This window comes from Chenopodium quinoa, unplaced genomic scaffold (assembly GCF_001683475.1).
Source record: "Chenopodium quinoa cultivar QQ74 unplaced genomic scaffold, ASM168347v1, whole genome shotgun sequence".
NCBI lineage: Eukaryota > Viridiplantae > Streptophyta > Magnoliopsida > Caryophyllales > Amaranthaceae > Chenopodium > Chenopodium quinoa.
The window spans coordinates 1883702-1946743 of NW_018745080.1; the positions used below are offsets into that span (position 1 = coordinate 1883702).

General features: G+C 38.0%; 4 protein-coding genes across 4 annotated transcripts; 2 read left to right on the forward strand and 2 right to left on the reverse strand.

Moving 5' to 3' along the window:
* Positions 1-18806: 18806 nt before the first annotated feature.
* Positions 18807-21270, reverse strand: LOC110709728 (chaperone protein DnaJ). The gene is made up of 5 exons (XM_021887956.1): positions 20896-21270; positions 20469-20546; positions 20247-20322; positions 19289-19359; positions 18807-19197 (listed from the first exon to the last, which is right to left on the reverse strand). Exons 1-5 carry the CDS (start codon positions 20998-21000, stop codon positions 19126-19128), a joined length of 402 nt encoding a protein of 133 aa, XP_021743648.1. The 5' UTR covers positions 21001-21270; the 3' UTR covers positions 18807-19125.
* Positions 21271-24266: 2996 nt separating this feature from the next.
* Positions 24267-31865, forward strand: LOC110709730 (glucose-6-phosphate isomerase 1, chloroplastic-like). The gene is made up of 14 exons (XM_021887958.1): positions 24267-24950; positions 25919-26035; positions 26233-26331; positions 26428-26511; positions 26816-26959; positions 27036-27101; positions 27396-27464; positions 27576-27683; positions 29706-29758; positions 29862-30000; positions 30805-30961; positions 31116-31194; positions 31307-31373; positions 31484-31865. Exons 1-14 carry the CDS (start codon positions 24411-24413, stop codon positions 31616-31618), a joined length of 1857 nt encoding a protein of 618 aa, XP_021743650.1. The 5' UTR covers positions 24267-24410; the 3' UTR covers positions 31619-31865.
* A 4270-nt stretch (positions 31866-36135) lies between these two features.
* On the forward strand, positions 36136-46337 carry LOC110709731. Its single transcript, XM_021887959.1, has 23 exons — positions 36136-36551; positions 36697-36776; positions 37335-37943; positions 39178-39380; positions 39504-39575; positions 39708-39842; positions 40500-40618; positions 40702-41010; positions 41211-41298; positions 41369-41474; positions 41562-41675; positions 42038-42201; positions 42301-42421; positions 42560-42784; positions 42866-43056; positions 43595-43762; positions 43856-43961; positions 44227-44364; positions 44663-44824; positions 44949-45149; positions 45243-45437; positions 45521-45592; positions 45937-46337. Exons 2-23 carry the CDS (start codon positions 36729-36731, stop codon positions 46087-46089), a joined length of 3699 nt encoding a protein of 1232 aa, XP_021743651.1. The 5' UTR covers positions 36136-36551; positions 36697-36728; the 3' UTR covers positions 46090-46337.
* A 1106-nt stretch (positions 46338-47443) lies between these two features.
* Positions 47444-51026, reverse strand: LOC110709732. The gene is made up of 6 exons (XM_021887960.1): positions 50395-51026; positions 49987-50077; positions 49691-49854; positions 48367-48394; positions 48110-48218; positions 47444-47752 (listed from the first exon to the last, which is right to left on the reverse strand). Exons 1-6 carry the CDS (start codon positions 50647-50649, stop codon positions 47671-47673), a joined length of 729 nt encoding a protein of 242 aa, XP_021743652.1. The 5' UTR covers positions 50650-51026; the 3' UTR covers positions 47444-47670.
* Between the last annotated feature and the right edge of the window lie 12016 nt (positions 51027-63042).

A 63042-nucleotide genomic window follows, 5' to 3' on the forward strand; every position in this document is an offset into this window, starting at 1 on the left:
TACACAGCCGCCGATGGTTCTTTTAGAACTAAGCATACTCGTTCCAAAGACAAAAGGGAACGGGCAGAGCAGCAGGCAAGCCAAAGCCATCCCATCAGGGGACCGCTTGGGTTAACTCCTGCTTCAGAAGGAGCCACCCCAGTCTCCAGGGATGAACTCATGAGCATGATGATGAGTTTTAAAGGGGAAATCTAAGGTCTTCTGGATAACTCAGCTGACCCCCGTAAGGGTCAGGCGGAAGGGAGGCGTCTTGGAAAAAAGACGGCCAAGACAGTGAAGGGTAGAGCATCTACCCCACACCCGAAGTCAAGGGTGCCGGCTAGGCCAATTGATTTCTCAAAAATTCACACTCCCCTGGAGGGAGCCAGAAAACCCGTCCGGCACATACAGCCGGATAGAACAAATAAAGTCTATTCTGATGCTCGGACGCTCATCTAGGTCAACGTCGACCTTTCGAGACAGCTTCCATGTCACATCAGGGAGGCACTCGAGAACAAACAATGACAGCCGGACGAGCGAGGTTTTTGCTCGATCCGGCCCTCATATCATCCAACCGGCATTACATAGAACACCATACATGCCTTTTGGATCTCCTTATTCTCAGCCGGGTCTTTTCGGGGGGCAGCAGCAGCTGCCTGTCCAGCCTATGGACTGGCAGCTCCGGCTGCTCAACCTTGGGGAACAGCCAACGGCGTTTTCCAGGGAAATCACCGAGATGGCCTAGCCGTCAAAAATTAAAAACGTGTTGGTTGGTGCTTATGACGGTACCACCAACCCGGAAGATCACCTCATGGCATACACCAACCTGATGTATTTGCAGGGTTTAGATGATGCCTCATGGTGTAGGTGCTTCCCGGCAACGTTGAAAGGGATTGCTCAACGTTGGTTTGGTAACTTACCTGTCGGATGCATCAATAACTTTAGAACGTTGGCTTACTGGTTCACGTCTAACTTCTCTATGAATATCCCCGCTAAGAAAACAAGCCTTGATCTGGGGGCAATACAGGAGGGAGACAAAGAAGGGCTCTGGTCATATGTCAGGCGGTTTAACCTGATGAGGATCCAAATCCAGGGGTTGTCTGATGAGGTTGCCTATACTGATTTCTTCAAAGGCCTAAAAGACGGGTCAACTTTTAAGTTTGACCTGGTTAGAAAGAGAGTCTCTACTCTTCATGAGGCATTAATGAAGGCGGAGGCTTACATCCAAGCAATGGAACTCTGCGCCGTTAAACTCCCAACGGATTACAAAAGGTCCGATAGAAGAGAGAGTCGGCCAACACAGTCGGCCAAAAGGGAAGAAAAGAAGCGGAAAGAGGTCTGGGCGGCAGAGCCACCCGGACAACAATTCCAAAAGAGAAAGAGGTCGGATCCGTATGTTCCAAAGTACGAATTCACCAAGGATTGCGCATCCATTCTCAAGGAAGTTAAAAACCGGTTGAATCTTGAAAAACCGGCACCAATGAAGAGTCCCGTGAGCAGCCGGGATAAGAGCAAATATTGCCTGTTTCATGAAGAAATAGGCCATGATACTAAGGGCTGTTTTAGCCTCAAGCGGCTCTTTGACCGTCTCGCTGATGAGGGTGCTCTAAAAAACCTATTTATCCAAATCAAAGGGTGCCCCAACCAGGCCAAAGGGCCGCCTCTAAAGACACCGGCAAATTAATCTGATACGGATGAGGATACCATCCTAACCATAGCCGGTGGATTTGCAAGCGGCGGGCCTACCATCCAGGGCACTAAGGATAACATTAGGAAGCTGGTCAACTCAGTGGACGAGGGCCAGTCGCCTACTAATTCATTCTCGGAGGTCCATATCTCCGAAAAGGATAGAGGAGAGGTCAGGCGGCCCCATGATGACCCAATAGTCATCGAATGTAAAATCGCCAATCAACGAGTTGGTCGGATCTTAATTGATACCGGGAGCTCATCTGACCTCATAAGCTACCGGTGCTTGGAAAAACTCAAATATAAGCCAAGTAGCATGCATCCGGCCCCATATCCTCTTGTTGGTTTTGGGGGAGGAGTAGTACATCCAGTGGGCATGGTTGGCCTACCCATCCGGTTTGGAGAGAAGGGGGAGGCCCGGCACATGGTCGTCAAGTTTCTTGTTGTAGGGGAACTGACGGCCTACAACCTGATCATTGGCCGCCCAACCCTTAATATTTCAAAGGCTGTGATCATCCCTTTTCTAATGTTGATTAAATTTGAGAGGGAAGATGGCACAGTCGGCTCCTTGAGTGGGAACCAAAAGACGGCGAAAGAGTGTTACCTCTCGGACGTCAAACTCACATTGGTCACAGACGGTCAAGACAAGGAAGTAGTTGAACTTGACGAGTGTGATTAAGTGTTACCGGCTACTAAGACAGCCGGTAAAAAGAGAAAGGCGGACCTGCTACTGGCCCCCGTCAAAGAGAAACAATAGCAATCACTGTCAAGGGAGAGGTCAGACGACCTCCGCCCCCAGCCGGCAGGGGAAATCATTGACATTATCCTAGAAGACAGCCGGCCAGACAGAACTGTCAAAGTAGGGGCGGTTGTATTTGACAACTTGGGAATCGATCTACTCCGATTGCTGAGAGAATTCAAAGATGTGTTTGCCTTTGAAGTAGAAGAAATGCCGGGAGTGTGTCCGGATCTTGCTGTTCATAAACTCGCCATGGATCCTAAGAAGAAGCCGGTCAGGCAAAAGAAAAGGAACCATGGCGAGGAAAGGTCCCAGGCGGCAGCAGCTGAGGTCAAGAAACTCTTAGATGCCGGGTTCATTCGGCAATGCTTCTACCCGGATTGGGTGGCCAATGTTGTCCTTGTGAAAAAGCCAAATGGTACCTGGCAGATGTGTGTAGATTACACGGACTTAAATAAAGCTTGTCCGAAAGATAGTTACCCGCTGCCAAAGATCGACCACCTGGTCGATTCTACAGCCGGTCACGCTCTGATGAGTTTTATGGATGCCTATTCCGGCTTCCATCAGATACCCTTGTGGAAGAAAGATCAAGAAAAGACGACTTTCGTCACAGATCAAGGGTTATACTGTTACACGGTGATGCCGTTTGGGTTGAAGAATGCGCCTGCTACCTTCCAACGAATGATAAACTCGGTCTTTTATGATCAGATTGGGAGAAATGTTGAGGCATACATTGATGACATGATAGTTAAGTCCAAGTTACAGGCGGATCATCTAGCAGACCTCCGAGAAACCTTCACCACCCTCAGGCGGCATAAAGTCATGCTTAACCCAAAAAAGGGCATCTTTGGTGTTGAGTCTGGGAAGTTTCTCGGATTTTTGATTGACCAGAGAGGCATAGAGGCCAATCCGGACAAAGTACAGGCGGTGATTGACATGTAGTCGCCTCGTACCGTCAGGGAGGCTCAAAAGCTTACCGGTTGTCTGGCGGCATTGGGAAGATTCCTCAGCGCCAGTCAGGTGACAAGTACCTCTACTTTTTTCAAGCAATCAAAAAGAGGTCAAGATTTGAATGGGGTGAAGAGGCTGAGGCGGCATTCCAGAGGCTGAAACAACACTTGCATTCTTTTCCAAGATTAGTGAGTCCCCTACCCCAGGAGGCTCTCTATATGTACTTAGCCGTCTCAGATCATTCCCTAAGTGCCGTTCTCCTTGCTGAGAGAGACGGTACCCAGCTCCCGGTTTACTTTATAAGCTATGTCCTCCGGAACGCTGAACTTCGCTATCCCATGATTGAAATATTTGGTCTAGCCTTGTACAAAGCAGTCAAGCGGCTGAAACCTTATTTCTTGGCTCATCCGGTTACCATCTATACTAATCAGCCGCTCAAACGGCCTATGACCACTTTAGAGTCATCCGGAAGAATGATTAAATGGGCCGTGGAGATTCAAAGCCTGGAAATCACTTTCGAACCTAGGCGGGCAGTGAAGGGTCAGGCGTTTGCCGACTTCATTGTTGAAATGACAAGGTCGGTACAGCCGAATAATACTGATCAAATTTGGAAAGTATACGTAGACGGGAGCTCTACTGTGAATGGTTGTGGGGCAGGCGTAATTTGTCATTTCCCAGAGGGGGACAAATACGAGTATGCTCTACGATTCAAGTTTCAAGCTTCAAATAATGAAGCAGAGTACGAGGTCCTGCTAGCCGGTATCCGCATGTGTAAGGTAGCCGGGGCAAGGAAGGTGAACGCCTGCTCTGATTCTCAACTCATCGTTAGCCAATACCATGGTGACTATGAAGCTACTCATCCGGTCATGATTAAGTATCTTCATGTGGTCAAGGAAGAAGCCGGGGCATTTGACGAATTTAATTTAAGTCAAGTACCCAGGTCTGAGAATAATCAGGCGGATGCATTATCTAAACTGGCGTCATCCGCCACTTGTGATACGCCTAGGTCAGTCTTCTGGGAAGTCATGGAAAAGAAAAGCATTAAGCATGATCCCATTGGAATTCTGGATCAAAGCGCTACTTGGATGGATCCCATCCGGGACTACTTGGTAGACGGCACTTTGCCGGGTGTCTATTCAGAAGCGGCTGCTCTCAAGAGACGAGCATTAAGTTTTGTCATGCACAAGGGTGAACTCTTCCGAAAGGGTTACCTACATCCGTTATTCAAGTGTGTAACCCCAGAAAGGGGAAAGGAAGTGCTAGAAGACCTACATGCCGGCTTCTGTGGATCACACATAGGCGACAAGATTCTTGCAAAGAGGGCCAGACGGCAAGGATACTTTTGGCCAACTCTTGAGGCAGATGCACTAGATCTGGTAAAGCAATGTGACAAATGCCAGAGGTTTGGCCGGCTAATCCGTCAGGCGGCTACTGATCTAACGGCGATCTACAACCCTATTCCGTTTGCCAAATGGGGTATGGATATTTTGGGGCCATACACACCTGCCCCAGGCGGCAGAAGATACATTTTAGTAGCAGTTGATTACTTCACAAAGTGGGTTGAGGCAGAAGCGGTAAAGGGCATCAAAACTAAGGATGTCATCTCCTTCATCTGGAAAAATGTCATCACCCGGTTCGGTGTTCCTATGTCAATGGTCTTTAATAATGGTCCGCAGTTCGAAACGCCAGTCCTCAAAACTTGATTGCAAGACCAAGGAATTTCACATTATTTTGCATCCGTAGGCCGTCCCCAGGCAAACGGTCAGGTAGAAGCTTTTAACAAGCTCATCTAAGGCGGAATTAAGAAAAAGATTGAAAAAGCAGGCGGTCTTTGGGCAGAGGAATTGACCCATGTTCTTTGGTCTATTAGAACGACTGAGAAGGGGTTAACCGGCGAAACCCCATTTCTTATGGCATACGACACAGAGGCGGTGCTTCCCATTGAATTGTATGAACCAATACGTCGAATCATGTTATATGACGAAGGCGCAAATTGGGAGGCCATGCGTCTGGCTTTAGATTCTCATCCTGAAAAAAGGGGCAATGCCACCTTACGTCACGAAATCTACCGTCTGAGAATGACGAGAGCTTACAACAAAAGGGTGCGTAAAAGACCCCTTAAAGTAGGAGATTTTGTACTACGAAAGCTTGAAGCAACCGGTAGGGCGAATGAGCAAGGGAAGTTAACTCCCAATTGGGAAGGACCCTACCGGATTTTTGAAGAAGTTAGAAATGGCAGTTACCGCCTGGAGACACCAGATGGAATGTGGTTGCCTCGTACCTGGAACGTAGATAACTTGAAAAAGTACTACTTCTAAGGGATTTATAATTTTTTGTAAATAGTATTGAAATGTGAAAGTATATAATTTCCATTCATCCAAATTGTATTAGCACCTGTCTAGTGCAAAAACACAGACGGAAGAACATTTATTAAAAATCACTGCTCCAAAAAGAGCAGTCATCCGGCGACACCCATCCGGGTGAAATCATCGAAGAGGACAGCTCCCTTCCGGGTGGTACATTGTCCTGGCGGTCATAAAACTCAAACAACATTACTGACTCATCATTGGAAGTAACAAACAGCCGTTTGAAATGATCCATTGCATCTAGGATTCAGTACATGGGCATAGACTCAAAAGTGGTCCATGCGGCAAAATCAATCCTAGTAAAAAACACCAACCGGTTTTTGCAGCAAAACATTGCACACGGTTAGGTATTCCGGATAAACAAATTTAGAAGAATGGTGTTACTGCAAGAATAATATGGGTTAGGACAACCGGGCCTTATCCAAAGGATACCTAGACGGTTATACCACCCATCCGGTTGCCTATGAAACGGTTGCTTGTTTACCAGTGAAGTAAACAAACAACCATTTCAAGGGCATTTTTATTGTACCAGCCAGTATATTGTAGATCAATGATCATTACCTATCCGGCTGCCTCCGAAACCGGCTGCCTATGAAACGAATGCTTGTTTACCGTTGTGTAAAACATTCAGCCCTTTCAGGGGGCATTAAATTATATCAGCCGGTATACTAAGAAATATAAGTTTATTATCCCATCCGACTGAAAATAGAACGGTTGCTCGTTTACCGTTGATAAATAAACAACCATTCTATTTGAGTTTTGATGTATCAGCCGGTATGAGTAGAGGATACTTGTAATACTTGTAAAAATTGCAAAAAGTTGTAAATTTGCAAGTAAAAGATAAATATAAATAGCAAAACCAACTGAGTCGGCTAGTAGATTAAAAATTTTAAATGTTAACCGGACCCATGTCCGGGGAAAGTACATAGAAATTACACGGCTCGCAGGCCAGTAAAAGAAGAATAATGTTCATGATAAAAGGAGATTGTTTATGATTGCTGTTGCTGCTGAGATTGCTGAGTTTGTTCCAGCTGCTGAGTTTGCTCTGTTGGGACTTCAGCCGAATGCACAACGGTTGTTTCCGGCTGGTTTTCAGTCTGGGTCTCTTGATGCACTTCATCCGGCTGGCTCTCCGTATTCCGTTCGACCCACTCCTCAAAAGGGGGAGGAGGGTCAGAACTGAGTACCCTAGCCTCGTATACTTCAGAAGCATACAGGTACCGGAGATTGAAGTACTCGAACTCATAGTCCGGATGAATGAGACTCCAAGCCAGCTTCATGCGCTCTTCGCAGTCGGCCTCATTCTCTTCTATCAGGCGGACTTGTTCCTTTTCTAGCGCCTCCTTATGCGCCGCCTGATTAGTAGCAAGTTCATTCTTTAGCCGATTGACGTCCTTGCGAAGATCAGCATTTTCTTTATCAGCATTTTGCAGAGCTTTAAGATCAGTTTGAAGGTTTTTGACCTTCAACTCAAGCTCATCAACTCTCTTCATTGCAGCCTCCCTAGCCGCATCTGCTTGTCTCAGCGCTTCTTCCTGTTCCAACGCCTTTCGTTTAGTTTCCAATTCAAAATAAATGGCATTGAATTGGCAGACGTCAATTAGCTCAGATGCACGTCTCTGAGCGTCTCTTACCTCCTTCTGCTTTTTGCGCAAGGGGACATTAAGCCCATCCACTCTCAGCATCACCTGTGATATCAACCGGGAAGAGTGTTAGAAAAATCATGACAAAATGTTTGCATCCGGAAAATAAAGATCATTGATCAAGCATAGGCCATCCGGTCTGATTACCTCAGCAAGGAGAGAAGTGATTCGGTCAAGATTGACCGTGTGCAGAGCCGGCACAGCTTCTTTTTCAGACCGGGTAAGAGCCCAGACCATCCTCTTAGCATATTGTTGATAATTGGGACGGCTAGAGGAAATATCTGCAATCATAGAATCATCTGTAAGATGCTAGGCATACGCTCCGCCTATACTCAGGCGGCATCCAGAAGAATCCCCGGATTGGCTTGCTTGGGTTTTGACTCTCATGTGCCCAAGCGGCCAGGGGGGATCAAAGGCAGAGGTTTTACCTTTTTTGGACTGTGGGGTCAAAGCCCCCCCAGCCGCATTTGAGTCCATACCCGTCTGAGTACGAACAGCCGGCCTTATTTCTTCCACCACCATTTCGAAGTGGGGAATGGATTGCAGGCTCTTCCCTGCTGTAGTAGGCCTGTCCTTGTCAGCCTTTTTCTGTGAGCCAGAAGCAGCCGGAGCAGCCACTTTTTGTGCCTTAGAAGCCGGCTGAGGAATGTTTCCAACCGGTCTTTTGTGCATACTCGCTAAAGAGTGAGGCATGACTTGGCTCCCAGCCTGAAAGCAGTCAAGTATAATACATCCGGTTAAAAATCATTTAACAAGTATAATACATCTGGCAAAGAAATAATAAGCAATGCAAAGAAAAATGGCTAAGGCAAACTACCCCGGCATTCTTGGCGACCAGTGCCATCTTCTTTTCTTCAATCTGCTTCTTCCTTAGAAGAAGGGCAGATGTAGCAGGTGTCTTCTCCGGAGGCACCATTCCTTTAGCTACTTCTGCAAAGAGGAAAAATACAGGGTTAAAAATCTGATAAACATATGCATCCGGTAAATATTCGGTCATGCGGCAACCTACCCTTAGTAAACATAGTGCTAAGATTACAAAGAGACAAGAAACACTCGTCCTTAAACCAATCCGGATGGGGAACCCAGAATTGGGGAACTATAATTTCACTCCCATCATCCAGCCGGGCTGTTGTCTTGAGAAAGAGGCCCTTTTCCATTATCTGGTCCCAAGCCTCAGCCGGCACTTTTGGGAGAGCACATTTCCTACCTAGCAAAGCCGGATGCTTATTGTATCTACGCAGCCGGTGATTAAGTTGGGGGGATGGGGAAGAGACGACATAAAACTTGCTCTTCCAGTTACTCCACTTGGACGGCTTGTCCAAAGTCATTATATATTCCGGGAGTGTAGTTAAAGTATACCACGCATTCCACCCATCCGGCGCTCTGCTAAGATAGTGCATGTGCGCAAAAGCTTCCCAGCTTGGTCTAACATCCTGCAACTCGCAGGCGGCAATATATCCAAGAATGTTGACCCATGAATTGGGGGTCAACTACCATACACCCAAGTCATACCCCCTTAGTATGGCTTTTATGCAGTGATGGAGGGGGAACCGAAGGCCGACTGTGAATGCCGCCTCGTAGCAGCCGAAATAGTTGTCGGCATTGTCCACGTCGTCGATCCAAACGACGCTTGCCTCTACAGGCGGGACAACCACTTCCCATTTCTCCCCAACCGGCTTCTTCTCTAAAATAGCAGGGAGTGTGGCGTTTAAAGTGACCACATCCCTGGCGGACATAGTCATATCGGTTGGATCCCCCTTAACCGGCCATTTATAGGCTTCCTCGTCAATAGGGGCAGCCTTTTCAGAAGACTCTTCATCAGAGTCGGACTCTTCATCACCGAATCCCTCACCGGATTCTTCGGCATTAGAGTCAGAACTACCCAAAATGCTATCACCCGGTGTGCTGGGTACACCCGGGGAATCTTGCGGAGTGTCCTCATTTGGAACTCTCTCAGACGGTTCCGCCGTCTGCTCTTCATTTAAAGGGACAGCCGGATCAACGGCTGCATCATCAAACTTGTAATCAGGATCAACTGCCGCCCATCTAGTCCGGGCCATTCTGTCCTGCACATGAACAGAAACGGTCGGATTCGAAGAAGGTGAAGGTTGTCCCAAGCACCCCCAGACGACAGTCTCAGTCCTGGACTCAGCCGTCCCTGGTGACCGGTTGACCACTGTCGTAGGTTGTGCCGTGTCTATATTGGTGGAGTCTATATCCTAATACTATGCAACCGGAAATAAAAGAGAGGAATGTAAAGGGTACAGACAGTACCTTTGAGATGAGAAGGTAGATGTGAGTTGGCTTGAAGTCACCTCAGGCGGAGAACTCCGCGAATTTGTTTAAAGCCGAAAAAAGACAAAATACAGGTTAGCCTATTTGTCATTAGCTCATCCAAAAACACCACAAACGGCACTTACCGCCTGTGGTTGTTTAGAACTAGCTAGGTGAAATTATATGGTTCACTCAAAGATACCCCAGACGGTATTCAGTGAGCTGGGTCAGAAGTACCCAGACGGTGTAAGACCGGATGGGGGGTTTTTTGACAAGCATTTGTAAAAACTAGCTAGATAATTGTAAAGTTCACTGAATAAATACCCCAGACGGTATTCAGTAAACTGGGTCTAAGGTACCCCAGACGGTGTAAGACCGGATGGGGGGTTGTGATAAGCATTTGTAAAAATAGCTAAATGATTTGTAAGGCTCACTCCATGATGCCCCTGACGGTATCAAGGAGGTTGGGTCAGAGATACCCCAGACGGTGTTAGACCGGATGGGGGCTATGGGAAACACTTGTAAATAAAAAAATAAAAAAAATAAAAAATTAAAAAAAAAACCATCCGGTATAAATACCGGATGTAGGTGCTGCAAGAAATGTTAAGGTCATTCAAACACCTCCCAAACGGTAAAATACCGGATGAGGGTATAGTAAGACCTGTTTCAAAGAAGCATGTTCAAAGCAAGACCCAAACGGTGAGTCACCGGATGGGGGTGCATTGAACGCAAACAAAAATTTGAAACCAAGGTCATGAAAAAACCAGAATGATGACCCAACCGACATTAAACCGGTTGGAGGTTGGAAATCATTTCTTGGTAAAAACTCAGAAGTACCCCAGGCGGTGTTCCACCAGATGGGGGTGCTCAGAAAGCCATGTTATTTAAAAGGGTGTTCTATTCTAAACTTGGAAATGGGTCAAAGACCCCCCAGGCAGCTTACCATCCGGATGGGGAAACATTCAAGAGTCCTCAAAAAGAAAGAAGTAAAAGTGAAGGAAGAAAGGGATCCGGTACCTAAGAAATTGCAGAAAAACTACTCAACCGGTAGCCGGATGTGCTTGATCTTAAAGCGCCGGATGCAAGAAAACTTGAAGGAAATTAGCAGCCGGTATCAGAGCTCTCTCAGAAATTTTTTGAAAAATATGTAAAATGTGGAGGAGAGAGGGCATGCCTCCTATTTATAGGAGAGGGGCAGAAGGCAAAACGGTTCCTTCTGCCCTAAAAACTTGAAATTTGAAAAAAGGAGGGAAGAAGACGAACCGTCTCCTCCCATGCGTCTGACACCTATCACAGGTGACACGTGGACATGCCACGTCACACCTGTGAGGGGCAGATGTTTAGGGTAAAAATTACCCTAGACACGTGGCCTAGTAAAAACTTGCCACGTGTCAACATATCAACAGTTAGTAAACAGGCTAATCAGCCTGTGACACGTGTCCACCCCTTATTGGGCAAACAGAGGCCCAATCCCTCTGTGACACGTGTCTTTGTACCTTAATTGAGGTACAGTTCCCCCTACTATAAATAGTAAGGGCAGACCTCATTTATGGGATCGACAAAAAAATTCCAACATCCAACAAAACACAAAACCCATTGCAAACGCTCTCCAATCGAGAAGCGTTTATTGTTCTTATTTCCTTTTCAGAAAGATTCTAACTTAATCTTCGGAGGCGGAACTCCCACCCCCCAGCCGGAGTCTCCGTTATTTGTGCAGGTACAAGCAAAGGAAGGAGCATACTAGGAAATTGTAACTCTCCCGTAGGACACATAAAAAACCCCCAAACAGTACTCATATTTTCTTCCATCACAGAAACAAGCTATATAATCTTAGAAATCCAATCCAAGAAGAAATAAAAGCATAAAAACTTTATATGAGCACCCCAAATGATAAATGTCTCATTGCTGGTATAGTGTCTGTGATTCCTCCGAATTCCTCCAGGCTGGATTTCATCAACATGAATTGAAGCACAGGACAGTACCCCACCTAAATACATACAAAAGAAACACCCACCATGAACATGGTTTCAATTTCAAAGTATAGTTACAAACCACTTCATAATGTCAAAAAAAAATCTTGTAAAAACACCATTTTGCGAACTTTTAAAAGCTTTATCGTAAAATTGTAAAATAAATTTGTTGAAGACAACCTAGTACCACTAATTCACTAAATTAACCTCTAATTACCCTCTGACTCTCACTTAATCATTTAATCAATCAAACAAAGCCTTAATACCATAAGTAGGGTCGGCCACATGAACCAAAAAAAAACCACCCCCACTAGGGGTGAAAGTTCGGTATTCGGTTTGGATTTTGAACCAAACCGAATCCAAACCGAATTAATTCGGTTTTGAAATTTTCAAACCGAATCCAAACCGAACTAGATTTGAAACCGATCCAATCCAAACCGAAATTTAAAAACCTAATTCGGTTCCAAACCGAAAATCGAACTTTGAAGGGGATTTTTCCAGATTGTTGAAGAAAAATATTTTTTTTAAAAAACAGTCAAATTTACAATGAATAGATCTAAAAAAATAATAATAATAAAAAGAAGTAATACACTAACACAACTATAATAATTTTATAAATTGTATTGATTACAAGACTAACATCTACAACTATAGATTATATAAAGGATAATTAAAAAAAATCAAGGATAACCCAGAAAATTTATGGTGGTGGTGATTGATGAGCGACGATGAACACAAGCGGCGACGAACACGAATAGCGATGGAATAAGGTGACAAATCGTGACTGAAGGAGTGATGGAGGTGGTGACCGGACTGAGGAAGGTGGTATCGTGGTGATGACAAACACCGGAACACAAGCTGCTTTTAGAAATCGTGACTAGATCGAGGGAGCACAAACACGAACTGTCGAACTGATGAAGGTGGTTGTGAGATACGTACTGAGGAAGGTAGTTGTCGGAGTTAGTGAGGAGGTGGCCGAATGAGTGAGGTGTTGAGAGAGGAATGGAGGATAAGGGTTTTGGTGAGGAATAGTGGAAGGCCGCAGAAATGAGAACTGACTAATTGAGAAGAGTGAAAGAAGGGAAGTAAAAAATTAGGGTTTTGCTTTATATATGTAGGGGATATCCGGATATATGGGCTGAGAATCTTTGGGCTTTAAAACTTCGGTTTGGATTTCGGTTTTCGGTTTTTGAAAGCCCCAAACCGAATCCAAACCGAAATATTTCGGTTTCAATTTTTTGAAACCGATCCAAACCGAAAACCGAAAAAAAACCAAACCGAATTTCTAATTCGGTTTGGTTTGGTTCGGTTTTCGGTTTTTGTCCATATCACTTTCACCCCTAACCCCCACCACCAGCCAGCCACCCCCCTCCCTTTTCCCCTCCCCTGGCAGCAGCCCCCTCCCCCAACGAGCCACTGCCTAGAACCTCCCACCCCCGACGACTTACCTCCATTGACCAGTGTATAAAATCAAGGACAAAATAATTGAAAGTGAAGAAAGGTTTAAGCTACCTCGTCTGTGTTGACTTTCTAGATAGTATATAGCTCAGCCCATTTCACGAGACAAGAAACATGCAAAAAGAAGGGAGCCCCATGTCAGAAAAGACCGCAACACTTAATCGAAGTATACATGAGAAAGCGGACTTCATAAATAGAATCACTCAACAAAACAAAGATAATAATGGTTTGCCATGGGTTTGTATTAAGTAGGTCGATCAAGATATTCAACTTAGAAGAAAACATGGTTAAACTTTAAATTATAGATAAATAAGAATCACTTCAGATAAGCATGAATAGTCTATCTGAGCTAACAACACAAATATTAAAGCTAAAAAAGTGAACTTCCAGTTGTAACCTTCCATCAGACCGAGATCCTCCCATCCACTGCAATATCTTTATCAATACCAAAGGTGGATGTGTAAGATATTAAGGTTCCCAATAAAACAACCTTTTCCTACAGGTACAAAAATACCAGCTTGTCAAAGTGAATTCCATGGCCTTCTGAAAAGACATGTAACTGATGATAGGGTGTAACTAAGACAAGTAACCTCAACTTTGAAAGGCTTAGGCTCAAAATACATAAGCTCAGACATCGCTTGGGTACCTCCTAGTCTGAAGGTCCTCCGACTTTTTTTTTTTTTTTTTTGTTAGATTAGAGTTTCAGTAGCTCTTGAAATCCCTTATATGTGCTTGTCCCAACATTCAATGTTGTAAAACCAATAAACAAACGAATTCAAAAAAAAAAAAAAAATACTTCTTTAAGACTTCAAATCAGACCAGAAAACCAAATTCAAAGTCCTAAAGCTACATCTTATTGATTCTTCCAAATAATATTCAAACCAAAAAATGCAACTAAATGCCTTGAATTTCTTAAGTGGTCTCTCTATCTTTTAATAACTAATTATGTTAATTGCCATGATTTTCTCAAGTGTTCTTTGTTAAGTGTTCTCTCTCTCTCTCTCTCTCCCTCCCTCTCCCCCTCTCTCTCCCCCCTAATCTAATATAATTGTCTTGCCTTGATTTTTTTAAGTGATCATTCTTAAGTGGTCTTCTGATTTTTAAGTGTTCTTTCTTAAGTTGTCTCTTGATTTTTAAGTGATCTTTCTTAACTGGTCTCTTGATTTTCTTACGTAATCTTTCTTAACTGGTTTCCCTCTCACTCTATCCCTATCCTAAGATAATTGCCTTGATTTTCTTTCTTAAGCTAATTATCTTGATTTGTTAAGTGATCTTTCTTAAGTGATCTCTTGATTTTCTTAAGTGATTTTTCTTTTTCTTAAGTTATCTTTCTTATTAAGTGATCTTAATTTCTTTTCTGGAGTGATTTTTCTTCTTGAGTGATTTTTCTTTCTTCTTAAGTTATCTTTCTTCTTAAGTGGTATCTCTCTCTCTCTCTCTCTCTCTCTCTCTCTCTCTCTCTCTCTCTCTCTCTCTCTCTCTCTCTCTCTCTAGCATTTAGTAACTCATTTTCCTAAGCTAATTTCTCTTATTTTATTAAGTGATCTTTCTTAAGTGGTCTTTCTCTTTTTGCTAAGTTATCTTTCTTAAGTGATCTCTTTCAAATAATTCTTAAGTGGTCTCTCTCTCTCAAATGATTTTTCTTAAGAAATTAGCTTAAGTGATCGATCTATCATTTTAGTAAGATTTTCCTTAAGTTAATTGTGCTTTCCCGAGCTAATTGCTCTGATTTCTTAAGTGCTCTCTCTCTCTCTCTCTCTCTCTCTCTCTCTCTCTCTCTAGCATTTCAGTTTGTCTCTTCCTAAGCTAATTGTGATTTTCTAAGTTAATTGTCTTGATTTTCTTAAGTGATCTTTCTTTAATGCTCTCTCTCTCTCTCTCTCTCTCTCTCTCTCTCTCTCTCTCTCTCTCTCTCTCTCTCTCTCTCTCTCTCTCATTTAGTAAGCCTTTAACTAAGATAAGATAATTAAGTACTCTCTCTCTCTCTCTCTCTCTCTCTCTCTCAAGTGATCTTTCTTATGTGGTTTCACTCTTTCTCCCTCTTTTGCATTGCGTTATTATAAGCTTATTGTGTTTTCGTTAGCTAATTTCCTTAACTCTCTAAAGTGGTCTCATCTCTCTTTCTCTCTCCCCTAAACTAATTGCCCTGATTTTCTGAAGTGATATTTCTTAAGTGCTCTCCCCCCCCCCTCAAAGTTAATAGGCATAATTTTCTTAAGTGCTATCTCTCTTTCTCCTAAGCTATGTGCTCTATGTCTCCCTCTCTCTCCTAAGCTAATTACCCTGAGTTTCTTAAGTAAATAAATTAATCTCTCTTAAGCGGTCTCTCTCTGTACCATTTTAGTTAGCCTTTTCCCAAGATAATCACCTCTAAATTTTTTAAAGATTGAGGGATGGTTTCTAGATGGTATGGCAAAGAAACACAATTACCACAATACTTTAGGCTTTCAAGTCTCAAACTTGTGGCAACAAAATTTAGAGGTGATTACCTTGGGAAAAGGCTAACTAACTAGTATCATCCCAAAAAAAAAACCTAAAAAAACCAAGCAATTAGATCTAAAATTTTACCACACAAAAAAAAAGGAACAAAGGTCGAAGAAGACCATATTGGTGGTGGTGGTGGTGGAGTAAAGGGTAAGATTGAAATGGGTAGGGGTGGTTGTAGAAGGAGAAAGATGGGAATAATTCTGATTTTTGGGTACAAATAGTGAGAGGGAGGATTAAGGTTTTCTGGAAAATTAGGGTTATCCGAAAGTTGGATAGTTTTAATTTGGGGAAGATGTATTTGTAAATTTTAGTATTCCGTAGTTGGTATTTATAACATGGGTGTTGTTGTGTATTTTTAAGGGTATTAATAAGGAATAAATATAAAAACAATTCTTATAATATTAATATGTGTTCAGCGGTCTAGTGATGGGGAGGCTAAAATTTTAAACAAAGGTCCATGCGTTCGAAACCTAAGGGAATTAACATTCCCTTAATTTTATTTTATTTTTTTGAAAGAAGTCCCAAAAACAAGACACTTAAATTAATATCAGAATGAATCAGATTACATATAGAAGAGCGAAAGTGGTTATGCTATACTTTCCTACCAAGCACCCAATATTGCCACCCTATGTTACATGGACTCGGGAACGGATGTCGGACACGGACACATGTCCAAGTGTTCGATCCGGCAAGTTCCAAAATTTTAGGACACGGGTACGGGTATGGGGACAAGTCAATACGTCACTTAAAGTTATATAAATAAATTATATATTACAAAAACTTTAAATATTTCATTATGTCCACCCCTATTAACTTTAATTTTAATTCTTTCCTCGGTAAATTCTCCATTAAGTGGCAGTCTTCTCTCCATCAATGGTGGTCTTCGAACAAGAGGTGTTTTTCTTTCATGTTTCTCATCTTTTTTTCCTCTCCACTCTAAATGGAAGTGTCCGAGTGCACAGTGAAGTGTCGGACACATGTCCCGTGTCCGTGTCCGTGTCCGTGTCGTGTCGTGTCGTGTTGACACGGACACTTCACGATTTTAGCCATGTCCGATTAACATAGTTGCCACCCCTTCTAACCCAAGACCAAGACAAAGAAGAAAAACTACCAGCCACTATAGAAATGTCTTCAAGAATCAAGTGAAACAGGCTGCTGCCTTTTTCACTTCGATTGAGTGCATTAATCACCACCTCACAGTCACTCTCCACCACCACAGTTCTCACCCCAAGCTCCACCGCAAGCTTCATACCTTCCATAATGGCCTTAGCCTCAGCAAATTTAGGTTCACACTGTCCTGGTAGAACCAAAGAGGCAGACCACACAGCCTTCCCCTCACCATCCCTAGTGTCACAGCATAATTTTTCGCGCTGTGCAACACTAGGAAATGCTCCTAGTCAGCCTTACTCTAAAGCCCACGAGGTTAAATTACCCTAGTAAGTTTTACGCGGAAGCAATACTAAAACAATATAAACTAAATACACAAGATTAAACCGAAAGCAACAATATATTTTATTGATTATCAGACAAAGTACAAGTGTTTGCGGAATGGCTTTATTCTGACTTGATACCTTGGACAACCCCTTTATAGGCAAATGGGAGGACAACCCCTTCCCATGGGCGAACAAACACGAGCGTGCATATATGCCAAGTGGCATCCATGCAATGCCTACAATTGGCTAAACTAATAAACAGATAAACATAACCCACGTAAGCATAACCGTCCTTATCCAAAGCATAGCCAAGCAGCGCCTCTCCAAGCATCGCACCTGTTCGCACCAAGAAGCCTATCATTCGCACTTGTTAACCGTCATCCATGCCACTATAGGCATCTTACCAACCGACGCCTCCCTTGGTGACCAACGCTGACCCATCAAGGATAACTACCTTGGCGTGTGCCCGGCACACGCATCAACGAAGAGCCACCAAGTAGTCTGACCACAATCATTGCCTGTGCATGCTCAACTAACGCACCACTTCGCCAAGCATTGCGTTGCTCAAGCAATGCATTGCTTCGCAACCAATGTGACGTTTCGCAAGCATCACGTTGCTTATCCAAGCAACGCATCGCTTCGCTAATCGACGTGATGCTTCGTAAGCATCACGTCGCTTGGCAAGCGTCGTGTCCCTTCGCTTGCTGCACGTTCCCTTACCCAAGCATCGCAACGCTTCCCCAAGCGTCGCGTCGCTTCACAATCCACGCACCACAGCCAAGCCCCAAGCGACACCTCGCACAAGCGCGCACCATAGCGCAATGTCCAACGGACAATAGCCAACCATATGACTTAGTACAGGCACCATAGCAAGTACTATTAAGATAGTGTCGTTTCACACACAAGTCGTAGCTTTGAGCTAAGCACCAAGGCACCTATGCGTGCTACGGCAGCATAGCCTACGCACACATTGCCCCCCACCTAAGTTACGCATCCAAACCCTCTAAGTATCAAGCCTACAACCGTGCCAAGGTCTAGCATGCCCCATACGATGCTAGCACCATGGCCCATGGCCCAAACCAAGGAGGTGTCTATGGCCGCACCCTGCCATAGGAGGCACTCACCCCCTATAGAGCTTTATTTTGATCTAGGCTTGAAATACTAGTGAATACTGGTATGACAGTAACACAATAATGGCACCTTTGGCCCATCCATTACAACCAAAGATAAATATTATATCATATATATGATGCTACAAACTTACAAACGACACAATTAACTACACCATAGAGTTAATGATACTATTTACAAGTATTTACAAGCGCACTCGCTCATTATGCCAATGCACGATTATTAAGGGTCTTACACCTAGCCACCACACCAACCCCAAGACCCACTGCATCCAAAAGCCCCGCATCCACATTTATTTAATTTGATCACCAGTAGGAGTCCAACAGACCTGACTCCTAGTAGTGCTTCTCGGTTTCGCCTCCAGCTTCACCGAATCAAGCTCCCTCATAAGTCATAACCTTCTGCACATACTTCCAAACATCCCCCAGTTCGTCTCACTCCTCTTTGAACAATCCCCTCATTCTAGCACCCCAAATAGCCCAGCAAAGAACCATAACCCATCTTCGGTTCTCATCATCTAAGCCTTTGAAGACAAGCTGACCCCAGTCCAAGAAGCACAACATTCGCTTTATTTTTTAAATAATACATGTATCTCTTAAAGTAAAGAAAATAAAGTTCAAATGATTTTTAATTTCAATAGAAAAAGAGCAAATTTATTTGATGCGACTATCTCAGAAGTTTACAAGTAATAAAGAAAGGGACGCTAATTCAATCCCATGATAAACTATCCCATGCAGGAATAAACAGTTTTATAAACAAATGTGCCTCATACAGCAGCCCATACAAAGGACAAGCGCAAGATGTTAGACGGAAAATGGCTAAGCTATACATGTATTTTCCGGTGCTGTGACAAAAAACCAGACTTCTAACTCTTGAGGCTTCGCCCATCTTGGGCTCTTGGCATAAGGTTTGCATTTCATCAGCTACATCTGAACTGGAATCACATACCTTGATCTCTAGTTCTCTAAGATTTATTATGTTTGCTTTAATTTGTGGGGTTTAGGAGATCTACCATATAGAATGCTTCATGCCAAGGCCATTGCACGTTAATATAAGCCCTTTATAGCGATTCAGATAGTCCTACAGCACAAGTATATATTCATAAGAAACCTCCATCAATAGAAAGTGAGCAATGAATACAAAAATGGAGCAAAGAACAGAGAATTCTTACCATTACATTGTAGTCATAGGTCATCATCCCTTTCATGTCATATTCTTGCCGCTTCATGGGATCACTCAAGACTGGCAATAAACAACAAAGAGGAATTCATCATAAAATCAGTACTACTACTGACAGGAATAGATGAAAGCCAACAGGCTTTCTTTTATGTTCTTCAACTTAACCTTCCCCATTTTCAAGGTAAAACCAGAAATTTAAGTTATTCAACGCCAAATTAGGAAGTACTAGATGATTTCACCAACAGCTCCACCAATTAGACAAAAGCTTTTGATACAGGAGCTCAAATAGCTACCAGAAAATTGTGCACCAGATACCCTTATGCAGTTATACTCACCGAACATTGTCCATTAATCAAAAGCAGAAATTTATGAACAAAAAATTCACGGGAACAGATCTCTAATAAGCTTAATGCATCCAAATAAGTTCTTGCAAAAGGCACCAATAGGCATAGCATCAAAAATTCTATAAATAGAAAAAAGAATAGCACAGTGATCTCATCTCAACCCCTAATCAGGCTTGGGCATCAATACATAGACATGCTAGCTTCCCTTAGATGAAGAGGCCATTCCTAATACCAGAACTTTTGGACCATACTATTGCCTTATGGCTCAGTAGGCTCATCTAACAGTGGAAGCAAAGAGACTCCCAAACACTTCCAAAATCACCAACAAGATCATGCAACGAATGCAAAATTTCAGGGAACGCTTGTCGCATCACCAATAATAAACATGCAGATAAAGTTGTAACATTTACACTCTTCCAGTCTTCCCCATGTTCATGGTTCAAATAACCACAGCATCAACATTGTATTCCAACATAAACAAAGCGATTGTCTAATACAGAAGCTAAGTTGCACCATGTTTATGATCACCCACAAAGACACAATCCAGCCTAAAAAGACATTAAAAAGCATGATACTTCAACAGCCAAATGATCAAGTAACACAAACCTTGGTAAGCCTCATTTATCTCTTGAAACTTCGATGTACTACCATCTTGCCCTTTTTGCTTATCTGGGTGCCATTTCTTCAGTACAATTAACAATAAAATTATTTAATTTCAATGCCAATAAAATCAAATGAAAAACTCAATAGTTAAGTACAAAATTTGAAACCCACAAATTGATTGAATCAAATAATTCAAACCAAATTCAACAGTAAAATAACACCAACCAATGCTAGTCGTATGTAATTAGACCGAATTGCTTCCTCTGTAGCATCATAATCCACTTCCAATATTCTATAATAGTCCTACACAAAATCAATTCCATACAAAACCATGAAAATCAGCATAAATACCAGCTCAAACAAGAAAACCCCATCATCAAACAGATGAATCACCAATAATCTAGGATAAACAGCAACAATTATTGAAGTTAAGCAACATAATTCCAGTAAAATCATGTATAAGGTGGAGAAGGGAATCAACTATTACCATTTAAGCCACTAAACCACAAATGACTATGATATAGACCGGAATTAAAGCCCAAAAATTTAACCAACTAAACTACTTGACATCCAAATATGATAAATTATAAATTGAGAGGAAATGGGGATTAGAGAAAAGAATAAAGGGTAGCTGAAAATGTAAGCAACATACCTTGGGTTTAGAAAGAAGAGAGAGAAAGTCAAAATTGAAGGGAGATTCTTGTTGTTGCTCATCATTGTTGTTGTGTTCATCGAACCAATTCTCTTCCCACATCATTTTGCCTCAAAATTTGCAAGATAAGCTTCTAATTGTTTTTTTTTCCTTATATATATAATCCTGAAAACCAGAACCTGCAAAATTATGTTGTGTGAATTGGGGTTTTTGAGATAGAAAAAGGGTTAGTCTAGGGTTTATTAGATATTGAAGGTGAAGCAGATAATTTTGGTTTGCATTTCTGGGGAATGCAGAGTATACGTGTACTGTAAATGGATGTCCTCGAAAACAAAAAGGTTATTGAGAGTTCCAGACTTTTAGATATGCTCCATGGTCTATGACCATCCCTCAAAGGGTCAAAAGATTCAAAACTAAGTTCAATAGACGTAAATGTCAATTACTCACTTCGTTTTTAATTTTAATTAATAATATTCCTATAATCTTAGTTATAAGTGATCTTGTTAATTAATATAGATAGATACTTTATTATATTAGTGAAGTAATATATGTTATGAATTACGGAGTACCAAACATGAAAACTTAGATGTTACTGCAACAAAAGAATGTAAAGAAGTATAAATTTTTTTCTAAAAACTAAAACAACCTTCTAATTAAATAATTGGACTTTCTTATGCTTAAAGTTTGATTTTTTTTTTATTTGTTAATTTTACTACCTTTGTATCATTATTATGTGCAACAAATGAACTTGTACGGATTTATAGGCAAGATTTGTTTGAGTGTTTAATGGAGAGAGAATTAATGATACAAGATGAGGAGAGAAACAAAGAGAAATGACAAGTCAAAAGAAACGAAAACTAAAGGCATGTTTAACCCCCAAAGGGTAGGGTTTGTCTTCCTCTTCCATTAGAGATGCTCGTGAGCTTTAATTTCTTTATTGAAACTGTTCTGTTCTCCATTTAAGGTCTTTGAATACAATTGATGGAGGATAGAAAATGGAAGAAGAAGAAGAACCAATGAAAGAGAGAATGACATTTAACATATGAATTTGCAATAATATTAGCCCTAGTTACTACTCAAAATGACAAGCATACCCTTTGAAATACATCTTTTATTTATCAATAATAATAGAAACTTATAATTACCCAACCTTTAGATTTATTTGCATATCCCTAACAAAAACGATTCTCAGTAATTTTTGAAAAACCTAATTCTACATACTCTAAAGTACTCTCTTTTGTAGCCTTGTAGTCCCTAAAACTTGGAGGGGGGGTTGAGAAATCAAGGGTTACATTAGTCATTTCAACGGTGAAAACGAGGGTAAATTTGTTATTTTGATCCTTTTTTTCCTCCATTTTTCTTTTCACCCATGAACAAGGCAGCTCAAACTACCTTAAAAATTCCACCTTATTCCTCCACACGAGCCATTCGTCCCCACTAGGGGTGCTAATCGAGCGAGTCGATCATGAGCTAAGGGGTGCTCGACTCGACTCGAAAACTTTTTTCATGTGCTCAACTCGTGGTCATTAAAGTTTTGAGCCAATAAAACTTGCTCGACTCGTGCTCGTTAAATTTTCGAGTCGAGTAACTCACGATTTGCTCGTTAAAATTTTGGCCCTTCTAAAATTATAGGTCTTTATTGTTTTTGTTCAATTTATATAGTTTCTTTTATTTATTTTATTTATTTTATTTATTATTAAAGATTTACTCTTTCTTTTTTGATAATATAAATTAACTCTTATTAAGTGTCAAATTTGTTCATGGTAATAACTTTATTTGTAAATTCTAAATTAATAAAATATATTATCGAGTTGCTCACGAGCTTATCGAGTCGACTTATAGATTGCTCAACTTGTGCTCGTTAACATCTCGAGTCGAGCCAACTCGAGCCGAGTTTTGACTGAGTCGAGTTCGAGTTGCTCACGAGCTGCTCAACTCGATTAGCACCCCTAGTCCCCATGAGCCAACATTTGTTGTTGAGATGGAGATGTCGTTGTGAATGAGATGCTTTCTCTAAGGGATTAAGTACGACCATAGTTTACACTATTTGCTACTAGGGATGTTCTTTTGTTCCATCGCCGCAAAGCGGACGGCGTTAGGACCATTATTGTTGAGAAATTAAAGGAATAAGAAGATGACGTTAGGTAGACGACGGGATGAAGAAGACGAATTTGTGGTGGTTGTGATGGGTTTTGATGTGATGGTGGTGGCGGCTGATGGTGATACGGTGGGTGGAAAACCATCGATTTATCTTATTTATTTTCTAGATAATAAAAATAGAAGAAGTTTTAAGAAAGTACCTACTTTGCCATCGGATATACTTCCTCCGTTTTTTTTTAAATGCATCACTAGAGATTTTGTACAATTCATATGTTACATTTGACTTAATTTTTTTTACTATTATATAACTTATTAACATGATCATGTAATCTATTGTTAGATTTGTTACAATGTCTACTTTCATAATATAAGTATAATTTAATTTTTTATTTTTATTTTTTATTTATTTTTACTAATTTCTAATTAAAGATTTTGATGATCAAAATTGTACCTCATCAAATATAAAAACTCAAGTAATGTATTTAAAAATAAATTAATAAATAAATAGAGGGAGTACACAATATGTATATCGGGTTGATTAAGGGACACTCCCTCTTTAGATTTGTAGAAGAAGAAGAAAGCGAAAGGAGAAATAAATCAATAAAAGAAATCATCATTGACCGTGGAGAAAGCCTGAAGGCATAAAGGAATCAAAGTCAATATCCTACATGATAGCTACGTTAACCATTCATCATTCATTAACAGCCTGAAAACAAACAATCAAATTCAGCCCACCATTTTCTTTTCAATTGTATTATATTCAAACAACAACAACCTTTCCTATTCACAAGCAGCCAGAAAATCTCCAATCTCCTTTGAAATCCACAAACTCATGTTGTCCCTTACCCCTTAATTTTCATTAAACACTCGAGTGATCGAATAATCAACTACGGCAAAACAATTTTTTACCCATTAATTCATAATTTATACCTATAAGTATATTTTTAAAAAATTAGATAGATACATTCGGGCGTATAAAAGACACTCTTGAGTCTCAAGCCTTAATCTAGGCCACTAATTAAAAAGGATATTGCTAACAAACGCCCTCGGACGTTAGATAACCTTTTTAAAATAGTTTCTAAAATGATACTTCATACTTCGTATTAATTTGAAAATATATATCAAAATTCTTCGTCGTTTAGTGTAATTAATGTTTATTATAAGTTAATATTTCTACTTTTAATTTTCTTATACAACACTTTTAGGGTGTTCATTACCGTTTACCAAATAAAAAAAACATTTTCCCCTGAAAATTTGAACTCCAAATTCAGACAATATTACCATACTTTTCAGTTTTCATTCAGTCTTTTCATACACCAAAATATCAACCCACCCAATGGCCTAAAAAACCTCCCTTTCTCTCTCCTTCTCCTCGTTTACATCACTCCACATTTCTTCGACAACAACATTCAACAATGGCTTCTTCACTCTCAAATCTTTATTCATCAACATCTCTCAAACCCAAGATTTCCCACCTCCCAAACATCACCAAAAGCCCGATTTCAGGCCCGAAATCAATCTCTTTCAAACCCATTTCATCTGTGGCCCGAGACATACCCGCTGATCTTTCAACTTCATCTTCTTCCTCAACCAATAATCTTCCCTCTTTACGGAAGAAGAAGGAAGATGGGCTTTTGGAGAAAGACCCACGGGCCTTGTGGGCCCGATATGTGGAGTGGTTGTATCAACACAAGGATTTGGGCCTGTATTTGGATGTGAGTAGAATCGGGTTTACTGAGGAATTTGTTAATGAAATGGAGCCCAGATTTCAGAAAGCTTTTAAGGATATGGAGGAGCTTGAAAATGGCGCCATTGCTAACCCAGATGAAGGTAGAATGGTGGGTCATTATTGGTTGAGAAATTCGAATCTTGCTCCTACCTCATTTTTGAAGACTCAGATTGATGATACTCTTGATCGTGTTTGGCAGTTTGCTAACGATGTTGTTTCTGGCAAGGTATTGTTTTTTGATTTTTGTTAAAGTACTTTTTTTCTGGTCATTCTGCTTTGTGGGGCCGTGAACGGACAATGATGTATACGAGATTTGAACCGATTGTACGAACTTTTAACTAAGTAACCTTGTTGTCATATGTTTTTTTGGAGCTCAATTTAGTTAAAGTTTATGATAGAATAGAAAATAAAAAGTGAAAAGTTCAATTGAAGTTAGAGGCTTTCAGTGGATTAATTGAGAAATTTGGATTGATTTATGCCAATGTATGGGGCTATTTGGTGGAAGACTAGTAATTTATTGGACTGATTTGATGATAGGGAGATTTTTAGTTTGTTTGAGTAATTTTATTGGAGGGAAATTTGGAATTTGATTGTGATTACTAATTTAAGGTGAAATTGGAATTTTTGGATGAGTATGGTAAGTTTTTTTCCCTATGTTTATGAGATCATATTAGTTGATATACTTGTTAGTTTTGATCAAGCATGTGTGGAAGTTGGGATTTGTACCAAAGGAAGTGAAGTTATACTGGAGGGATTTATGTGTTATGTGTAGCAGTGATCTTCATTAAAAAGTTCATGTAGATTTCAATGTCTGAGGAATTGAGGATTACTAAGTTACTAACCGGAGTATGATTGAAGTTGGGGCTAAAAACAATAGATCACGGCAGCTGAGTAGTGCTAATGATTAATGTCAAGCTCATGCAAGGCCAGATGAATGATAAGTTATGTAGGAAGTGTTTAAGATGTACATCAGATCATCAGATGAATATACTAATTGTTAATTGCCAATTGAAGAATGGCATAATTGTTTTTTTTGTGGTTGTTTTGATAAAGAAGAATCGAAAATGGGGTGGAATCACTTGTAGGATAAAATATTGTTACAGAGTAGCACCATCAAGAATGCACAAGTATTTTGGTTTCATGTATGTTTTGTTTGGACTTTTCGGTGTCATAATCCATGTTCAACTGTTGCAGATTATGGCTCCGAATGGACAACGATTTACCCAAATACTTTCTGTCGGAATTGGTGGTTCAGCACTTGGGCCTCAGTTTGTTGCGGAAGCACTAGCTCCTGACAATCCACCCCTCAAGGTATCTGATATTCCGTCCATGTATTTATATTGCTTCATTGCTTCTAAATTCGTCCATTTTTTGGTCTTTGTTTGTCTAAAACCCTCCATTTTCCATAGAGACTCTATAAACTTTTGTTTCACTAAGTTCCCTTATCCTACCTACCTTACAATTTTTGGCTTATTTGTGAACTTGTGATGCTTTTGTACTCCATGCAGATAAGATTTATTGACAATACTGACCCAGCTGGAATAGATCATCAAATTGCCCAACTTGGTCCTGACCTGGCTACAACACTTGTGATTGTTATTTCAAAGGTTTGTTGAATTCGTTTTTCTTTTAGAATGCACTGGAGTTTCATTTATGCCAATCATCTCAACTAGCTGACCTACTTTTTTCTTTGTGATCATCAGAGTGGTGGTACACCAGAAACAAGAAATGGTTTATTGGAAGTACAAAAGGCCTTTCGTGAAGCTGGATTGGTGTTCGCAAAACAGGTTTTGATCTCAGGTCCTTGTTTGATACTTTTTGTCATAAATGTTTGCCAAAAAAATGGGTTTCTGATTGGACACTCCGCCTCTGCTTGTGCTATGGCCATTACATAAGAGATCTTATGTTTCATGAGTTTCCACGAATCACTGTTTCAAAGACTAGCATCTCTTTTATCATGCTTGGTTTAATGTCCAATGAATTTGGAATTTATGAGCATTATTGTGATGGTTTTTATGTTGTTAGAATATCTTTTCTTCTCTTACACTCAGATTACAGATTTAGTTTTGCTATCAAAATTACTCTTGGCAGGGTGTTGCTATTACACAAGAAAACTCATTGTTAGATAATACTGCACGAATCGAAGGCTGGATAGACCGATTTCCTATGTTTGATTGGGTGGGTGGTAGAACTTCCGAAATGTCTGCTGTAGGTTTACTTCCAGCTGCTCTTCAGGTCAGTTGCCTCACTGATCGATAGAAATATGCCTCTTTATAGTATATGTACTCAGTCTGGAGCCAGTGTTCTGTAGGGAATCGACATAAAAGAAATGCTTGCTGGTGCAGCTTTGATGGATGAGGCAACTAGGAATCCTGTGGTAAGCTCTCATGATTGTCTTGCTGCCATGTTGGTCTTAATATTCTGATGCTTATATAGGTGTATGCTTAATGAAGGATGGTGCAAGGATATTTTGTAATCTAACTTTAAATATTGCCCTCTTGTTGTGCCTGATTGAAATTCGATCTACAATTTTATTCTTTTATTTTTGAAGAATTCCAAAACGACATTCTTTTACTACTGAATAAATGAGATTGAAATCCTTGTGATGCTTACTTGGTTGAGTTTGGTTTTCTCTACATGCCCATCATTGCTGATTAGTTTCTCTTTGCAGCTAAGAAGTAATCCTGCGGCATTACTAGCTCTCTCCTGGTACTGGGCATCAGATGGTGTTGGTTCAAAGGTATTTACTGTTCTAGGTTCTGTGTAATCTGAAGATTTGGAATTTGTTGCGGTTTCATTCTATCAACTACTCCGTAGTAAGTTTGCTGACAGCCTTTTTTTTGTTCTGCAGGATATGGTTGTTCTTCCGTACAAGGACAGTCTATTACTCTTTAGCCGGTACCTGCAACAGCTGGTCATGGAATCACTTGGGAAGGAGTTTGACCTCGATGGTAACAGGGTATGCATGTTGGATAGTACATAATTTGTGATGTTTAAACTTCAAACTCCATATCATAATTCCTGGTATTTGAAGAATTATTTGCATTTTCATCATTACTTAATTAATTGTTATGTCCATTTACATGAAGGATATGCCAATTGGACATACTTTATGAGTGGCAGGAGGCAGCTAGGCATTAGCTGCATTTCTTTTGGGATTACTGTTGTTACATATAAAATAAAATACAACCTGGTAGCTTGTAGGCTTATTGCAGCATAATTTGTATTTATCTGTACATCTTAAAAAGAAATTTATGTAAAAAAAAAGACCAATATAGCAGTAGTTGCGTGCATTTGCTGGGCAATGTTTTCTTTAGACTCCAAACACAACAAGAACAACAAAGCATAAATTTTTCCTTAGACTAAAAGTAAATAAGGTGTAAAATAATACAAAGTACTCCGTAATGTGGTAATGCACAAATTTTCTTTCAGGTTTATCCAAGAAGAAATAGAATCCATGGGTACATAGGCAGAGATATTGCTTGGAGCATGAAACAATTTTTTTTTTTTTTTAATAATGACTAAACAAACCAGAAAATAAATAGGATGACATACTTCAATGAGGAAATTTTTGATAGCACTCTCTTAAAAAGCAACCAGGATGATGAATGAGATGATAAAAGTTTTTATCCAAGTGTACTGAATACTGATTCAGTGATTCTGGAGGATTCTAATAGTATCACCCAGAAGTTTAACTTAGAAGTGTCAATTTTTGTACTTCTTAATTATATTTACTCTTATTATTCACAAATATGTCATTTTATTTTTCAGTGTCAAATTTGACCATTAAATGTTTTGAAGATATAATGGTAATAAGACTTAACAACTATAAAAACAAAAAATAAAATAAAAAAAAAAAATCTTTTAATATGACTACATCAATACAATCTCCATGTAACTTATAAATCAAGGTGTCTTTAATAGATTGATGGTCAGTCTGGCATGGAAATAAAAACAAATGGCTTATGTGTGAGTGGTGTATGATTGGGAAAAGAAAAGGAAAAGAGAGGACACAACTTGCAATTGCATGTTTGTATACATGAAATCCTCTAAAAGACCCACATTTAATATAGATTGACAAAAATGTTGGAAAAAAATATTAATATTCGAACACAAATATAATTTAACAGTTAAAGTTTTACAAATCAAAAAATCTAAAATACGGAGTACTTAGTCAAAAAATCCAACATCATTTGAATTCTTCCTCTAGAATTATTTGCTTATGGGTTTGGAATTTTTGAAGAATTCGAACATTAGATGATAAAAAAATGGAAGGAATACTATTTTATTGTTCGAATATATTTAGCATATATTCTATATTTATCATATTTATTGTATATATCTTTAGTCAATGTATACTTACCATAGTACTAGCTGTTAGTTAGCCTTTTAGGTTAGTCAATACTCAATATTTATCCCTTATGTTCAAGAAATCAATTAGCATATTTTCTGCCTAATTCCTAGCTTGTATTTTGTATATACTTTGTATAATCTTTGATTGACAATACAATCCTCCCACAAAAATATGCATTAAAAAAAAAATGCTTGTAAAGTATTACATCAAGAATCGAACTCTATTCCCTCGCACAAAAGCGCACTGCTCTCACCACTGCACTATCTTATTTGGCATAACACAATATAGCACAAAAATATGTATTTTAACTGATTTTGTTTTTTCAAAGTGGGGGGACAGCTGTCCCCCCTTGTCCCACCCTGGCTCCGCCAGTGCTCATGGCCCTCAACAAATGCATTTAAAAATTAATTGCTGATTCCATATAAACTACTGCCGTTTACACTTGTAACACAACTGAAAAAAGACTTTAATTTTTCCTAATTTGTCACATACGTTGGTGCAACTGGGAAGCCCAACTGTTGACTTTTCAAAAAGGCAAATAAGTTTCCTTTTCATTTCTTCTTCTTGTATCTGGCCTTCAATTTCTGTTTTTAATTGTGCTCACGGCCGTATTCTCTACTGTGACAGGTGAATCAGGGGATTAGTGTCTATGGAAATAAAGGAAGCACAGATCAGCATGCGTAGGTGTTTGCAAATTTGTAAACATGTATCAATAAGCCTTCTATATGGCAATCTTTTTTCTCAGGAAGGCAAGGCCTGATTATTTAATTTTTTTTCCTGCAGTTACATTCAACAACTTAGGGATGGGGTTCACAACTTCTTTGTCACATTTATTGAAGTACTACGTGATAGACCCCCAGGTCATGATTGGGAGCTTGAACCAGGTGTCACATGTGGCGATTATCTCTTTGGAATGTTACAGGTTAAACTTCTGAAGTTGATTTTGGAAATTTTATTAGCATATTTAATGATATTGGGCTTTGTATACTCTTTACTTCTTTGAGTTTGCTTACAATGTGTTGTTCTGTATCCTTTGGAAGATCTTTCCGACTCAGAAACTCGATTTCTTTTATGGCTGCTTGGTGAATGCCTAATACAGTAGTACTAATGATGGCTCTGCTTGTAGAGCTGTAGATGGTGTAACTTTTAAATCTTCCAGGTTTAGATTGCAGGAGACTTTACACCTAGAATAGAGAAATCATAGTTTTTAGTTTTATCCTAAACTTTTTGGTCTTCCTGTTCCCCCGCAATATGTTAACTTGACTAAGCTAACTTGGATCGGCGACTTAGGCTTCTTTCTTTTCCTCCAAAAAAACCCTTGTCTGAACTTTATTGGCCGTTTTCTGAATCATTGTTTTAAAGGTGATGGAGTTGTTGAATTTAGCTTTTGCAGTTCTGGAATAACATTTATCTAGAAAGAACGACTGCATCAATGCATGGGTTATCAACAATCCAATTACTCAGATATCAACAACCATATTTACTTCCTCATGTCTCCCACCTCTGACGTGGCTGTATTATTCAGATGTGAGGGTATAAGTATGCACAGTCTTGTATTTGAGACTGCATAAAAGCTGTTGTTATCTGCCATAAGGGCTACTTAGTGAGAAGCTTAATATTGCAAGCCTGAAAATTTGAATGTTGGCCACTACTAGCCTTTCCCACTTCATTAGATGCATTTTGCAAAATATGTTGATGTCTTATAATTATAATTGGTGCTTTGCAGGGTACAAGGTCAGCTCTTTATGCAAATAACCGTGAGTCAATTTCTGTCACCGTGCAAGAAGTGACACCTAGGTCAGTTGGTGCTATGGTAGCACTATATGAACGAGCTGTCGGGCTATACGCCTCACTTGTCAACATAAACGCGTATCATCAACCAGGTATCAGATGTGTCATTGATTTGAATGAATTTACTGCACAGAACAGTTCGCTGGACCAATCTGGATTTAAGTGACGAAATTAGGAAACTCTATATATATTATTACATTTTAAACGTGGTTCTTATCTGCATGCTTTTTCTATCCAAATTTCTAGGTGTGGAGGCAGGTAAAAAAGCTGCAGCAGAGGTATTAGGTCTTCAGAAACGGGTTCTAGCCGTACTCAATGAGGCCAGGTTTGTTTGCCTTGGCTCTTCATTTCTTTTGCTTTTGCAATCAGTTAATGCCTTAATGGTTAATGTTTCTGTATTGCTTCGAATAGCTAACAAAGTCCTTCCCTGTTTATAGTTGCAAGGATCCTGTTGAGCCATTGACGATTGAAGAAGTGGCTGATCGTTGCCATTGCCCTGAAGATGTAAATCACTGTTTCTCGTTCTCCATAAAGGATATAATGTGCTCTTGTATGAGTCGTATCCTACATTCCTACCCGACAATGAAGTCTAATTTGGCCTTTGTTTTCTGCAGATTGAAATGATTTACAAAATAATTGCTCACATGGCAGCCAATGATAGAGTGCTTCTCGCAGAAGGCAACTGTGGCTCCCCTCGAAGCATTAAGGCCTTCCTTGGAGAATGTAATGCCGATGAACTATATGCATAGGTTATATTAAAAGAGAAGCAATAAAGAGCAAAAGCGCAAAAGAGAATATAAAACATAGTTCCGAGTGTTAGAGCTGTGATTGTTAGGGATTTGCTGCCGGGGTTGGGTCAATGGGAAATTTTCCCCGGAAATTCTTGATCTGTTGGATACTGGTATTCTTTCTAATATAGCTTCTTTCCCAAATAATGAAATAAGTAACTTTTTTTTATAAAGCATTTACAAATAACATGAACCAGAATACCAGATAGCATTTGTTCAGACTTCCAGAGCAAAAATACAAAATTTCTGGTATTAGTAAAAGAAATTTTGTTGACATTGTTTGAAAAATGAGTCACACTAATTGCATTGCTTACAGTTAGACAATTAACAGAGGGCGAACTTGTTAAACAATTACATGTTATCTCATATTTTTCAGAGGTTTTTGCTGCCTGCATCAAGATATCCTGACAAACCTCACTTCCACATAAACTCACCGCATTTTAAGTGAGAGTATAACAAAAACCTTACGCAAGAGAAATGTTCCAATCATTGATTTGCTTGTCCAAAGTTTATACAGAGTATCAAAGTTTGAGACATCTGCAGCATGATTTCATTCCTGCTCTGTAAGCAAACTTCACAAAGTACAACATGAAATTGATTTTGTGCTAGAAGAGACTATGTAACACTAGAAAGTCGTTTTGAATTTCGAAAATTATTCTATGTATTGAATACCATGGTATCGGACCATTTTTTCTTGAGCTACTAACAATAAAACACTTAGAACGTACAAGTCCAAATTTTAACATAAAGATATTAATTCATTAAAACACATTTATACACCATTAACTATGAACATAGTGCATCAGAAAATGTCAACACCCAAACTGTGGACAATCTTCCAAAATGTCAAAACCCTGAAAAAACAAGGACAATGTACAAAAAGTACAAAGTACACTTAACTCATCTGATGTTGAGATTGAAGCTTCATACCAAAATTTGCATTTTAAAATTGTTGAAACCCATCTCTAAAGTTTGCATATTGCTAATGATTACGTATTATTTATACGATTATGACATGCTGATAATCATGTGGATAATATATACTACAAGCTTGGGTTTAAACTAAAGATTAACATCCAACTATCCGTTAAGAGCAAAACTCTAGTAAATTAAGTCCACTACAATTTATGATTACGGCTAATATTCAAATTAAAGTACAACTTTATAAAGGCTTCTTTAGTCAACTAATTCTTGAGAATTTGGTAAAAACTTCACCTTTTTTTCCCCCTTTTCCTTATCACAATTAGTGAATTTTTTATCACATTTTTTCAATTTACTTATAGCTTTAAAAATGCACATTCTATTCTTTAATTGCAAGTTACTTTAATCATTTAAAGAACCTTAAAGAAATAAAATGAAACTGTGTAAAAAAAAAAAATAAATAAATAAAAATAAAAATAAAATGAAAAGCATTTTAAAGAAAGTTACCCCATCTTATAATGAGGAAAGTGTCAATCTAGGTGTTTAATTTTAAAAGTTCACGTTAAAGTATAAAGGGATGGTAATTTGCTATTAATTCCTAATATAATAACAATAAGTGCTAAAAGGCTAACAAATTATGGAAATGGTGCTTGAAGAAAATAAAATGAGGCTAAAAGACGTGGTTAGTTATAATTTCTTCACTTAAGGGTTACTATAAGAATAATAAATCTCTAATTATGGGTTTCTATCCTTAAAAAAAAAAAAAAAAAAAAAAAAACCTCTCACACTCCTAACTATACTTCATATAAAATATATGTTACATGTTAATTTGTTTTATAAGTTGTACCTATTGACTTTTAACATTATTTACATCATTCATTTTGATCACCTTTGGTTATTTAATTATACACGAGGAACACTAAGGATATTTATGCCAATATAGAGTTATGACCATTGATATATAATTTTGTACTCCATATAGTATAGTAATGTACAACATCATTTGCAATTCCGACTTTTCTTTACAAGTTTGTTTTGGCTAATAATTGAGATGATTCAATTTTGTGAATTCAGTACTACAAGTTAAATCTCCAACCAACTACATCAGACTTTGTTTTGTATTTGCAATTACAACTTGGTGCCAACCGTAATGAAAGAAGCGAATCAACACACTATGCATCCCTTAAAAGAAATATACATTATTGTCCATATTTAACTTTTGAGGTCATCCCTTAAAAGGATACATACAGTGGCGGATCCAGGATTTTCGAGATAGTGTGTCACCATCAATTATTGATCATTTGTGAAAGTACAATTTTTTTTCCATGTCTTATTCATAATTAATTTCAATCCAAAACTTATATATATAAAATATATATATATGTATATATACATACATATATATGTATATATACATATACCAAATTGATTTCAATCCAAAAATAGGACACAAAAATTCATATCACAACCAAATACAATACTTAAGAATTCAATTTTACAAGTCGAAAATACTACAAATAACATGTTATAAACCAATGGTACAATAAAATTATTATATTGAATTAACTTTATGATTTTTTAGTTAATTGATAAGCTTTATGGGGAAATATTAAAATTGGTTGTACAAATATAAGATATAAAAAGGGAAAAAAAATTATTAAAAATTTATACAAAAAAAAGTGAGATAACTTAAAAGACCAGTTATTAAATATAACTGGTCTCTTTAATGAAAAAAAAGTAACGCAAAAAAATTGTGAAATGCAATAGCAGCATCAAAGAGACCTCTTATATAAATAACAGGTCTCTTTAATATATAAAAAAAAACACACCAAGTCTTTTGTAGCAATAGCAGCATCAAAGAGATCTCCTATCTTAATAAGCGGTCTCTTTGATATTGTTTGTTGTTACCACTAGCAGCATCAAAGAGACCCCCTATCTATAATAAGGGGTCTCTTTGATATTTTATTTTTTAAAAAAAATACTGTGTCACCGAACCCACTATGACTAAAGGTGGATCCGCCCCTGGATACATACATCACAAGATTCATAACATAGTAACACTCCCAAATAAAATCATGGAGTACAAGATAGTAATTCTTTAAATGATAGTATTGCATCATAATTCAATATCATTTATAGAAAAGTTATGACAAAGTCCATGACCTTTGACCATATCAAAGCTACATCATAAATCATACTTGTAACTCGTACTATAGTAGTATTTATTACATGAAATTAAATCTTGCCCCACTTAATAAAATCATTCATAGGATTAAAGTTCAAATTTTGTTAAATTAAGATTTTTAGCTAGAGATTACTTTACCTGTACATCTTACATTTTACTATTTTAGATATCTAGTTGTGAATACCGAATCAAAAAAATAATGAGTGTTAATTACTTAATAAGAGTTATATTTTTTCTGAAAAAAAAAGGTAATAGTAGTAAAACGTTTGGATAAATGTTAAAAACGTTTTTGCAGAAAGCTCACATCTTAACTCCATCTTTCCATTTATATCATACAAAATTTACATGGTTAACCTCAAGTTGTCATACCAAATTAGTGATTAGTCAATTTGGTTTGCATAATACCAAACGCAAATCCTATTGATTAAATAAAGAATAATTCACATTTTTTAGAAAGCAAGACAACAAAATTTGGTAGCACAACCAAAGAATAAACACAGGGGAAGGTTTACTGTGGGGTCAGATGTGGGACCCACAATCCATGTGACATTCATGAATTTTTTAAATGCCGTAGAAATTTTACGGGGGAGAAGCTATGAGTTCACACTCCAACGTTCGACTGTTACATTTGTTGCTCCATCACCCGCCTGTTATTCTATCACCCCCTCCCTCACTCCACCTCCTCATTTTCGTGCTCCCTATATTTTCGCCACTTTCATTTTCTTTTTTCTTTCCCTTTTTTTTTTGGATAGATTAAAAAATTTCACATTTTTTATACACTTAATCCCAAAAAAAAAAAAAACACAAAACAAAATACATATATATCTTGTTTATTTATTTTTACACGAAGTATATACATTGATACATTACCTAAATTTATCACGATGTTGTATTTTTTTCACAGTATAGAGTAAGTCTAGTTCAAGCTTTATTAAAAAATTATGTATAATCAAGAATTATGTTTTAGTATCAAAATAAGTTCAGACTGTATTAGAAAGTTATGTATATTCAAGTGTTTTGTATTATCTTCTAGAATTTAATAGAGTATTGCCTTGTTTAAATATGCAAAGAATCCATTTGAAATACTAGAAATACAAAAAAATTAGTTTTGCTTACTTTTATTTTAAATGATTTTTGAAACAAAAATATACACCAATCAATGTCTCATTACCCTTTAGTATGGGTCATATTATTCATATAAAAAAATAAAAAAACTCTAATTAATAAAAGTACTCCAATACCCCGAATATATTCAATATAATTTTGTAAAGTAAAAAATCAATATAACTAGACATAAATTCTATTCAATTCAAGACGAATCCAACATTTCAAACAATATGTCATACTAGTTAATTTTAACAGTCAAAGATTTTAAACATCGATCATCAAAGTCAAAATGTAATCATAGAAAAAAGATGAAGAAAGTAGACGATAAATTATTTATTCATTTGTTTTTGAAGGGAATAATAATAAAGTATTTTTCAAAAAAAAAAAACAAAAACAAAAACAAAAACATACACTTAAAAAAAAAAAAAAAAACATAAAATTGGCACTCTTCCTTGCTAAGCAACTAAGCAAGTAGCAACACCGCTCCTCGCACACTCTCTTTCTTAATCTGGGAATTACTAATCTCGTACTTGAGTGTTGATTATGTCATTTTAAAAACTTCAACTTTCTCTCTCTAAAAATTCTTTTCATCTTCTTCTTTAAATTCCCAGTTTCAGGTTTCTCTCTCTACAAAATTAGAGGAAGCTTCTCTGTTTTTGTGGCCCAACTCAAGCTTTCTATGTGAGTTATCTGCTTTTTTCTGCATTTCAAATTTCCTTTCTTCCTCTTTTCTAAATTTGTCTTTTTTATTTTCTGGGTTCATTTTTGTTTTGAAGTTTGATAAATAAAAATCTGTTTTTTTTTTTAATTTTTTTATATTTACTAGGTTCTCAATAAGTTGAAACTTCCGCCCTAAAAATGTTCACTGAAGGCCTCGATAACAGTGCCCTTCAATGGGTTCGAGAGGTACTATTCTACTTCCACATTATCCCTTTATAATTTTTGCATTTTTGAATTTTTATCTGGGTTGATTTTTGTGGGTCTGATTTAAATTTAGTAATGTTGCTAATTTTGGTTACATTTTGGATTCTGTAATTTTTTTTTGTTTCTATTGTGGGTTTGATTTGAAATTTTGGCAACGTATTACTGTAATTTTTTTTAAGTATTTCTTTATTATGTTGATTTTGCACTTTATTTTTAACTTTGCATGGCATTTTATGATTATCTAATTATTGAGGGCCTGATTTGAATTTGGTAATGTTGTTGATTTTTGCACTTTATTTTGATTTTTTTGAGGGTATGATCTAAATTTTGAAAATGTTGCTATATTTGCATTTTATAAATTTTGTGTATCAGTTTTATATGCTGTTCAATTGTATCGTTTTAATTTTGGCAATCTTGGTATGTTTGATAGTGGTTAAATTAGGGACTGTTTGGAATTCTGGTAATGTTTTCAATTTAATAAAACTCTCTCTCTTTTTTTTTTTTTTTTTTTTTTTTTTTTTTTTTTTTTTGGTAATTTAGGGTTCTAAGAATGGTAAGAAGGAAGAACCACTGTCAGTGTTAGACCATAGAACAAGGATTGACCCAATTCTAAACAGAAGTAGTAGCCGAGGTTTTGGGTTGCCACCACCTGGGAAGTTCCGAAGTGGGCATTTGCCACCCACTGCAATTCCAGTATCTAGAGGCATTCCTGGGGATGAGTCTGCTTCTGTCTCTGGCAATGACATCACCTCGGAATCCGAGGAGGAGGATGTTTACGGCGGGAGGTATTCTATGGATTCATCCCCGCAGGATGACCGTGCACCTCCCTCGATTACGAGTAGTTACAGATACTCCAACACAAGATCATTGCCTCCAACTCGGATGAGTTATGGAAGTGATTATCTGTCTTCTGATGTGTATTCGTCGGTGGAGTTGAGTGGGACGAGGGGTGAGCGATTAGTTAAAAAGAATGGAAGGTACCCAGTTGTGCAGAATGGTTATGCAGAAGATGAGTCTGAAGATTCTGCTGGTAGCTCCGAGTTTTCTTCTTCACAAATTGATAGCAACATTCGCACAGCTTCTCGCTCACAAGCTTGTGTTTCAGAAGGCTATGCATCTAGCGTAACTTCGAAGATGAATATTGGGAAGGTATGTTATTTCATTTTTTTTAGAATGTGTATAATTACAAGCTTGATAAAGGTTTATAATTGTTTCCAACATGTATGAAAATATGAGTGTATTCATTTTACCTTCTGTGAAACCTTTCTGATTGGTTGGTAGTGTGACTCAAATTTGCCACAAGCTTGTTGACAATATGAACTGAATTCTGGTCAGCACATGTTGTGAAGAAGCAAGTATACATGTCCAAACTTGGTAAATTTCAGCTGCATTGTTTCTGTGTTGATGCCAAGCTCAATATACCTTTTTTTTACTGTTGCAACTGTAGTCACAACTGGAAATTTGTATATATGGCGTCATTTCTCGATACTCAATTGAAATGGAAAATGATGCCACTGACCTGTGTTAAAACATGAAGCTATAATTTGTAGTGTCAGTAAATAGCATTCAAGTATATTAATTGGAAAAATATGGGGTAATGAAGTTTGGCTGGTCAGCTACCAGTGATGCCTGACTATGCACCCAAGTAAAATTTTATATTTGGGGTTGGGGGGGGGGTGAGGATTTTGAAATGAGAACTTGTACTTCAGCGAGTTCTAAATTGCTTATGATGGCATGTAAGTCCATATTGTGAAGATAAGGAATAAATTGTTATTTGTTTTGTTTGTGCCCTGGTTTGCCACAGCAGATGAGGTTCAAATAAGGATTGTTGACTAGAAAAGTCTTTCACTCTTTGCATGAGCAATTAAAGCCACTTCTCTTCCTGCCTCAGCAAGAGAATCTAGGTTAGTTTGATGGATTACAAAGAAATCTGACATATACTTTAGAAATCATAGAGTAGAAACATAATTTCCTGGAGACAAATCTTTTTGTATCATGTTTATATTAACACATGCCCTTGTTACTTTTTTTTTTTTTAAATGTCAAATAGATTCATAAACTATTATGCTGTTGTCTATTTCTTAGATTTTCCTGCCTAAATTGCTTGTAATTGTTTTTGTTGCCTGGCTGGCTATAGTCCTCATTGCTTGTTATCAATGTTATGGAGTATTTTTGTGTGAGGTTTCAGCGCTTTATCCCTTTAAGCAAGTAATTTTGCTTGTTATGCCCATATAATTGCGTGAAATTTGAGCGATTCATTTCTGTAAGCCAGTAATTTTGCTGCCTGGTTGGCTGTTTGCTTCTTTCAGCTTTCTTGCTGTGCTGTATTTCTGTAATATTAGCAATTTCTATTGCTGTGGACTCAACAAGCCCTTTCATGTAGGATGATGGTGATACCCCAAGTGCACCTCCAGTTTGCAACTCTGGTCAGGATGCTAATCAAGCTGTGCCTGGACCCAATAACAAAGTATCTGCTGATTCTCATGATGCTTCTGACAAAGTTGAGCCAATCGTTCCTAGTGTTAAGCTATCTGGGTCACATCAAGTGGATAGTACAGAAAAAACAAATTCTGGTCCACATGCAAGGTTGGTGTGTCATCCTTGGTTAATGTATAGATTTTTGGGTTTTTGCTAACTAAACAATGACACTAATGTATTTCCTGGGTAACTTGATAAGATAAATTAATTTTGTTTTAATTTGTTTCTCAGAACTATGGGCGGTGCAGAATCTGCAGGGTCTTCAGGTTCACATGCTGCTCGTCTGCCTACATTTCATGCAAGGTAATTATTGCTTATATCGGAATTGTTATCCTACTTATTGCATTCTAGCTTATCTAACTTTTACCTCTAAACTTTATGCTATTTTACAAGATTAAGATATTTTCCTTTGTTTCATTTTGGTAAATAACTCAGCACTCAAGGACCATGGCATTCAGTGGTTGCATATGATGCTTGTGTTCGTCTTTGTCTCAATGCCTGGGCAAGAAGTTGCATGGAAGCTCCTGTATTTCTCGAAAATGAGTGTGCTTTATTGCGGAGTGCATTTGGGTGAGTTTAGTCTACATCAATTCTTTCATTATTGCTATATACTTGTATATTTCTAGCACTTCAATCAAAGATTAAAATGTGTACAATTAACAGTGTGTTTGGCGATTATTATGGGAATGAAGATTTACTTTAATCTTTGTTCTAATCTGCTGTAGCGGTTGTTAGCGTTGTGCCAAATGACTTTTCCAATCCACTGCACTATGTTTTTTCTGTTAACTATGAGTTTTGCTCATTTCCACAATTTCAGACATTTGTTCTCTTTCTTATGGTGTTAGGATTTTTCCATAATTTGCATATTGACTTAAATTCAATATCAGGAGAACTTTCTGGGATTTATATGGAACTTTAGGATTTAAATTGTCATTATTTAGAGGGAGACCGAAAATGACTTGGTTGGAAGGAGTTAGGAAGGATATGAAGTATATGGATTTGCATGAGGATGAAGCATTGAATCGTAAGGGATGGAGGAGGAAGATTTTTGTGGCACACAGAATAATCAAATTTGGTTCATGTAGCCGACCCCACTTATTGGATTAAGGCTTTGATTGATTGATTTATTTCTTGAACAAATTATTACATGAATGGAACTTTGTTGCTTTCAAGCATTTGTCCATAATTATAATGTTTGGTGGCTTATATTTGTTTTATGTATTACAGTTTGCAGCAAATACTATTGCAGTCAGAAGAGGAAATTTTGGCTAAGCGTGGCTCAGAAGTTGCAGCTGAAGGAGCACCACAGAAACCAAAGAAAATAATTGGGAAGATGAAGGTCCAAGGTATGATTTACCATTGCTGTTAGACTTTATTACTTTAATAAATTAATTTTCTATGAGTGGTCCTGAGATTCCTTTAATTGCAGTTCGGAAAGTGAGAATGGGACTGGACCCACCTACTGGTTGTAGTTTTGGTTCTGTAAAGGCCCCAGTTATAAATCTGGAGTCTGCCCGCTCACAGTTATCCAAGGTGCAGAGGTCAGTTTGTTCCGGATGGCATGCCCTTCGAAGAGTGCGTTTTGTACTCCATAAGCCTACAGATGGTTCTTTATCAAAGAAGAGTTTGGCTTATGTTCAAGCCAGTAGTCAGTACTTAAAGCAGGTTTCTGGTCTTTTAAAAGTTGGTGTAGTGACCACATTGCGTAACAGTGCATCATCATATGAACCTGTGCAAGGTAATCCTTCAAGCATTTTAAATCCAAGACGTGAATGTTTTATACAGCTTCTTTGGTCATATATCTTGCTTTGATAGGATTCATTTTGAAGAATCAAAGATCCATGGATTAAGTTTTGTAAAACTAGAAATATTTAAAGCTGTGCAAGAATCTTCTGAGTCTTCTAATCTATGATCACCTTTTTCCTCTGATGCTACCAGAGAGTCATTTCTGTCTGTTGAGATTAAAAAGTTCACCTGAAGATGATGTGGTTCGGATGCAACCCGGTTCGGGCGAAACTCATGTATTGTATGTTTCTTGATTCTGTACTATTTTATATTTAGTTGTTGTCTTGGGATAATCATTGACAACCTTACAGCTTTCCAGATGGTCTGGGAGATGATTTGATTCTCGAAGTTCAGGATTCAAAAGGAAAAACATGTGGGCGTGTTGTTGCCCAAGTGGCTACTGTTGCTGATGATCCAGTAATCTTTCTGATCTTTGTATCATATGTACTAGTGGAGAATCTTATATCATTTATAAGAGAAGTTTATTGTTGAATAATCTTGCAGAATGATAAACTACGTTGGTGGTCATTATTTCATGAACCAGAGCATGAGCTTGTTGGTAAAATACAACTTTATATCAATTTCTCAACGAGTATCGAGGAGAACATTAATAATAAGGTATGATCTCTTGATAGAGATGCTATCCAGGATTTTAGTCATTTGATAGCTTAACTGAATGTGTGACCAAAAAAAAAAGATAGCTTAACAGAATGTGTGACCTTTACCTCTTGTTCATCATATTCTTTCTTGCAAATATATTTGTGTTGTTTTTTTCCATAGCTGTGTAGCATGTAATTTTTAGAAACTTTCTGCAGTATTCTGAAAATTCTCCTTTGTATAAGTTAGTCAATTTCTTGCGCAAGATTGTGTATGTGTGAGTAATGCTGTATGTTTTTGAAGATTTCCTAGAATTTTGTATTGACAAAATTGTCAACTTATTTATAATTTTTGTGTGTTGTGTGTGGGTGTGGTGTTACTAGTGCGGCTCTGTGGCAGAGACTGTAGCCTATGACCTGGTTTTAGAAGTTGCAATGAAAGTTCAACATTTTCAACAACGACATTTACTGCTGCATGGCGAGTGGAAATGGTTATTGGAAGAATTCGCAACCTATTATGGGGTTTCTGATGCATACACTAAACTTAGGTAAACCTTGTTCTTTTATTAATTATGTGCATGATTGCTTTTGAGATCTGTGTGAGTCATGCCCTAAGATAATTGCAACTCAATTTACTATAATGACAGATACCTTACTTATGTCATGGATGTTGCCACACCGACAGCTGATTGTCTGACTCTTGTGTATGATTTACTTTATCCTGTGGTTATGAAGGGACACACTAAGAGCACATTAAGTCATCAGGAGGTATGTTGATATAAAGATAGGCTTTGAATACATACAATGTCCTCTTGCCTTTAGCATTATTCATGTGAATGCCATACTACAGTACTACACTGTTTGAATTTATGTGTATCCCTGATGCATTGCTTGTTGGTTACTTAGAATCGCATCTTAGGTGAAGTGGAAGATCAAATTGAGCAGATACTTGCTCTGGCGTTTGAGAATTACAAATCCTTGGATGAATCATTGCCTTCTGGAATGACAGAAGTCTTCAGGCCTGCAAGTGGGCATGCAGCTCCTGCTTTGCAACCTGCTGTCAAACTTTACACTCTTCTTCACGATATATTGTCTCCCGAGGCGCAGAATAAACTTTGCAGACACTTCCAGGTTAAGCACCATCCATTTAAGTATTTACATTGGGAGATTTTTTACTTAGATTGTCCTGCTGAATGTTCATAATATTTTCAGGCTGCTGCAAAGAAGAGGTCGAAGAGACATTTGGCTGAGACAGATGAGTATGTTAGTAATACTGGTGAAGGAAGCATGCTAGATCACGTTACAATGACCACCGCATACCAGAAAATGAGAAATCTTTGCTTGAACATCAGTAATGAAGTTTCCACGGATATTGAAATCCACAACCAGCACATACTTCCCAGGTATGTATTGCTCATTTCTTGTGCTAATTTAAGCTCTTTGCTCTACTGTAAAATTATGTGATTGCAATACCTACCAATGCTACAACAGTACAACACCAAATTATGACCAAAGGTCATTGTGTTGTGTTGTTTACAAATTAACATATAGGGAGTCTTATGCATTGGGTTGTGGAAGCTGTTTACCATCTTCTTTAAATAATAAGATTATTAGTAATCATCTGATAAAAAGGCTGCAAGCTAAGGTAATATGCACATACATGAGTGTATGGGTATTTGGAAGCACCACCTACATGCCTTGATGTAAAACATTACTTGGAGTCTGTTTGAAGCATATAAAATTCATTATTAAGGGTCTATATGCTCTAGCTGGAATGCCTTCCTGACCACCTCTTCCTTACAATTTATAGTTCCAGGTGCCTCTAATCATGCAAAACTCCCCCCTCCCTCTCCCTGAGATGAGACCAAAAAAATTCAGTTATTAATAGGTTCTCTCTCTCTCTCTCTCTCTCTCTTTTTTTTTTTTTTTTTTTTAATGCAGTTTTGTCGACCTGCCAAATCTTTCTTCATCGATATATAGTGTAGAACTTTGCAACCGGATACGTGAATTCCTCATTGCATGCCCTCCGTCTGGTCCTTCACAACCTGTGGCAGAACTTGTGATAGCTACAGCAGATTTCCAAAGAGATCTCGTCAGCTGGAATATCAAGTAAATTCTTGGCTCTTCTTTCCTTCGTTTTTTGTTTTTAATCTCTAATTAGTATATAAAAAAATTGATTATCGATTGTTATTTTATATGTAGTCCCATCAAAGGCGGAGTTGATGCAAAAGATTTGTTCCACTTGTATATAGTTGTCTGGATTCAGGATAAGCGGTTGGCTTTGCTTGAAACCTGCAAACTTGACAAGGTAATGATACCAACCTAATTGGGTATAACTTTTCTGTTTAGTCCTAAAATTTAAGATTTAACTGTTTGTAGATCTTAGCAATGATGATAAAGATATATGTTAACTTCATTGTTAGTCTTGCGTAAAAAAAAAATCATTAGTCTTTTCTTGTCCTGCTCAAAATAATCCCTCTTATCAATCCCGTTCAGAAGTGTTTTAAGATTTATTTAATTAATACTCTAACTTGTTATTAGTTATATTCTCCATTAACAATTTATTTTTGCAGGTCAAATGGTCTGGTGTCCGAACACAACATTCAACTACCCCCTTTGTTGATGAAATGTATGATAGACTGAAAGATACACTGAATGATTATGAAGTCATCGTTAGCCGCTGGCCAGAATACAGCTTTTTCTTGGAAAATGTATGTTATATTTTTAAAACAAATTTGTACATTTTGCTGTATCTCTTCTGAATATGGCCTAAATTCATTTATATGCTTCCTGTAAAATTAAAAAAACAATATTCACTAGTCCTAAGCTCTAAGGAATTGTCATAAATTAGCTATATGGATTATCAAATTACAAGCTGGCCTGTAAATTGTGTTATTTTGGAACTAAATAGATTTATATTATCATTAGGCCTTAGTTCTAAGAAGTAAATGTCATACATATTTGTTACATGCAGTATCATTAGTACTCACTAAGTAATCATACTTTCAGGCTGTGGCTGATGTAGAGAAGTCCATAGTGGAGGCTCTAGACCGACAATATTCCGATGTCTTGGCCCCTCTAAAAGAAAATCTTGCGCCAAAGAAATTTGGTTTCAAGTATATGCAGAAACTGACCAAGCGAAATGTGGCTCCATATGCAGTTCCAGATGAGGTACTTCTCTGTCTATTCAAATTGTTCTTACACTCTTATCAATCCCGTTCAAATTGTTCTCCGATGAGGACGATATGATCCCTCATTGGCATGAGGGCTTGTTACACTCTTTTTGGTTTTGCAGGTTGGAATCCTTTTAAATTCAATGAAGAGGATGCTTGACATTCTTCGTCCCAAGATAGAAACTCAGTTTAAGTCATGGGGTTCCTGTATCCCTAATGCTGGCAATCAGACACCAGGAGAGCGTTTAAGTGAGGTTACTGTCATGCTAAGAGCAAAGTTCAGAAACTACTTGCAAGCCATTGTTGAAAAGGTGGTTGAAAATGTGAGTATTTCTCTGCATTAGCTCCTGTGACTGAGACTCTGAGACAGCTCTGATGACTTTTGTCAATTCAACTTTGAAACTATTTTCTTGTAGACGAGGTTACAAAACGCTACAAAAATTAAGAAGATTCTCCAAGATTCCAAAGAAAGCGTTGGGGAATCTGATGTTAGAAATAGAATGCAGCCTCTGAAAGAACAGCTGATGAGCACGTTGAATCATTTGCACACCATCTTTGAAACTCATGTCTTTATTGCTCTATGCCGGGGTTACTGGGACCGAATTGGTCAGGTAGGCAGACGTAAACTTGAATTGTAAAGCATCTAAGATGTCTTACATGATGTCACTCTAAACTGCTTATACTTGTGATGCAGGATGTTCTTAGTTTCTTGGAGAATCGGAAAGAAAATAAAGCGTGGTACAAGGGCTCAACGATTGCTGTTTCTGTGAGTATTTACTCGAGCTTGTTATATCTCACTTGTTCTTAAAACTACATACACCACTCCCTCCTGACAGAAAAATTTACATTGTCGTAACTCAGAATTTAAAATTTGACATAATTTACCAGACCATTTATAAATTGATTGTAGCATATCAATGTAAACCATAGTATTACTAAGAAAATGTAAATTTTCTCCGGGATACGATCTGTTACTGGTGTACTTAAATACAAATTCTTTGCCTCTTTATAAGACTGTTTGTGGAAGGAAACTTAAAGATGACAAAGTATCCAGAGCTTGCTTTAGCTGTATTAACTTGTCACTAACCCGGGGCCTCTAACATATGGCAGGTTCTTGATGACACATTTGCGTCACAGATGCAGCAGCTTTTGGGGCATGCCTTACAAGACAAGGACATTGAGCCTCCTCGTTCGATGATGGAAGTTCGATCGATGTTGTGTAAAGACGCCCAAATTCACAAGAGTAACACGTTTTATTACTGAAATAATGTAGAATTATGTAGATAAGTTTACTGATTGTAGTCATGACACAATTTTGTGGAATGAGAATATGTACTCCTAGCACTCTTAAAAAATTAAAATAGCACATTCTAAAGAAAATCAATATATAGAAATTCTTTTTGTTAATAAGATAATATCCTAGTTCCAATTTATAGTTTTATGTAAGTTTTGAAAACAATAAATTTTGTTGGACATTTTAGAAATGTATATCAGTATTATTATTTGAACATTTTATGTTGTTACTTCCAAATTGAAAATTCCAGTGATGAAGCTGAAGATGGGATGGATATCAGAGATTTGGAGCGACTAGTCTCCGTTATACTACCGAGTAAATGTTGCCAACAAATTGGTAATTAGACCAAATAGAACTTCTAGAACTCATGACGACCCCTATTCCTTATAAATTAGGTGATGTAACGAAAATGAGTCCCTCCCTGGCAAATTCTCCATCGTACCACCAATCTCGAAAAATCTTGATAGCTAAATTTTTTATTCGGAACCTTTTGTAAGAGAGCGACTTAGGCCATAACACTAATTAAAATACCTCTTCCTTTAATTATTTTGTGCAACTTTTGAATTTTTCATATCTTACAAATAATGCTCAAAATTTACACATAAAGATTAGCGAAGATTGTAGGATAAAGTCAATTATGATGATTTAATTTGGACAAAAAAAAAAAAAAAAAAAAAGGTTTGGACAAATTATGTAATCGTACGACTTATTAAAATTTTTCCATGAGTTAGTTAAATTGACAGGTTAGCGAGGTTGCAACGTAAAAGTGAGAAAGTCGTTCCTAAACTCCTTTTACAAACAATTTTAAAAAATACACCATTAAATTGAAATAAATTTAAAATGCTTATGACTTTAAGCGCACCGTGCACGGCATAAATTACCCATTACAATCAATTTACTCTGGATTACGCTGAAGCCTTCAATTATCAATTGACAGCTACTCCATGGTTGCATAATACTTTGACATCATTCATTTCGTTTTCCTGTCACGCAAAACATGTCCAAAACAATCACCTTCCTAATTCTTTTCGTTTTCCTATTATGCAAAGCACGTCCAAAAACAATCACCTTCCAAACTTCTGTTCTTTTTTGGCGTTTTTTTTTCCTAATTGTCAAAAGCAAAATGTGCAGCAGCCTCAATAATGAATTGATTTCAGCACCGACAGGAAGTGAGGAGGTAGGAGCGATATAAGCTCCCCAAACTTGGGACATTTAGAGGTAGGAAGTGCTTGGGGTTCCATTGAGAGCTACTCTTAGCTGACATAGGTGGTGGAAGTGTAAGCACAAAAGGCATGTTTGCTACACAAGCAGCATCCTTGAGAGGGGAAAAAAAAAGGCGTACTGTAACTGTTAAGCACCCTGAAACTGATGAATTAAATTAAATGGAGATATTTACATGATCTGTTACTGCTGAGAATACAATCAATCCAGCACACAAAAGAATGCACTTGCTTTCTAAAGTATTTTGTGGAATGTGAAAGGATTGTACAAATTTAACCGAACACATGGAGCATGCTCTGCCCTCATGAGCTTCTCTAACTGATAACAATTCAGAAAAGCCTTGATATGACACGGCAAGAGGTCCAGAAGGCTGTTGTCGCAACTCTAAGAAGTGCAGGATTTTGATATATTCTGTCATTAAAAGCACAAGAATTCAGTTACCAAACATTTCAACTACATGACAAATCTTGACTCTTACTGTTTATGATTGGAATATACCAAAGAATTAGCAGTAGAAAAGAAAAGGGAATCTTGGATGGCATTTATTTGTACAAAACCACATATAAAATGCAACAATTGGTTCACAGATCTGTTTCAAAACACATTGCTTCTAGATGTAGGGAGAATGTAGCAATTCAGCAACAGATCTAGATTACTTATAAATAAATGTTGGTCTACAGCTCATTTATACTAAGAAAAATTGCACAAATGACAACTGCAATGATATTGCACAGAAAGAACAAAAGCATCAAGGATTAATAAACCTACCCAACTGCAGTTGCACTCCAGGACGCAACATTGTAGATTACTTTAGTTCCATCCAATGCTTTTCGTAGCTTCCCCTTTCTCTTTTTTATAGAGAAAGTTTTGCTAAGAGCTGTGGAAAGGTTAACTGTAGTTAGTAACATCTCCAGTGGCACAAAGGCAATACTCAATGACATTACAGATTCAAAACACGAAAAGCTTAAATAGAAAAGACAAAGAATTAAGTTCAGAGCAATATATAGAAAAGTTCACAAGCTTACCATCTTGGAGTTTGTTAGGACTCAGATCCTGCAAAATGAAAAGCAAGAAGTCAAGCTCAGAGCAAAGTCTTCCCCTCACTCCAATCAATTTTAATCATTAGAAAGCGTGAAGGACAAGCAGTCCTCAATTTTAATCATTAGAAGAAAAAAAATATATAGCAGGTCACCTGGTAAATTGTTTTCCTTTTATTGTTTTATAGATTATCATGAGTGGACTGGTCGGAAGACTGGAGAAATTAGGCAACAATAGTCCAACAATAACAATACATAACACATTGCATTGAGGCAAATTTATGAACTCTCAACAAGAGAACAAGAGCAAGTATATCTTGTTAACAAGGAGCTGATATTTTCAGGTAGTATTTGGAAAGTCTCTTTTTACATAAAAATTAAGAGGAGATTTCACCCCATCATATAAAAAGATGGTAAATTTTGCAAGTATATTCAGGTAAAATTTGTAAGTATCTTTTTAGATTTCTTATAAGGAGGAGATTTTAGCCTAATATATAACAAGATTATGAATTGTAAAATCTGTATAATAGGCATAAAGCCATAATCCAACTACTGTCTTCATGGAAAAGGTAGCTTGAATTCAAAGAAGTCTGGTCTTCCAAATTTAGAGAATAATTTTTTCATTGCTCTTCATTATTAGATTGGACCAGAGCTTATAGCCTACTGACAAAGTAGAGAATTGCTAAAACTATCAGAAATTCTAAAATTACAAGTTGCATATTTTATGAACTGTAAGACGCCCTATGTGACAGTTGACAATTAAGAAAAACGAAATTCTCATACACCATTTGACAACTCCTCAAAGAATACTGCAGGCAGCATCAGAACAAACAGCTGGTGGATATTTGACCACACATGGAGTACATGTCCAAAGGTTCAAGGACTTGAAGTACAGCATGAGTGACCCCTAAACATGCAATACACACACAAAGTAGCCAAGGTAACAAACAATGTCTTAGGCCCAATACGCTTTATTTCATGTACCAAATTACCCTATCATCTATTTTGGAAAGAGGTCTAACCTTCTAAGTCTCCCACCTCACCCCAGATAGGAGATGATAAGAACAGAGAAGACACCAGGTCTTTGGTAGAATATAAGTATACTATCCAATAATATATACGATAAGTAATTGGTGAAAGTGAGTGTATGCATCTTACAATGGTTTAAGTGAAAGCATCTCTCATGTAAGCATAATCCCGGTAATTCATTTAATCTACATAAACCACTTGCTTAATTCCCCATATCAATTCCTCAAATAAGAAAGAAAGCTATATCACAAAAACCTAAATTGCCATTGGTTTGAATGTATACCTTCGTCTGTTTAAGAGACAATAGATAAGCAGCCATGAAGCACGCAATTCCATCGACAATGTCTTCTTGCCGAACAACAACAAAGTCTTCTTGATCATCCTCAGCACTCCCACCTTCCCACAAATCATTATCACTCACCATGTCCCAAGAATTACCTTCTTCACCTGCCACAAATTAGTATTCACTCAATAAGATGATCCCATATTGCACTCACACATTACATTAATTCAAAATTATCGAATTTGCAACAAGATTTCTGATAAATGCCTCTAAATACATCATAGATTAAAACATACCAGGAAATTTTTGTTGAACTGAGAGCTGAGCACTCTCTATCCTTTCAAGAAATTCTGGGCCTTCTAACCTCGACTTAATCAAACCACACAGCTGCAAACCAAACAAACACCAAAATAAACATTCCGAAAATTCAATAACCAAATCAATAAACACCCAAATCACAATAACAAAACACCCAGTAAAGATCAACCCACAACAACCTTCAACAAAACAACCATAATTCAGTCGATTATCAATTAAATCAACTAAACTCCACACACTATGGATTCTAGCTAGCTTAAATAACAAAATCCCAGGAATATTACCCAAAACCCGGAATCAAATCCCGTCTACATCATTGCCTTTGCGGCTCAATTCATCGCTAAATTATAAATACTTGTAAGAAAAAAACAATCAAAAGCGCTTACTTCCTCGGCTTCATAATCTGGGGAAGAAGAAGGCGAAGATCGAGCGCAATTATCTCTCTCATCAGCTACTTTGCTATCATCTTCATCATCATCTTCATTATCATCAGAATTATCGGCATCATCGCGCAAACCATCGGTGTTGAGAGATTCAAGAGCTCTTTGACACTGTTCCATAACTGCTTTCAATGTCTTCAACTTCACTTTCACTTCTTCTCTCTCTTTCCTCCCTCTATTACTGCTCTCCGCCGTCTCCATAACCCTAATTTCTACTTATCTACAATCAATTTAACCCTAAAATAAACAAAATTTGATATAAAATAAACCAAATTAAATCGAAAAAGAAACCCTACTTTTCCCGATTAAATCCCTACTGTACAATTATAAAGCTCCAAAATTCGAAATTTGATTGATAATCACTCTGTAACGAGATTCAAACAAGCAAATTTAAGCTTGTAATTGGGGATAATTTTCGATTCCCATTAAATTTGGGGTTAGAAATTGAAGGAGAGAGATTGAAGTTCTGGGTTTTTGTTTTTCCCCCTTTTCCTAGTTTTGGGGTATGAATTCAGAAAATTGGAGATTTATTTATTTATTTACACGATTTATTGGTATTATTATTACAGTGTTAACAAACATGAGAAAAAAAAAAAAAGTGTTTTTATTGAAGGAGGAATTGTTGTTGATACGTCTATTTTGGTCACATGTTATAAAAGATTTGTGGAGTTGTAATTTTGGGAAGTTTTGTTGGTTAGAAGAAAGTTAAAGCAACTTCAAATCAATCCACTTGACTTCTTCCATTTGCAACAAAATGCTCTAGTTTTGTGGCATCTATTGTCCCGATCTCACTTGAATAATTGGGAAAACATTACTTACCTTATATGAATATTATAATTACTACGAGGGTGAGGGATGGCTCAGGTGGTTAGAGCTCCCCTCCCGATCTTGAAATCGATTCTCATCCTTTGTCCTTGTGGCTCTGTAAACACCAAAAAAATTATAATTACTACAATAATTCAAGATTTAGAATAATAATAATGTTGGAAAACAAACAATTGTCATGATGCAATACATACACAACATGATAAGAATATGGGTATCTCTATTCAATATAGACTTTATGACATATTTGGTCATGTCCATGATGCCAATAGTCAATAGGGTACTTAATCGACCTAGGCAAGTTGGATTTATTTCATCAACTAGGGCATTGGCATAACATAAGCACTAATTTTGCAAAGTGATCCCTCGGTGAGCACTAATATGGTTCGATCAAGAAGCCGACTGATGAATACAAATTGGAAGATTGGGTGGCTATCCATTCTATGTTGGTGGCTTGGATCACAAACACTTAGGATCCTTCGGTGAGGACTACAATTGGTGAATATGATGACGCTCAACTATTGTGGAATAATCTTACAAACCGATTTTGTGTGGTTAGTGACACACGAATTTGTCAATTAAAGTTTTTCTTGGGTGAATGCAATTAAGCAAGGCAAGACAGGTACTGTGGTTGCTTATTTTGGTCGAATTTTAAAAATATGGATGAGTTGAATACCTATGTTACAGTCCCCGCTTGCAAGTGTGGGGCGTGTAAGTGCAACATCGTGGCACATGCAGAAAAATTGCGTCTGGAAGATTTTGTGCATCATTTTTTGATTGGTTTGGAGGATGTGTATGCTTCAATTAGGGGTCAACTATTGGCTCAAGACCCTTTACCGACTGTTGACAAGGCATACCAACAAATCAGTCAGGCGGAACGCTTGCGGGGAGATGATACAACCATGGCTAGTCCCGCGGCTCGGGATAGTCCTATGGCTTTTAAACTTCAACATGATAATACATCTAAACCGCAGCGTTTGAGTGACAATGTCGACAAGTTTAGCAACCATTGCAATCGTGTTGGCCATGACAAATCAAGGTGCTTCCAAATTCACGGCTATCCGCTTTGGTGGGGGGATCGTGGTCGTGGAGGTCGAGGTCGGGGTCGTAGAGGTGGTGATTCCGGCTTTAACAGAGGAGGAGGTCGTACAGGGGGGCGAGGTGCTGCTGCTGCCCCTATGCATGCAAAAAACAGGGGGGCAGGTCGTCCCTCAACCCACGCAAGGTGGTACAACAACCACATCAGATGGGGCAGCCCTTTTGGGTGTGTCTTTGGCTCAAATTCAGCAGCTTATTGATCACTTAGCCAGTATGAAACCCAAGCTTCATGGTAAGGATCAATTGGGTTGGATTGTTGATACAGGTGCATCCAATCATGTGACTTGGGATTTGTCTCTCTTGACGAATGTTTCTAATGTTCAACATTGTCCGGTGGGGCTTCCAGATGGGAAAAGTGCCAATGCATCCAAAATTGGCACTGTAATTTTGCAAGGGGAATTGACGATTGATAACGTTCTATTTGTCCCTCAATTAAATTGCAATTTAATCTCTGCGACTCAATTATGTGATGAATCTAATTGCACTTTGCAATTTACTAACAAACTTTATGTTATACAGGACCTAACGACGAGGAAGGTGATTGGAGCGGGTGAACGAATAGATGGACTTTATTATTTTCGTGGTGTTCCTGAGGTGAAAGATTTGAAGTTAGATGGAGATCGATTGGAAGAGTTGTGGCATCAACGAATGGGGCATCCGTCGGAAAAAGTTCTTCAGTCTTTTCCCGTTGTGAGTAGTTCTAGTAGACATAGCAAAAATAAATCTTGTGATGTATGCCTTCGGGCAAAACAACATAGAAGTAGTTTTCCCAATAGCAACAATAGAGCTAGTTGTGCTTTTGAACTTATTCATGTTGATTTATGGGGACCTTACAAGACTCCGTCAACTTTGGGTCTCATTATTTCTTGACTATAGTAGATGAATTTTCAAGAGGAGTATGGACGTATTTATTGCGTAATAAAACGGAAGTTGAATTGATGTTTCTTAATTTTGTTGCTTTGGTGAAACGCCAATTTGATTGTGTGATTAAGGTTGTTCGGAGTGACAATGGCATGGAATTTAATTCCTTGCGAGACCATTTTTTCTCTAATGGGATCTTATTTGAGACTTCTTGTGTGGGGACGCCTCAACAAAATGGGCGTGTTGAGCGTAAACATCAACATATTATGAATGTGGCTCGTGCTTTGAGATTTCAAGCTAGTTTGCCGCTTAAATTTTGGGGAGAGTGTGTGCAAGCGGCTTGTCACTTGATAAACCGGACACCTTCTAGGTTACTAGAGTTTAAAACTCCTTTTGAGATTTTATTTGGCAAACAACCGTTATATGATTATATTAAGGTGTTTAGGTGCTTGTGTTATGCTTATAATCAACGAAGTAAAGGTGACAAGTTCGCTAGTAGGAGTCGAGAGTGTATTTTTTTTGGGATACCCCTTTGGAATAAAAGGTTGGAGATTGTATGATTTGGAGACTAAGGAGAGCTTTGTATCTCGAGATGTCAAATTTTTTGAGAGTGAATTTCCGTTAGATACTACCACTGTTGAGGTTGTTAGGGGGTCGAATCATGTGCAACCTGTGAATGACGATGTGTGCAGCGATGAGGAATAGAGTGTAGGCGTAGGGGGTGAAGACACAGCCCAAGCTGCCTGGTCCGCAGGCAGACCGCGACAAGAAGGGGCAGACCGCGACCAGGCCGCGGACTAGTCTGCTGGCAGCAATACACCCCAAGCAGCCTGGTCCGCAGGCGGCCCGCGACAAGAAGGGGCAGACCATGACCAGGCCGCAGACAGGTCAATTGCCAGCTTTGAAGTGCTTGCTGCTAGGCCTGAACAAGCTAGCACGCAGGCAAGCGATGGTGCATCGCAGATGGGTGCGAGTGAGGGTGCTGGTGCGCCAATTATAATCGCACTGACATAACAGCAATTGGGTGGCTTCGTGGAGGAGATCAAGCAAGCTAAAATGAGTAATGAAATGGGAAAAGGGAAACGTGTGAAATTTCCTTCAGTTAAGTTTCGTGATTTTGTGACTCATACCATACGAAATAAATGTCCATCTACACCTCAACGTTCATCCGCATCACCTTTCTCAGGTTACCCTATAACACATTTTGTTGATTCTCACCGGTTTTCTTTGAAGCATAGAAGATATATTGTAGCAATTACAGGTGGTAATGAACCGAAATTTTTTAAAGAAGCTATGAAGCATGAAGGATGGAGAAAGGCGATGACCGATGAAATTCAGGCACTCGAAGAACAGGGTACGTGGGAGATTAATTTAACACTTTATTATGTTTTTGATATTGTGTCATGTACTTCACGTGTTTCATTGTACTAAATAAGTTTATCCATGTTTCATGGCGATGCCAAGGTTTTTGCTATTATATATGTTACAATAAAGATGTTGGTCATCCACTTCTACAGGGTGTTTGTTTAGAGGGATAGAAGAGGGGGATAGGATAAAAGAAGAGGTCGGGATTTAACAAGTCTTTTGTTTATTTAGAGGGATGGGGATTAGGAGGAGGATAGGAGGGGATAAAAAAAGGGAGTTATCCCTGCCAATTAATAACTAAGGGGGGTGGTATAAGGGATGGAGATTAAATTTAATGGGTCAAATACATTTCTACCCTTAATGAAAGAGAAAGAAGAAGAGAGTGAAGAAAGGATAGTAAGGGTAATTTTGTATTTTTATTAGTTATTCCAATCTAATTCCAACTCATTTTCAAACTATGGAATACACTATTTTTATCCTTATCCCATTTATTAATTCCACCTTCTTATCCCACTTAATCCCTGTTAATAATTTAGAGTGTCGGAGTGGAGCGTTCGCTCTATGGAATCGCGCTCGCGCCAGCTAGGCGCGACCCGCGACAAAACCGCGCATAAACCGCGATGAATTTCTGGAAAATCTGGAAAAGTCCGGTTGGCGCGCCCGCGCCATGGCATGGCGCGACCCGCGCCCAAACCGCGCATAAATCGCGCTAACTTTCTGGAAAAAACGAATTTTGAGGCAAAAAAGGAGGCGCGCCCGCGCAGGCTGGTGGCGCGCCCACGCCCCATGGTGGCGCGCCCGCGCTGCTGTGGTGGCGCGCCCGCGCCTCTTCGCTCGCGCTCGCGCTTCTTGCCGTTTTGCGGTTTTATACGACGGTTGATTCTATTTTATAGGGAATTCGATTTTTCGAAAGGTGTTAGACAGAATATCATTCTCTCATCTTCTCCCCAAGAATTCTCCATTTTTCTCTAAATTTTCTTGCAAACTATTTTGAGAAAAACCTCTTGATTTTAGCCATCTTTGTGAATCCTTCATCGGTTTTTCGATTCTTCGTGCTAAGAACGGAAAGGGCTGTCAATTGTATCTCAAAGGGAATTTCCGGATTAACCCTAGCACCGTGTGGGGGAAATTAACCCTTTAGGAAAGTATTCATACGCCTTTGACAGTGTATCAAGATCATAGTCTCAAGGGGCATTGCGATTCTCATGGTCATGTGTGGTTCTTCGGCTTGGAGTTTTAGGCAAGTGTAATTAATCTTCTTACTAGTGTTTTCTTTTGAAATTTCTGTAATTTCATAGATTATAATACTTGATTGGAACACCATTGTTGTGTTTGTTTAATTACATTACTTTGTCTTGTAATTATATCTTTAGGTTTTGTTTCCCACACATTTTATTAAGTATTTCTTGATATTATAAGTGATTTCTAGTTAGAAATTCACTGTAAACCTAACAATCCCATCCCTCCTACCAAACGCCCGGCTAGTGTATTGTGGTATTTTATCATGTATATTTTAGGATAAGGATAAATAAAGTATGTGATAATGTTCCTATGTTACAATTGTTTGAAGGTGTATGGTGCACTTTAAGAAGGACAATGATAATCAATGTTGAGTGCAATCAACTTCACCCATTGATTTGAGCACCTATCAATCTGAAGAAGATGTCAACTGTACGAATGGATTTTCACCTTTTCCTGAAAATATTAATTAGGTGAAGTCTAAACTATGATTTGCTTTTCTACCTTTGTGGATCCTCCTTAAAAAGTGTTATCTAGCTACTATCTCTTCCTAATCTGGTGATTTCTGCATAGCTATTTTGATTTTCGCACACCAATTTTACATAAAAACACTACTCTCTTAGTTGAGTTTTGAGGTGTGCAATTATAAAAAAATTACCTTATAAAGGCTAAATATCTTGTGATAAAATTTGAAGTAAAACAAAGAAAATTTCAGAGAGAACTCAACATTTCATTTTATTATTGATTTTGAGAAATGACTATTAAGCTCGTAGAAGGTTCTTAAAAGTTAGAAATTATCATCAATGAAAGGATTGTTACATCAGAATTATCTAGCTTATTACAAGAATATTTCTAACAACTTTCTGTTACAATCAAGAAGTTGTTATACATCTAAAACTTCGTTCTAAAAACCATGCTGCCAATAAAGAAACAAGTTGTTGATGATTGCTGCTGTTGGATTGCTGACTTGGCAACATGCACGTTTATGTATACATGTCGAGTCTTGTCAGGGTAATTTATTCGAATAATTTAGAAAATTGTGTACCCGAACACCCTTAGTCGCGTGCAAGTTGAAAATAAGATTTTTTTTTTATTTAATCACCCTCTCATTAGTTATTAATTATTTGGAAAAATTGCGAAGGAGGTCCTTTTAACAGGTTGACCTTGTGTGGAAGGTCCTTTTATGATAAATGTGGCACCAAAGGTCCTTATATGGAGATTGGGTTGTGGGGAGGGTCCTTTGACCAAACTCCGACGTTGACCAAAGTTTTCCGGCCAAAAAAAGTCACGTGCATGGCACGTGACAACTTAAGTCCCCCCCCCTTTTTTTTCCTTTTTTTCCCTTTCCCTATTCTTTCTCGATTTCCCTTTTTCCCTTACAATTTTGTTTTCCTTCCTTCATTTCTTGAACCCAGTTGACGTGACTAGTAGCTACACACCATTAATGGCAATTCACTGTAGACGAAATTAATGGTGAATTGCAATCTGGCAGGAGATTAACCCCACAATTTCTTCATTTGGTAAGTCTTAACTCTCTTGGTGTTCTGTCTCTTTCAAAGTAGTAAAATTTTGCAAATTTTTTTTCCAAAATTGCTAATTTGGTCTGTAAAAATGGTGAAGAGAAACCCACAACGGAAAAGGAAGTCAAAACGCAAAATCAAGGCCCACATCTTTTCATTCAAGCACATAACTAGGCTCAGGTACGTTCTTCCCAATTTTTTAATTTTGTTTTTTGCAAATTGCGTATTAAAATACTCAATGTTGGGAAAAAGACAAACAATTAGGGTTAATTACCTAATTAAGTACTGTATTTAGTGGTTGGATGTTGTTACTGTGTTGAATTTGTTTCCTTTTGTTGTGTTTTTTCATAAAATGCGCAACCCTAGATTTTCTTTGTTGATTTAAATGGTGGTTAATTGTGTTTAATTTGGTACTTAAATGCTAGTTTATGTGATTGGTTGTTTAGGTTTAATTACCCAATTGAAGTGTTGAAAATGTCGAAGCCAATTAACATAAGACTATATTATGGTGGTAGTTTTGTGACGATAGAGGAAAACAACTTATGAGTATGGTGATAGTGAGTTTTATGGTCTGTCTTTGCACCCTAATGTTGAGGAAGTGTGTTACTTTGAATTTGTGGACTGGGTTAAGAAGGAATTAGGGTACACTGAAATGGGTGAGTTATGGTTTAGGAAGCATGGGTACAACTTATTCAAAGGGAGGGAGAGGTTGAAAGATGATAATGATATCCCAGAGTTCTTGTGTGTACCTGAGAAAGATGGGTGGTATCATCTTTATTTGATACATGTGACTAGATTTCAAGACACTAGGAGGCTTATATATGGTCCAAGTGTGGGATTCTATACTGATACAAAATCTAAGGAGGGGATATATCTGCTGACTTAGTTGCTACATCATTGGATAAGGATAGGGTATCTGTTGGGGGTGAGTCACAATCAGCTCAAAGTGATGACATAGGACAGAAAAAGAGTGGATTAAAGGATGGAGCACATGCTATTGAATGCAGGAACCCTAGATATGGAAATATAAGCCCACCCATTCCCACTTCTTCCCACAGCCCTGTCCTGAACATCACTGAAATTGCTGCCTCTCAATTGATAAACATACCTAGCCCTTCTACAACCCAAAAGGAAAAAAAAAGGAAGTTATTCCTTAAATACACTCAACAACCACCTGTTTCTCTTGAATCCATTCCAGAACTAGGTGAAGAGAATCCTGCTATTCACAGTGATGGAGATGAGGATGATGATGTGGTTTTGAGTGATCTTGATTTTGAAGATGAAAGTGATGATGACCTGTTTGCTGCCAATGTTGATGAGGAGATAACTGAAGATGTGAATAGAAGTTTGGAGAGTATTCAAACTAGGCAGCAGAACAGTCATAGAGGTGATGATGAGGGTGAAGTACAAGTTGAAGATGATGATGACTTGAATGATAGTCAGGATGAGTTGGATAGTCCAGCTGGTTCAGATGATGAAGAAGTTAGGTACCCTATTTTTAACCCTGATATTGACTTCAAGAGTAAGATTAACCTTACTGCTTGGTTAAAATTTGCTTCAAATGAGGTGTTTAGAAAGGCATTAAGACACCATGCAATAGAGAATGGATACAGTTACATGTTTTTGCACAACAAGAGTAAGAGGATAATTGTGTTCAGTGCTAAAAGGTGTGCATGTAATTTTGTCTCTGGAAATTTTTTTGCTTGTAATTGTCCAACTAGAAGGAAGTGTTTGTTCAGGATACATGCTAAGAAATTGAAAGATGAGGAGACTTTTCAAATTAAAAGTCTTATGCTGAAACATAAATGTGGGCATCATCATATAAATGCACATGTTACTAGTGAGTATCTGGCTGAGAGATACTTGGAGGATTGGAGGGATGACCCCACATATAAAATGAGTGCTTTCATGAAGAGAGTGAGAAGAGAATTAGGTGTAGAAGTTGGGTATTATAAGTGTTATTATGCAAAAAAATTGAGTGCTGAAGATCCAGTTACCTTCATGAGTGACAAACAAAAGGTAACTTAAATGCTTTACTGAAATTGCTACCCAAGTGTTCTGTGCCAATTATTAACATGGAAAATGATAATAATTGCAGGGCCTGCTTGATGCTTTCAACACAGTTATCCCAAATGCAGAAACAAGGTATTGTTGTAGACATATTTGGGCAAATTTTAAGCTCAAATTTCCAGGCCAGATATACAAAGAGAGCTTCTGGAAGGCTGCAAGGAGTTCTACTAAGGTTTGTATGTCTTACTAGTTTGTTTCCTCCACTTGAACTTGTTTCACTTTATACATGTAGTGATGTAGAGTTTTTTTTTTCCATTCAGCATCAATTTGACAAACATATGCAAGAGGTTAGGAAGTTGAGTGAGGATGCTTTTCAATATCTTTCTGAGATACCAGTTTGTCAATGGTCTAGACATGGCTTTAGTCCTAGGGAAAAGTCAGGGATGCTGCTAAACAACTGCTGTGAAAGTTTCAACAATGTGCTCAAGCAAGCTAGGACAAAGCCAATCTTATCTTTAATGGAGTGGATCAGAAGATATGTTATGAAGAGAAGTTGTGCTAAGAGAGAAGGCTTGAAATATTTTGAAGGTTTAATCATGCCATCTGTTTCGGGGTTTTCTGATGTCCTGCGGGAGAGTTACAATTCCGAGACTGGAACCGGACGCCTGTACCTGTAAAACAAACGGACTCTCCGGGTGGTTTGGAGGTCCGCCTCCAACGGTCAAGTTAGTACTTGTTTACGGAGTAATTAATGCGGAATATTGTAATTGAGTTTCTCTAGGTGAGAGTGTTTAATGTGCGTCATCCCCTTTAATGAGGACTAATGAAGGTATTTATAACCTTGGGAAGCGTGCCACTTTCTAGGTTTAGGTTAAACCTAGGGCTGACTGGGCCTCCAACAAGGATTGGGCCTTGTTGGCTCATTTTCCCATGTGTCATGGGAAGGACACGCGTCGCGTCGCGGCTGGTCCATGGTGGACGAATATTTGGTTGACACGTGGCAGGTTCTCATTGGCCTACGTGAAGGTCACGTGGCGGAACCTGGTTGGTCCACGTGTCAGATGGTGATTGGTGGATAAAAATCCCCTAATCACCATCAGTTGTGAAGATGATTGAGAGAGGACGGAAATAGATTTGGAACATGAGAATTATTCAAGCAGATTTGCATGAATTTGAGGTGGATGATGAACAAGAGACATTTGTTGTTAATCTTGAAAACAAGACTTGTGGTTGCTATAGGTGGACTTTGATGGGTATCCCATGTTGGCATGCCTTAGCTTGCATAGCCAAAAGAAGACTCAACTATGAAGATTTTGTACACCCAGCTTATCATATTGCCACTTATGCTGCTACATATGCTCCAGCATTTCATGCAATTCCAGGACATAACCAATGGGGTGAATCTGCTATGCCTCAGCCTCTGCCCTCTGTTCAAAGAATCATGCCAGGTAGACCCTCTAAAAAGAAAAGGAATAAAGAACAGGGAAAGGGAACAGGGAAGAATGTGAAGAGGGCAAGGAAGCCACACACATGTGGTAGATGTGGTGGTAAAGGGCACAATGCCAAGAAATGTTTCAGGCCTCTACATTTAAACAAAGGTGGTAGGCCTAGGAAGCAAAAAGGGGTAGCAACCTCAACAGCACAAACATCTACTACAGTAGCCAACCCCTCACAGCAGTCACAATTATAGTCACTGCCTCAAGGTCCACCTCTATCTCAGGTATCAACACAGCCTTCCCAGCCAACAGCTACTCCGTCTGCATCAAGTCAAGCAAAGGGAAAAGACAAGGTCCCTGTTGCTAAGCCCAGGAAGCAGAAGACCACCTCAATGAGTAGTATACTGCAGGGATCAGCTTTTAAGTCTTAGTTGTGTTAGCTTAAATTAGCTTTCATGTTTTGTATGTCACTTATGTGTAAGTGACTTTTATGTTTATGTATGGACACGTTTAACAGCATTTTGGAACTTGGGTAGCATTTTGGAACTTATGTGTTGTATTTTGAATGCTTTGGAATGATTTAAACAAGAATATTGAAGCATTTTAGTTCCAAATATGTGTTCATTTCATTTCTCATTGATAATAATAGCAACCAAATTGGTTCATTACAAATTTCCAACTAGAATAACATGCCTAAATAACTAATACAACCTTTAACCAAACATTTTCACAACTAATATACTAGCCAACACTAATACAATTGCACACAACACTAACAAAATGAACAACTGATCATTAGTAATCACACCATCACCAACCCTGTTGGCAATTGGCTGTCTAGGCATTTGCTGAACTTGCTCAATCAGTCTTATGTTCTCATGCTCCAAACATGTCACTCTTGCCTTTAGGACATTTTGGTAACACCTAATCAAAAGTAATTCCTAAAACCACTAACAACACATTTATCACATCCTTCTGCCAATCAACCATGTCAGTGTCAACCCACTTCAAATAATCACAACCACTCTGCATTGTTTCAAAATCGAAGAACTTGCAACACCAAAATCTTCTTCCTGGGTTTTCATGGGTCCACGATGTTCTTCTAACAGCAGGAAGGCCGCAATTACACCTCTTCATCGATTTACGCAACTACACTGTACAACAAACAAAGATAAATTTCAATTTGCAAAAGTAAACTCGAAATTGAAGTGGGATTGTCACCTTACCCTTGTTCGACTCGCGTTGAATGCCTTCAATTGGCCTTCAATTGTAATTTCTGGGATAAGAATTGAAGTTTGGGATTAAAGTTCTCAAATTAGGGTTCAATAAGAGGGAATTGTAAGGGAAAAAGGGAAATTGAGGAACAACAGGGAAAGGGAAAAAAAGGGAAAAAAAAGGGCACTTAAGTTGTCACGTGCCATGCACGTGACTTTTTTTGGCCGGAAAACTTTGGTCAACGCCAGAGTTTGGTCAAAGGACCCTCCCCACAACCCAATCTCCATATAAGGACCTTTGGTGCCACCTTTTTCATAAAAGGACCTTCCACACAAGGTTGACCACTTAAATGGACCTTCCTCGCAATTTTTCCTAATTATTTTGACCAAAATTTTATTTTTTTTTCTTTATTTTCGACTTTTATTTTTTTTGTTCATCAACTTAATGGACTACTCATAATGCTCAAACGATCCCCATCTACATTCAATTTTTTCATGGGATTTGTATGCCTGATGGATTAGAGATAAATCTATCATACAAGAATTTGGTATATTTTAGTACTTTAAGTGTCTATTTTTTATTTAAAAATTCTATTAATTAATTTCAGTGATTTTTATTGAATTTCAGAGCATTTACAAATGAAATTAGGTGCCCTAAATATAAACAAACTATTGAATTACCATTAAATCAATGTGTTAAGGCTCATTGTAATAATTTGTTCTGCAGATGATTTCTTGATATAATGATTTTTTTATGGTTTCAATAGTTTTTTTTTAATGAATTGTTGTGTTACTTTTGCAGTGTTTGTTTCGGTCAATGGTTCATTTTAAACATCATAGTTACAACAATAATACAAATATGATAGTATTTTTCTTTTTGTTCTTCTTTATGCAATACTACTTTAGCTTTAATTTCTTGAATTATTTATATAATTGATTTTTTTTTTTTTGGTAATTCAGTGAATAGCACAAGTCACATGCTAACTATTTACCCTTAGTCATTTGCACGCGGCGTACTAGAATCAC

What these genes read in the sequence shown, in the direction of transcription:
- LOC110709732 (XM_021887960.1), bottom strand. Translation starts at nt 50,649, where the DNA reads ATGGAGACGGCGGAGAGCAGTAATAGAGGGAGGAAAGAGAGAGAAGAA. An exon ending in TCCTAACAAACTCCAAGATG is followed by an intron (nt 48,219 to 48,366) that starts GTAAGCTTGTGA and finishes ACCTTTCCACAG; the next exon opens with CTCTTAGCAAAACTTTCTCT. An exon ending in TGGAGTGCAACTGCAGTTGG is followed by an intron (nt 47,753 to 48,109) that starts GTAGGTTTATTA and finishes TTTTAATGACAG; the next exon opens with AATATATCAAAATCCTGCAC.
- LOC110709730 (XM_021887958.1), top strand. Translation starts at nt 24,411, where the DNA reads ATGGCTTCTTCACTCTCAAATCTTTATTCATCAACATCTCTCAAACCC. An exon ending in CTGACAATCCACCCCTCAAG is followed by an intron (nt 26,036 to 26,232) that starts GTATCTGATATT and finishes TACTCCATGCAG; the next exon opens with ATAAGATTTATTGACAATAC. An exon ending in AAACGCGTATCATCAACCAG is followed by an intron (nt 30,962 to 31,115) that starts GTATCAGATGTG and finishes CCAAATTTCTAG; the next exon opens with GTGTGGAGGCAGGTAAAAAA.
- LOC110709728 (XM_021887956.1), bottom strand. Translation starts at nt 21,000, where the DNA reads ATGATGTGGGAAGAGAATTGGTTCGATGAACACAACAACAATGATGAG. An exon ending in ATTACATACGACTAGCATTG is followed by an intron (nt 20,323 to 20,468) that starts GTTGGTGTTATT and finishes ATTGTACTGAAG; the next exon opens with AAATGGCACCCAGATAAGCA. An exon ending in GATAAATGAGGCTTACCAAG is followed by an intron (nt 19,360 to 20,246) that starts GTTTGTGTTACT and finishes GTTTATTGCCAG; the next exon opens with TCTTGAGTGATCCCATGAAG.
- LOC110709731 (XM_021887959.1), top strand. Translation starts at nt 36,729, where the DNA reads ATGTTCACTGAAGGCCTCGATAACAGTGCCCTTCAATGGGTTCGAGAG. An exon ending in CGAAGATGAATATTGGGAAG is followed by an intron (nt 37,944 to 39,177) that starts GTATGTTATTTC and finishes CCTTTCATGTAG; the next exon opens with GATGATGGTGATACCCCAAG. An exon ending in CTACTGTTGCTGATGATCCA is followed by an intron (nt 41,475 to 41,561) that starts GTAATCTTTCTG and finishes ATAATCTTGCAG; the next exon opens with AATGATAAACTACGTTGGTG.